Source organism: Carassius auratus, chromosome 12 (genome assembly GCF_003368295.1).
Source record: "Carassius auratus strain Wakin chromosome 12, ASM336829v1, whole genome shotgun sequence".
Lineage (NCBI taxonomy): Eukaryota > Metazoa > Chordata > Actinopteri > Cypriniformes > Cyprinidae > Carassius > Carassius auratus.
This window is the reverse complement of record NC_039254.1, coordinates 2,370,899-2,432,813: the sequence shown is the minus strand read 5'-3', so window position 1 is coordinate 2,432,813 and position 61,915 is coordinate 2,370,899. Positions and strand designations below refer to the sequence as shown.

The 61,915-nt window shown below is 37.2% G+C and overlaps 3 protein-coding genes and 1 pseudogene across 6 annotated transcripts; all 4 read left to right on the top strand.

Annotated features, from left to right (window-relative positions):
• The first annotated feature begins 9,482 nt into the window (after positions 1-9,482).
• On the top strand, positions 9,483-16,984 carry LOC113111462 (transmembrane protein 150A). 2 transcript variants are annotated; one of them, XM_026276216.1, is made up of 7 exons: positions 9,483-9,662; positions 10,304-10,351; positions 10,714-10,800; positions 10,885-10,952; positions 14,217-14,344; positions 15,736-15,913; positions 16,254-16,984. In XM_026276216.1, exons 1-7 carry the CDS (start codon positions 9,598-9,600, stop codon positions 16,454-16,456), a joined length of 777 nt encoding a protein of 258 aa, XP_026132001.1. In that variant the 5' UTR covers positions 9,483-9,597; the 3' UTR covers positions 16,457-16,984. The 2 variants fall into 2 exon arrangements, with proteins under 2 accessions (XP_026132001.1, XP_026132002.1); XM_026276217.1 differs by having other exon boundaries at positions 9,488-9,662; positions 16,257-16,984.
• Positions 16,985-18,740: 1,756 nt separating this feature from the next.
• Positions 18,741-21,558, top strand: LOC113111464 (redox-regulatory protein FAM213A-like; annotated as a pseudogene).
• A 550-nt stretch (positions 21,559-22,108) lies between these two features.
• pdzd7b (PDZ domain containing 7b) lies at positions 22,109-35,077 on the top strand. Of its 3 annotated transcripts, none has more exons than XM_026276215.1 (17): positions 22,109-22,205; positions 22,808-22,885; positions 22,978-23,100; positions 23,342-23,516; positions 23,599-23,763; positions 24,693-24,840; positions 25,684-25,744; positions 25,814-26,200; positions 26,597-26,749; positions 27,077-27,180; positions 27,261-27,352; positions 27,724-27,815; positions 27,910-27,960; positions 28,586-29,035; positions 29,759-29,859; positions 29,970-30,112; positions 34,222-35,077. In XM_026276215.1, the coding sequence occupies exons 2-17, from the start codon at positions 22,870-22,872 to the stop codon at positions 34,268-34,270; spliced, it is 2,310 nt and encodes a 769-aa protein (XP_026132000.1). In that variant the 5' UTR covers positions 22,109-22,205; positions 22,808-22,869; the 3' UTR covers positions 34,271-35,077. The 3 variants fall into 3 exon arrangements, with proteins under 3 accessions (XP_026132000.1, XP_026131999.1, XP_026131998.1); XM_026276214.1 differs by lacking the exon at positions 34,222-35,077 and adding an exon at positions 32,743-32,957 and having other exon boundaries at positions 25,817-26,200; XM_026276213.1 differs by lacking the exon at positions 34,222-35,077 and adding an exon at positions 32,743-32,957.
• Positions 35,078-44,523: 9,446 nt separating this feature from the next.
• LOC113111463 (ras-related protein Rab-37-like) lies at positions 44,524-48,202 on the top strand. Its single transcript, XM_026276218.1, has 9 exons — positions 44,524-44,604; positions 45,268-45,378; positions 46,202-46,243; positions 46,328-46,394; positions 46,473-46,525; positions 46,996-47,061; positions 47,169-47,225; positions 47,653-47,729; positions 47,859-48,202. Exons 1-9 carry the CDS (start codon positions 44,551-44,553, stop codon positions 47,962-47,964), a joined length of 633 nt encoding a protein of 210 aa, XP_026132003.1. The 5' UTR covers positions 44,524-44,550; the 3' UTR covers positions 47,965-48,202.
• Positions 48,203-61,915: the final 13,713 nt, after the last annotated feature.

Here is a 61,915-nt window from a genome sequence, read left to right as displayed (position 1 = left end):
AAACAATGCCAACTTGAGGCTGTTCAAACTTTAGTAAAATAATTTTTCATATTGTTTCCTCCTACTAGTTCTAGGCCTAAACCCCAAGAGAATACTAAGTATGGAATAACAAACCCAAAAGACTAACCAATAGGACTTACACATTCTTACAGTTAATTAATAATATCTGTGTCCAGTTACTGTTAAAGTACTTAGTTAAGGGACAATTGTACAATTTATTACAATTTTAAGTTTTTTTTTATTTTAACTAATTTTCACAAACAATGAATACATGAAGAAATAAAAATGTAATATTTCAGAAAGGTATTTGTCACAATAAAATCATGTCTAATCCTTTTATCCTGTTTTGATTCTGTTTAATGCTACCATACAAAATATTCTGTAATTTGAAGGCATTTCAAATATTTAACAAAAAAGCATACATTAAATTGGTTTTTAAAATGTAAATTTTCACTAAAGGCATTAGATATAATAATCTTACTTTCTACAGATGATCTCTTTCTTTTTTAATAGGGGTGCTCCGATCAGGATTTTTGAGGCCGATCGCTGAACACAGAAAGCAGTATCTGTGGATACAGATCACCGATACCGATCTTTTAAAGGCTTCTTTTTATCATTTATAACTATATATATTGATACTCCAATCAGGATTTTTTGATATTTATTTGGGGCCTGAATTTCATTTGTGAAATGGGATAATTCCCTCTTAGGAGACTCTTGTGTGAGGGGAAGCAACACGGACTGGTGCTTTCACACAAGAGTCTGCTACTGATCCTTGGCTGTTTGCCACAAACAACATTTATCCATTATTTTGATTTCAAATCCAAACATTGTCACTGAAAATACTTTTTCAGCATGGCAATTATAATTATTTTTTAAACAGTAATACAATTTTTATCAGACATGTTTAAAAAAAAATAAGCAACACATTTTTCAATACTTTTACTTTTGCATTTACTTCTACATATTAATTTGCTCAAGCAAGTGGCAAAACATTTAAACTACTTTTCTTACTTATCATTAAACTTACGGCATTAACAGAAATAGTCAGCCTATTCGCCTTTCCTTTTTTTAAATATTTATTACAAGCAAATCCTGCCTTTCATAAAAGAATCTTTGTTTTTCCTTCCTAGATGTGGCCATCTATTTGCCCTTGTTATCTAAAAGGTGCTCTTTCCCTTTACTCTAGCCCAAAAAGACCTTTAAAAAATCATGTAATGGTGCTTACTACATTTACGTGTCCAATCCGTTCAAGGTGCATTTGCATAGCCATTTGCGTATGTTGAGAGAGACAGAGCGCGCTGTGATTTACTGGGCCGCTGTTTTGAAAGTTACTTCTCTCCACACAAGGTTTTCCAAAATTACTTTAATTAGTTATTTAATGCAGAACATATAACATTATAATTATTTACCCCCCGGCGGCAATCATCACAAAGTGATTTATCGTCCGATTAGTGATGGGTAGCCGATTAATCGGAGCACCTCTAGTTTTTAAATAAACCCACAAAGAAAATGTATAATCAAGTTATAACTACAACAAAGAAAATAATTTTCCATAAATTAACCTTAAGATTGTGCTAATTACATAAAACATCCCTTAACTACTTTGTGATAGTGTAGTGGCCTTAAAGGGTTAAGTTTCACCCGACAATGAAAATCCGTCTATCTTCTACTCACACTCCTCGAAGTATTCTAGGTATATGTGACTTACCTCTTTCAGAATTATCTAATCGGACTTATATTAAAAATTGTCCTTATATATTAAAAATTTCTTGAGAACAAAACAAAACCCTGGTCATGAATTAGAAGCACAAAACAAGGATTGTAGAGAAAAAACGTTGGAAGGATTTCAATACAAGTGAAGAGGAGACTGGTTTTCCTTTGCCTATATTGTCCCAGAGGCGCAGGTGTGAAACATACGTCTTCATCATTCAAAAATCAACAGATTTGAGAAAAAAAAGTGTTTATTAATGTTTGAAAATCTGTATTATTATCTTACAAAAACGCATGGAATTCGCTAACAGGAGGCCTTTATCACGCCTGGAGCTGTGTAAGGGACGTTTTAACCTCTTCAGTGCTGAGTTTAAATATTCCAGCGGTCCCCCCAGAGTGAGTTTAAGACGACCGTTATTTTAGAACGTTCCCCTTACTGTTTCCATGGCGATGCGTCAAGGCTTGTCACGTGACACAGCCCCGCATCTACAATAACACTTGTATGACGATGAATCGCTTTTATTTCGTTTTTTCCTTTTTTTTAATTATTCACAAACTTGCATACCATGTCATGAACAATCTGATATTCTGATTCAAAAATGTGTGTGAAGCCCCTCTTTCCACTGCACACGACATTCGGGACAGGATGTCGCATTTCTCCCTCTAGCGGCAGTCGCGCAGAACTGGTCATTGCAGCAACTGTTACCTTGGCATGTTCACCATGGTAAAATTAATAATTTAATGAACATAGTTAATGTATGAATGCATCCTCACAAATCAGGTGACCCCCAAAATAAAACAGTAGGTTTTATGGGACTAATCAACGTAATAATGGTTTAATAATTATTAAATAATTATTTCGCCTTAAGTATTATAAAACATAATTTAACATGAAATAGTGTTTAAAGGATAATGTTAATGTTACAAAATATTGGTAATTCTCACCTCGCACCGATAGTTTTGATTAGAATACATCACATCCAGTCGGGCATTCGCATATGCCTCTAGTCGCAGAAGTTCAAATATTTGAACGTATCCAAGGCTCAAAATCGGATCCAAAATTTCCGCATATGCATGTGATCAGAACTCCACGCAGCTCCCGCATTACTTTCCATTGGAAATGAATGACTTCCGGTCTGTCGCTTGTCGTTCGTTCGGAGACAGTGGAAAGGCGGCTGAGTGTGTTTTGGTCATTTAAAAACCTTTCTAAATTATCTTGATCGTGATCTGTAATGTGCCGATGAGTGCCACTGTGTTTGTTCGCGTTGCAGTTCATTGTTCTGTCAGTCAAATTTTTAATATAAGTCCGATTAGATTTTTCTGAAAGAGCTAAGTCACATACACCTAGGATGCTTCAAGGCTGCGTAGAAGATAGACAGATTTTCATTCTGCGGTGAACTAACCCTTTAAGACTTCCATTTAAATGGAGCAGTAATTTAGTGCTGCAACGACGCGTCAACGTATTTTTGTAGTCGACATAATCGATAATGTCGACGCATCGTTGCACACTGTTTGTTTACATCTCGCATAATGGCATACTGGGAATGGAGAAAGTTGCATTCTATCACAAAAACAGAGACCACCGTTATCAAAAAGTATGGGAATACTATGGTCCCCTTTATAAAAAGCGATATGGTGTACCACGGCAGCACAACTTCGTTGCGTGAACACCTCCAGAGGAAACATCTTGGCGCTCTCCGATGTTACGGTTTAAATGGTTACCGTGTGATCTGGTGACCAGCTTCCTGCTTCAGGTCTGATATTCTGCGCTTGCAGCATTTTGGACAGTTGAGATGATTTTAACTCGATGCGGGTGCGGACGCGCCATACGAAAAAATGAGCGCGACATCGTCACTTCCATTAATGAGCACGCTTATCGCGTGCCTACAATTGGAAATAACAAACTTGAGTGCGCAAAGATTTGTGATCAAAAGATATGTGAACGGCCCCTTAAAAGACAGCGCGCCGCGAGACAACAGTCACAAACCACCCGAGCTACCCCAAATCAGCTCCAGATCTCTGTAAACTATGCTAAACCATGGCAGAACCCTGAACATTTTATGGTTTTGTGGATGCTAAAGAAACATTTTCATGACGTCTCAGACCAACTGTAAATGTATTGACTACTGTGGTTTAATTATAAACGCTATAATAAACTCATATTTACCATAGTAAAATAATTTTCTTTGCCTCTTTATTATTTTATACTGTAAAAACGTCAACCACATTGGTTGAAAATGAATAAAGGTTGAGATATTATATTAGAAGTTGTATTTTTTTGTAAAGTTATCCAAAGGATTCATTAGCTAATCAAAAAAAGAACATTAGATTAATTATTTATTGTAATAAAAATAATCGTTAGATTAGTCGACAGAAAAAATAAATCGTTAGTTGCAGCTCTACCAGTAATTAATTACAAAATGATTTATCTAGAAACAAAAGATTGAAAAGTGTATGTCAGATTGAAAGTATATGTCCCGCACATCCATGAACTTGGCACGGAGGAGGGCTGTTACAGGAGAGTATGGAGGGCTATTTCTTTTATTCTTTTATTCCAAGGTTGTGTTCTTATAAACCTGGGTTACTCTGGCTCATAAAGCTAATTATATAATTAATTCTAAGCTTGAATAATTATTTGTAGTAATATTTGACAACAATTCATGAGCTCACCTGTGCATCCAAAGCTTCCATCCATAGATGACTTTAAGTTAGTTTCACCTTCCTGCAAGCACAAGTGTGACAGTCAGTCAAACATCACGATCTAACATCACATTACACTGTATTTCAAGCTCCAATAGTATAATTTTAATTTAACTTCAATAATCAATACATTAAAGTATTTAACTTTGTGAAATAAGGCTAGATATTTTCATAATTTGACAGAAAAGGCCATTTCTAGTCTAGAAAACTGCATTACATTAGTTGAAAAATCTCTTGTATATTTTAAACATCATATTCATGTTTTTTGTGGGATAAAGTGATGAATCGCGCCTGTATCAGACAGACCCCCCACATGGCTCTGCACGTGCAGGCCGCTAATCAGCTGCCACACCTGAACATACATTAATGTTACCGAACATCAACTACACATATTGATAAAGATAATATTTTCACAATTGTGGTGAAATTATGTCCTTCAGAAATAGCATTAAGACAACATCATTTTAAAGTAAATGAATATTATACGCGGATTAACGCTAAAACGCACGTTAATCATGCGATTCTAAGTGGCCTTAAAACATGATCTTAAGACTTATAAGAGTCTACAGCACTAATTAATATATTATTGGTAAGACATTATTGTCATTTGGTACATTAATGATTAATCTACACTCTGCAAGCTGCATTAAGTTTATGCTGATTGTGAAAAGCGTAAAGAAATGTAAAATAATGTAAAGAAATAAAAGGACGTGACTTTGTTACTAAATGTCTAAATAATAAGTAAGTTACACAAATATCACATTATTACATCGAGCCATAAACTTACCTTCCGCTCGTCCATGTCGTGTGGTCCTCGCCGTGTCTCGAGCTGCGCATCTCGTCTTCGCTTCAGGTGTGATGATGATCGGTAGAGTGGGGGAGGGGGAGGGGATAGTCGCGGTGGGGACGTCACATCTCCGCTTCTGTGCGACGCGCCGCTCATTACGACTACTGCTAATTATAATGCGCGGGACATATATGTTTGACCCGACTTTCCTTTTTGTTGTTCTTAGATTTCTGTTTTCTTTGCAATCGGTAAATTATCATATTTGCTATCACAAAATAAATGCAATTTCTGCTCAAAGTTAGATTTAATGAGATTTTTTTTCCAAGTAAAAAAATGACAGAACGTTTATATAAAAATACATTTAAAGCCAATTAAATTTTACATTTAAAAAATACACATGAATGAATGGATCCAATTTAGAACTCACTTTTTATGATATTCATAAAAAAGTAACTATTACTAGCCCTTGTCAGAACTGATATTATTTTACCCTCTGAGACTAGATAAAATAAATAAAATGGGGTTGAAACAGGTGAAGCTTGTCTTGAGACAAAACGGGATGAGGCCTTGTTCTCAGATGGTGCCTTGCATTTGAACTAAGTGACTTAGAGCAGTTCTAGACTGAGTTGTGATAGATCCATGAACCTGCTTGTTCCTGCTTGTTCCAAACCATTTCAACACAACACTAGAAGCAGCTTGAGTTGTAGCTAAAGTTAAATTACTTTCACGAATATCTTATCAAAAAAAGATTCTTAGAAGGGACTGAAGGGTCGCTACAATCGCTAGGACACATTTCTCAATACTTAGGTCACTTTTTCAAAACTCTTCACACAGCGAGTCTATGTGGGCTATCATTTGTATCATTTGGCACAAAATGCATTTATTGACCACATCTGTCAAATTACATGAATTCCTTTATCACTTCGAGGTGAGCGTGATTTCACCAAGTACAACTCTTCTGGGTCAACATCGTTGTTGATCCAGGAACAGCATTCAACTCAACCAATCAGAATTGAGAAATAACTTTTCAGGAAATGTCAGTTTTAGGTTAACAATCAGGGTTGGGTGCTTCTACTCCCTTGTTAATCAGCTATCATTTCCCTCTGATTTTAGGAATAAATTATGGGTAGGGGTGGGGATTGGGTTAAGTCTGTATTTTTGGACAGGGATGTTGATCCAGGAACATGTCTTTCTTGGCAAAATCACGGCAACCATCGTTTTGACACAAACACCACCAAAACTTTGTGTACTATACAAGCCAATTCGCTCATGTTTACATAATGTTTTCAAATCCTAGTACAAAAATGAATAAGACAGAAATGTGCAACATGATTCTACAGTAATATCATGGAGAAAAATGTTGTGAATGTAAAACATCAAATATTATTAAAGCAGTTGCATGTAGCTGAAGATCTTCACAAGTGTTAGCCTTTCACTTTCATTACCATCTGTTCAGAAGGAGAAAACTTAGGAATAATTGTGTACTGTAATGTAAACATGGAGCATGTAACATACACTGCAGTGAATTATAAACAGTAGAGAGTATCATTCTTGTTTTGTAAAAACATTTTACAAAAGAAAACGTTGTATAATGCTCCCTGTGTTTAGTGTTTTTAGGTTGCTGTGTTATCAGTGATAAAGTGTGTTTTAGGGCATTCTGAAAGTGAAATGAACTGCTGTGTCAAGCTGAAAGATGGTTAGGAGAACGGTGTGAAGAGTTTTGAAGAAGTGACTTAAGTATTAAGAAATGTGTCCCACCGATTGTAAGAAACTGTAATTCTGAAGCTCTTTAACAGCATCTTCCTAAATATTTTTACTATAAAAGCAAAATCTCTCTCTCTTTCACATCTCTTCCTCTCCTTGCTTGTAATGTTCTAGACAATGATTGAAACCATGTATTGCTAGCACTTCTCTGAAGTTGAATCGCTTGTTTTTCTCATTTGCAAGTCAAATTGGATGAAAAGTCTGCTAAATCAATAAATTAAAATAATAATACACTATGTATGGTAGAGGAGAATGAAAAAATAGACTATCTTTGCAAATTACATCAGATAATTGTCAATTCAGTTTACAAATACTATAACAAGATTTAATAAATGGTAAAACTATAATACAACGAATTATGGTACTGTTTTTCCACACTGGGAAACCCTTCTGGCTTAGCCACTGGTTTATATCCTCCCACTTAGACAACTTAGAAATAAAACAGAGGTAAGAGTTTTGTGTACACTTACGTTTGTATATGAACTGTACTTATTAGACCACATTGATTATGAACTATTGTTGATCTAGATTTGGCCCCTGTGGTCACTCAGCAGTCGGAATCACAGAAGTCATTGTGCAGCTAGATTCAGAGCAGAAGCCCGTCATGTCCCTGGTATCTGCTGAGAGATACTGATGCTGTCTCTATGAACTGTTCTGCTAACAGGACTATTAGTGTTAAAGCCTCCCTCCTGTGATGACCAGTCCTCCACTATGGCCTTTAGCTGCTCCTTGTGTGACTGTGAACTGGAGGACATACGCTATCACATGCTTGCATGAGCAATGACGGGGCATTAGCAACCAATCATCAGCCCTCTACTTCACTAGGAGCACTAACACCTTGATACTGGACCAGCAGATGTTTATCTGTTTATCTCTCACTCTGTACTGTTCACATCATTTAGCATCATAAAGAGAGATGTAGTGTGTATGTACAATCAGCATTCTCCATTAGGTCATGCTAAAGCAGTATCACTCAGTCTCTGTTATCTGGTGGCATCACTACTAGCCCATGGAGTATTGGAAGACACTGATAAACTCTGAGATGTGGGGCTGAGAGTATAATGTGCAGCTCTGTTAGCTTAGCAGTTAGCATTTACAAAAGAATAAATTTCTGAAACATTTACATTAAAAGTAGTGTGTTAGCAGTTCACTTTTAATGCTCTGAGAGAGCACAGAGCTTTGTAGAATGTCTGTAGTTATCTAATACAACTTTTTTTTGTACAAGGAATTTAAAAAACAGATTACCACAATCTGGTGAATCCCAGCTGTGTGTAGTGAAATATCAAAAACATAATCCAGAAGACTTTAAATAACAGCAGCTGCCAATTTCAGGTACAGAGATTGTATATTATCAGAGACTGATTATTTTTAACATATATATATTGTTTTTCAAGTTTGTTCGCAATCGGTTGAAAGTAAACTCTTTGAATTCTGTTTAATGTATGCCGAAAGGCTCAGCCACAAGGGTATACCAGAGGGGAAAAAACGGTATTATCATTTACTGATCATGATTTAATACTATAATTAAATAATAATAATAGAATAGTAATAATAATAACAATAATAATATATTACCATTCAGAAAATCAGATTAAAGTATTTTTAACCTAAATGGAGAATTAATTGATGTAGATTCTCCTCCCAAACAACAGTCCATGCTTAAGAGAGACTGAATGACCTGGAGTTGGCCAAACTTTTTTTTATTTCTTTCCTACTGTCATCAGTAATCATTATTTGAACATAGATAGATACAAAATAAATTACATAAAGGGCATCAATGTTATTTGATTAATTATATTCTAATACTTTGATGCCTTTGATGTAATACTTTGAATACTTTGATGTAAAACAACAAAAAATTTGCTTAATCAAAATCATTTTTCTGTTTGTGGCTCAGGGGATCCAGAATTTTCATCCAGGTGCATCAACAGTACATTTACTAATTTCTGTTTATTTTATAAAGAAATAAAACATTATAAGTAAATATTCAAATAATATATTGAATACATATATAATTAAATTGTAGTTTTATTATTGACCAATAGTTGGCGCTAGAGAGTGTGGAAAAAGTGACGCACTTTTCCAGAACAATGTCACTCGTGGGGACTGCAATATTCAGTGTGACCACCAGGGTCGCATTAACACACAGTCACACAAATTGTTGTCTTGAAAACCGTCCTCATGAGGACTTTGAAAAAAACTCATGGGGCGTGTCCAAACACTGTTTAGGAGGGGCCTGTGGGGCTTTGCCCGTGGGGACCTCATTTTAGGTCCCACGGTGACACGAGTCCCCATGAGTCTGTGTGTATTCAGGTCGAAGTCCTCACCAGGATAGAAAAACAAGAACACACACACACACACACACACACACACTGAAGGCCTGTGGCGTTGTTTTAATGAGAAGTGCTGCCCTCTGCTGGACTCTCGCTGCAGATGTTCTGCTGATTCAGCTTCTCCTCTGAGCTCAGTGTGATGATGATCTGATGAACATGAGAGGAGAGGAGGAGCATGTGTTCCTCTCTCACAGCCCCAGACACTGAGAGACAAACACATGTGCTGATCTGTGAGGTTTTACTCTGAATGGAGACGAGTGGAGTTTGATTGAGAGAAGAAGCTCTTCAGGAGGAGGGAGAATGTCTCTGTGGTTCCTGGTTCCCATCAGTCTGCCTGTGTTCACACTGCCTGGAATCTGGATCATGTGAGTATTTATTAACACCCTCAAATAAGACCAGAGTTTATGATAATCTGGCAATTTAATTTCAATAAAACTTTGAATGCATTTAAAATATTTCAATATGAGATCTGTTTCTATTCTGCAGTGTTACATTAGTATCATTGATATTCTAGTTGTGTTTGTATTTCAAATGAGGTCATTTATATTTTATATTTTTTTATTATTTTGTGCAATTATATATATATATATATATATATATATATATATATATTTGTTATATTAGTTTATATTGAGTAATTTTTGAGTAATTTTTTTATGGTTTAAGTTCTATCGTAGTTAACAATAATGGCTGATATATTGAGAATTTTTTTTATTTTGAATATTACTGAATATATAGTTTTTTTTTTCTTAGAGAATTGGAGTTTATCCATTTAATCATAATGTCTTTCTATTTACTCATTAAATGCATAAATGTTTTAATTTAATTTTAGCTCAAGTGGAGGTAAATGCTTTTCAAAAATATATCAATTTTTAAACAGTTTCTATTGCAAAACTCATTTAGTAGTTGTTAAGAATCAGCTTTGCGCAGCTGACCTGAACACGTTTGTAAAGACATGTTGTATTTCTGAAAGCCTGTACTCTTGTAACCTGTCTGTCTCTCACAGATATGCGATGGCTCTCTACAATCAGCACGTCTGTCCTGTGAATAACTGGTGAATATTGAACCTTCTCTCAGTGGGAAACAGAGACTGCACTGATTGATTTATTCACATATCAATAGCATCTCCTCAACAATAAATGAATAAGATTTTGCTGGAGTGTTTGATTAGATCACATTGATTTTGAGGTTAAAGAGGCTGTTTGACTGTCACGTTTCTGTGTTTGTTCAGATTGATCCGTCGCTTAAATGCCAAACTATACACTTTACTATCTCAAGAGTTAAGTTATCTCACATTCGTTAATGAGAAGGACGGATTTTGCAACGTTAAAAATCAAAACCCTTGCAAAATCTTTGTTTTAACTTATTTTATGCATGCAGTCAGCAAATATAGTCACAGTATGTGTGTGTTTGTAGGGTATATAACTCAAGCTGTGAGAAGTCTTTGGTTCTTCAGAGCGGATCTGATCTGTGCTGCACGCTGGACAACATCCCACTCATCAGGTGCCAAAGCATCATGTTTTATTAGAAGATGAGCAGAAATGACATATTGTCAGAGTGTTATTGATCCTCCTGATGTGTGTGCAGTAAATGTGGCGGTGTTCCTCCAGAGAGCTGCTGGTTCAGTCTACTGTGCAGCTCTGCTTCGTTCATTGGTGAGTGATTCACTGATTCAGTTCTGAACTATAGAAACACACAGCTGACTCTAACAGCTCATTCAGCATATTTCTGCCGTTTTTGATGTGATTGTTCTGTTGTCTGTTACAGTGATTACTGTGATTATTCTGGGTTTTTTTGTGTTACAGTGACTGTGATTGTTCTCTTTCATGTTACTGTGATTTTGATTGTTCTGTTTCATATGTTACAGTGACTGTTATTGTTTTTTTTCGTTTGTTACAGTGACTTTAATCTGTTTCATATGTTACAGTGACTGTGATTGTTTGGGCTTTGTATGTTACAGTGATTGTTCTTTTTCGTTTGTTAGAGTAACTGTGAGCTGTTTCATATGTTACAGTGACTGTGATTGTTTTGTTTGTGTGTTATTGTGATTGTTCTGTTTCGTGTGTTACAGTGATTGTGATTGTTCTGTTTCGTGTGTTACAGTGTTTGTGATTGTTCTGTTTCGTGTGTTACAGTGACTGTGATTGTTTTGTTTGTGTGTTATTGTGATTGTTCTGTTTGGTGTGTTACAGTGTTTGTGATTGTTCTGTTTCGTGTGTTACAGTGATTGTGATTGTTCATTTTCGTGTGTTACAGTGATTGTGATTGTTCTGTTTCGTGTGTTACAGTGATTGTTCTGTTTCGTGTGTTACAGTGATTGTTCTGTTTCATGTGTTACAGTGATTGTGATTCTTCTGTTTGGTGTGTTACAGTGATTGTGATTGTTCTGTTTCGTGTGTTACAGTGATTGTGATTGTTCTGTTTGGTGTGTTACAGTGATTGTGATTGTTCTGTTTCGTGTGTTACAGTGATTGTGATTGTTCTGTTTCATATGTTACAGTGACTGTTATTGTTTTTTTTTCGTTTGTTACAGTGACTTTAATCTGTTTCATGTTTTACAGTGACTGTGATTGTTTGGGCTTTGTATGTTACAGTGATTGTTCTTTTTCGTTTGTTAGAGTAACTGTGAGCTGTTTCATATGTTACAGTGACTGTGATTGTTTTGTTTGTGTGTTATTGTGATTGTTCTGTTTCGTGTGTTACAGTGATTGTGATTGTTCTGTTTCGTGTGTTACAGTGATTGTGATTGTTCTGTTTGGTGTGTTACAGTGTTTGTGATTGTTCTGTTTCGTGTGTTACAGTGACTGTGATTGTTTTGTTTGTGTGTTATTGTGATTGTTCTGTTTGGTGTGTTACAGTGTTTGTGATTGTTCTGTTTGGTGTGTTACAGTGATTGTGATTGTTCATTTTCGTGTGTTACAGTGATTGTGATTGTTCTGTTTCGTGTGTTACAGTGATTGTTCTGTTTCATGTGTTACAGTGATTGTGATTCTTCTGTTTGGTGTGTTACAGTGATTGTGATTGTTCTGTTTGGTGTGTTACAGTGATTGTGATTGTTCTGTTTCGTGTGTTACAGTGATTTTGATTGTTCTGTTTCGTGTGTTACAGTGATTGTTCTGTTTCATGTGTTACAGTGATTGTGATTGTTCTGTTTGGTGTGTTACAGTGATTGTGACTGTTCTGTTTCGTGTGTTACAGTGATTGTGATTGTTCTGTTTCGTGTGTTACAGTGATTGTTCTGTTTCGTGTGTTACAGTGATTGTGATTGTTCTGTTTCGTGTGTTACAGTGATTGTGATTGTTCTGTTTGGTGTGTTACAGTGATTGTGATTGTTCTGTTTGGTGTGTTACAGTGATTGTTCTGTTTCATGTGTTACAGTGATTGTGATTGTTCTGTTTTGTGTGTTACAGTGATTGTGATTGTTCTGTTTCGTGTGTTACAGTGATTGTTCTGTTTCATGTGTTACAGTGATTGTGATTGTTCTGTTTTGTGTGTTACAGTGATTGTTCTGTTTCGTGTGTTTACAGTGATTGTTCTGTTTCATGTGTTACAGTGATTATGATTGTTCTGTTTGGTGTGTTACAGTGATTGTGATTGTTCTGTTTGGTGTTACAGTTATTGTGATTGTTCTGTTTGGTGTGTTACAGTGATTGTGATTGTTCTGTTTCGTGTGTTACAGTGATTGTGATTGTTCTGTTTGGTGTGTTACAGTGATTGTGATTGTTCTGTTTGGTGTGTTACAGTGATTGTGATTGTTCTGTTTCGTGTGTTACAGTGATTGTGATTGTTCTGTTTCATGTGTTAAAGTGATTGCGATTGTTCTGTTTCGTGTGTTACAGTGATTGCGATTGTTCTGTTTCGTGTGTTACAGTGATTGTTCTGTTTCGTGTGTTACAGTGATTGCGATTGTTCTGTTTCGTGTGTTACAGTGATTGTGATTCTTCTGTTTCGTGTGTTACAGTGATTGCGATTGTTCTGTTTCGTGTGTTAAAGTGATTGCGATTGTTCTGTTTCGTGTGTTACAGTGATTGTGATTGTTCTGTTTCGTGTGTTACAGTGATTGCGATTGTTCTGTTTCGTGTGTTACAGTGATTGTGATTGTTCTGTTTCGTGTGTTACAGTGATGGTGATTGTTCTGTTTCATGTGTTACAGTGATTGTGATTGTTCTGTTTCGTGTGTTACAGTGATTGTAATTGTTCTGTTTCGTGTGTTACAGTGATTGTTCTGTTTCGTGTGTTACAGTGATTGTTCTGTTTCGTGTGTTAAAGTGATTGCGATTGTTCTGTTTCGTGTGTTACAGTGATTGTGATTGTTCTGTTTCGTGTGTTACAGTGATTGTGATTGTTCTGTTTCATGTGTTACAGTGATTGTGATTGTTCTGTTTCGTGTGTTACAGTGATTGTAATTGTTCTGTTTCGTGTGTTACAGTGATTGTTCTGTTTCGTGTGTTACAGTGATTGTTCTGTTTCGTGTGTTAAAGTGATTGCGATTGTTCTGTTTGGTGTGTTACAGTGATTGTGATTGTTCTGTTTCGTGTGTTACAGTGTTTGTGATTGTTCTGTTTGGTGTGTTACAGTGTTTGTGATTGTTCTGTTTGGTGTGTTACAGTGAATGATTGTTCTGTTTCGTGTGTTACAGTGATTGTGATTGTTCTGTTTGGTGTGTTACAGTGAATGATTGTTCTGTTTCGTGTGTTACAGTGATTGTGATTGTTCTGTTTGGTGTGTTACAGTGATTGTGATTGTTCTGTTTCGTGTGTTACAGTGATTGTGATTGTTCTGTTTGGTGTGTTACAGTGATTGTGATTGTTCTGTTTGGTGTGTTACAGTGATTGTGATTGTTCTGTTTGGTGTGTTACAGTGATTGTGATTGGTCTGTTTGGTGTGTTACAGTGATTGTTCTGTTTGGTGTGTTACAGTGATTGTGATTGGTCTGCTGCGTTACGCTCAACTCATCCATAAGCACAGCAACAGTGTGTTGAACATCGAGGGTTTGTTTGCTGGATGGCTCTGTGCTGCAGGACTCATGATTGTGGGAAACTTTCAAGTAAGAAAACAACAAAGCAGCAATTCACTGTTTTTCTTCCACTTTTCAAATGAAAGTTTCTCCATAGACACCATTTGATTATTTGTTATTTTAATACACTACTTTCAGCAGGGTTCAATATTTTGAAACTTATTTTACTGGATTGTGATGTTTTTAATTCCTTTAGGGCTCTCTTTTTAAATGTGGTTGGTGCATATTAAAATAAATCTTCAGAGTAGTTGATTAGGGAGAATGTACTGCTCTTCATCCAGGCGTCTCCTCCAGATCTCTGCCTGCACCTTTCAAATATTATCAACATAAGAACAAACATGATTTGTTTTTCCTCATTCATTGAGACTTCTTTCCTGCTGCTATATTTTAATAAGCCCATACATGTGTGCTTTTCTTTGCTTCAGCAGATATTATGTAATATTATCATCAGCGTGATCAGATAAACACAGGGTCTCTTCTGTGCACGTCCGCTGATTGTGTGTTATTACATAAGTGTGAAATCAAAGGGATTTGGCCGTTTGATGTGTGTTTGTCTGCAGTGATGGAGGTGTGTGCAGATGTGCTTTTACTAAGCAGTGAAAGTGTTTAGAGATATGGGATGGAAACTCAAGGGCATCGGGTTCAAACCCAGAAGGGGTTGCACTGCAGGTGTGGTCTCAGAGTGTGAGATTTTGCCTAAGCATCATATTTTTTCATTTAGTTCTGCCCTTCAGAAGCTACAGAAGATGCTTAAATGTTTCCCTTAATGCATGGTTTTATCTTCTGGAGCATCTGTGAGCGTTTGAACCTTCTGTAATAGTTGTGTTTGTGTCCCTCAGTTGTCCTCAGTGTGAAAAGATGGATCTCAAAATCATGCAGGCAATGTTGGCAAGGGTTCAAATACACAAAATGCTGGAAAACCACAGAATTTGTGGAACCTGAAGGATTTTTCTGAAGAACAGCGGACAGTTTAACTATTCAGAACAAACAAGAGACTCATGAACAACTATTACTAAACACAAACACACGGCTGTGTATCCTTCAGCTAACAACACAGTATTAGGAGACTTTGGAACGGGTTCATTTTTATCAATTCAACTATTATTATCTCTTATGTGAGATATTTTATTCAAGTCAGTACTAAATAAACAATAACATGCATTTATTTCGGTAAAATAATTCACATTTTGCAGATCCTGCGAGGTGAATGTGAACTTTTGACTTCACCTGTGCATGTGATGTCATTTAACATCTTGATTTTTAGCCTCTTTTTTTAAAGCTACATGTTGCACAGATGGAAGTGAGAACCAGAGCTCTAATAGATACGAAGCTATCACTGGGCCAATAGCTTTTTTAAAAATACCTTATTTACAGCCAAAGGGTGCATATTATTACCTTAAATCTTCTGCTATCTTCTGCAGGTGGACCATGCTAAAGTTCTTCATTATGTGGGCGCGGGTCTGGCCTTCCCTGGCAGTCTGCTGTTTGTGTGTGTGCAGACGCTGCTGTCGTACCGTGCAGCCCAGACGCCCAGAGACTTCCAGACATCTCACCTGCGGCTGACGCTCACCGCACTGGCCTTCATCACCCTCATACTCAGTATCCTCCACATACAGTGCTCATTCAGTCTTAAACCTGATCCATATGGCCATAAATGCTCACTGTAAAAAATCAATAGCTGAGACTTAAACTCAAAAATATAATGCATCATTTATTCATGCTGCAATGCATGCTGGGAAATCACAAAGCCTTTACATTGTAACAATATGAAATTGTGTATGAGTAGTTTGGACAAAGTTTGGGATCACTTTCTTGGTCTGACAAGGGTTTTTATGCAGTTTCAAGAAGTTTTTGAGACTCGAAAGGTTTCATAAACTGGGAAATGTTTAGTTGCATTTTTTCTCAGTGCTGTGCAGTTGTTCCTTAACGCTGTGTCCTGCAGGCGCTGTGTTCTTCATTCAGGAGAGCTTTGTCCTCCAGCATGCGTCGGCTGTGTTGGAGTGGATGTTTGCTATCATCGTGCTGCTGTTTTACACTTCCTTCTCGCTCGAGTTTGGCTCCATCTCTTCAGAAACCCTCGCTGCTCTGATGACGAGACGAGCCGCTGCGTCTGAGGAGGGACGGAGACTAGAGAAAGTCTAGACGGACGTCTGACGTGTGAACATCAGCCTAAAGAGAACATCAGGATTAACCTGCTGGAAAAACCTTTAGCTGCATGACAGACGATCTGAATATAAGAATGTAGAAGAACTGTACAAATCTTTCTTAAGATTAACAGAGAATCATTTGAAGCCCTTTTCAGGAGCACAGCATGAAATGTTATGTTCATGACTGGGAGTAAAAAATAAAGAACTGTAAATACATAATTATGGAAGAATGTGCACTTTAGTGTGGTCATTCATATACTGGCAATATTTGCATATTTCTGTCTGGATTTATGATGAACTCGACTTCAAGTGCCTAATAATTCAGTGTCTTGATATTCTTGAATCAGGCTGTTATCAAGAAAACCATGTGTGAGCTTTAATTATATCAGAGTTGCACAATTATGCATTTTATTGTTTGCACTGTGCTGTCATTATATGTACCACTTTTCTACTGGTCAGAAAGTTGTGTGATATTTTACTGGTTTATCTTCATGTCCACGCAGGAAATATATCAGATTCATGACCTGCTGTTTCTTTATTAAAGTAGCAGAATCTGTTTTAGTAAGCTGGTCAGCTGTGATCGGCGTGAGAAATCAGTGTTTGGGGGGTCAGAGGTCAGTCTCCTCCCAGATACACAGTCATGATCCAGAACGAGCTGCAGTGAGTGATCGAGGCGTGACGCTCTCTTCTGGTGAGAGTGACCGCAGAAACCCATTGTGTCTCAATCAGCTGCTGATTTCACTGATTTATGTGTGAAGTCAGTTTTGCTATGACCATCCCATACAGCAAAAAAATATATTCCAAAATATACCAAAAATAGTCCAGAAATATATTTTCTAAAAAAATATATATTTCTTTTGAGGAGGGCCAATTACTCAAAATTAAATAAATGTTGAAATATATAAATAAATCTAAAATGCGTAATTAACTAATTAAATTCATAGATAAATGCATAAATAAATATTAATTAATTAATTTTCATTTTTTAGGGTCAAGGTTTTCGGTGAATTCCGTCAACTGTAACCCTGAAAATGAAATGTGGAATAAATAAGTGAATGAATTAATTAATATTTATGCATTTAATTATGTGTATAATTATTTATTTATATATTTAAAACATTTTTAATGATTTAATTTTGAGTAATTTGGCCAGCCATAATTTTTGAAAATATATTGCTAATGTAAAAATATATTTTAAAAAGCATTTAAAATCTATTTTTGACTCTCTCTATATATTTCAGTCCAAGGAAATTCCTTCACAAGTCACATCTGAAGAAAAACTTGATTTATTGTCTGTAACACGTGCAAACAGATAAAACATTTGAAGAAACTTCAGCAAGGAATATAGTTTTACATGCTCCAAAAAATACAATTTTGCAATGCATAAAAATATTAAACATTACTAAATCATAAACCTACTTTATATCTCCAGTAGCCTGTAAGACTAGAAATATATTTAAAATATATACATTTTGGTGTATGATGGTTGAAACTAAATATATTTTCTATTTCATAAAATATATATTTCATTGAGCTTTGCTGTTTGCAACATTAAGCATTTAAAGGATTTAAAATATATTTTGGCCACATATTTGTTTGCCATATAGGACTCTATTTGCGCAAGTGAGAAAAAAAATAAAAGAAATAAAGAAATACAGAAGAAATCAAAAAGAGGAAATATAGTGAATGTTCTGAGATTCAGATAGAAAACTCCTTCAACTTGAATATACAGTTTGTTATTCTGAACAAAACATGAATCTTGAAAATAGCAGAAAAAATAATGCAAAGCCGTCCATATAAAACCATAATGATACATATATCAATTGTGCATTTATGTGCAATTAATGCATGTGTGTGTGTGTGTTGATGACAGCCTCAGTCTAATTGTTTTATGCTTTACACACACACACAGACACACACACAGAGAGCGAGAGAAACCTGTAAAATGCAGCATGTATTATCTAACACACTCTATAGTCGACCAAATGTGTGTCATTATTGCTTGTGAATGAATTATTGTGTATTGAGTTTGTTTCCTAATTTTAGGGTCTCCCCAAACTGGCGAGACACTGCAGGTGAATAGGGTAAAAAAATAACTAATAGTTATTGCCTTATTATATAATATGCATTAAGCAGACACGTTTAACTAAAGCAGCTTACAGTGCATTCAGGATTTTTTATTTATTTTTTACCAGTATGTGTGTTTTCTGGGAATTGAACCCACAACCTCTTGCATTTCAAACACAATGCTCTACCACTCAGGTTTATATATGCAAAGAGTCATTATGTAATGAAATCTGCATGGATTTGCATGCATTTCTAGTACAAAAATCAAAACACTGGATGATGTCAGATTCACAATTCTTCAAATTAAAAAAAAAAAAAGACAGAGAGAAAACACTGTATTTTTACAATTTTGGGAGGGATAAAATTTTGCATATAATCAAGCAAATTATATATGAACAAATCGCTCTGTAAAAAGCTTCAGGATACAGACTATATGAATAATAAATGTAAGTTTGGTGTGTGTAAGTGCTACTGAAGTGTCTCCCCTTAAATAAATAAACAAATAAATAAATCCTATTGATTTATAAAGTAATAAAATAACAATAAAAATGTAAAAGTCTGGGAATCTTTTGCTTCTGTTCTCAGATTTGTCCAGGCTTACAAAACAATGTGATTTATTATCAAACACACACTGAAGTTTTATTGCAAACACAATATCATATTTCTAAATCTCAGAGCAGGTTTGAGAGGTCATGTGTCTCTGTTCTCTCTCCTGATTGGTTAGTGCTTGTTTTATGCTAATTGTTGTGTTAGATATGTGTGTGTTTGAGGCTGTAGTTTCAGAGTGAGATACAGGACAAACATCATCCGCAGCAGACAGTGAGTATTAATACTGATTGGTTTTTCATAATTCTCAGGCTAATCATTGGTTTATTGAGATATTAACTTCAAGTGATTATTTTAGCTCAAAGTTGTTCAGATGAAAAAATTAATAACAATTGTGAATCTCTGTCTTATTTTATTGCCAATGCTTTTATTAGCTTAGATTACTTCAGGCAACACAGGAGTTAATCAAATTTAATTGATTTGGTTTATTAAAATGCTTAACGCTAAACAATTTTACAATGAAAATCTGTGTAATTGGTTGAGAAATCTATAGGAAAGACATCTGTAAATGAATGGTGTGTGTGTGTGTGTGTGTGTGTGTGTGCAGTGTTCCTGCAGGATCTGGGGTTGTGGTCCGCAGGAGTGTGTGTTGTTGTAGTTTACATTCTGCTGGCAAACACAGATCTGTTTCTGACCAAACCGGACCGCATGTCTCTGGACAGACTCTCCAGTGCCGAGCTCAGATCCACCGCTGGAGGTCAGAGGTCACAACATCTCGTTCACATCACAGCCGGCTGCTCACAAGGGTTGCAGTTTTTATCAGCTGCTTACACACATTTACTAAACTTTACACACAAATCCAAGAAATGCACAGAAAATGCTAAAAGCCTCTCATCTCTTGCAAAACAATAAAGCAGTGCGTTCAAAATATCACAAACACATCTCAAAGGCAAACAATTGCAAACATTTGCCATAATATTAATTCTGTTATATATATGTGTGTGTGTGTGTGTGTGTGTGTGTGTGTGTGTGTTCATAAAGAATTGTATTGTGTTTTGCAAAAAGTGTAAATTGAAAACTTGGTCAAAGTCTGCTGATCAGTGTGTGGTTTTGTAGATCTGGTGTGTGTTTCTGTTTGAGAGACAGCTTTCACAAACTGTGTGACGAGGAAAGACTAAAATAAGACTGTAATGCACCGCTGCGAAATATAATATTTCTGTCAGATTCAGCTTGTAAATGTTCTTTCACAGCTGCTTTCCTGTAGAACATGTGGTGAAATTGCATGTTTTTTGTTGTTGATGCATTTGCTGTTTAATGCAGTTCAACTGAACCAGATGAAATGAGGGTAAATGACACACGTGTGGTTGTTTCTTCTCAGATGAGGAGAAGGTTAAAGCCGTCTCTCTGTGGGAGCGAGCGGGAGCTGTTATTATGGCGGTCAGACGGCCCGGATGATCTCTGTGCAGAAAGGTGTGTGTGTTTCTCATGTTATCATGTCACACACACACAGACACACTCATCCTCACAGGGCTGTGTGTTTTGTGTCAGGAGGCGTCTGATCTCTCCTCTCTGAAGCCTCTGTTAGACGAGCGAGGAGTCGCTCTGATCGCGGTGGTCAAGGAGAACATCGCCTCAGAGATTCAGGACTTCAGAGCTTACTTTCACGGAGAGATCTTCCTCGATCAGCAGGTCATCACTGGAGCTCAAATATGCAATGTTAATATATTAAATATATTTATATATAATATTAATTATGTGAATATATACATGCTAATATTTTCTAAATATATACTGTGTGTGTGTGCTTTTATATAGTAAATACTGAATGGCTGTATATAGTGTAATGAGTCACCAATACCATTATGTTATTGTAAAATATATTTAAAGTACATAAATAAACACTATTAATAAAATAAATAAATACTGATTTCTTGGCTGTTTCAGATGTGTTTCTACGGTGTGAAGCGGAGGACGATGAGGAGTTTGGGATTCGCTCGATTTGGGGTTTGGAGGAACCTGCTGCAGGTGTGGATGAGAGGTTACCACGGCAACAGGAAGGGGGAGGGGTTTGTTTTAGGAGGCCTTTATGTGATTGGACCGGAGAATCAGGTAAAGCACAAAAAACATCTTAATGGCACATGATTTTAAAATGTCCAAACATAAAAAAAGCACTGATTCCTGATGTGTTTGTGTTGCAGGGGATTCTGCTGGAGCACCATGAGAAGGAGTTTGGAGATAAAGCAGATCTCTCAGCGGTCTTGACGGCTGTCAGACGGATTCAGAAAACAGAAGAGACACAAGACAATTAGATTCATATCAAACCAAACCACAGCATCTTTGGAAAAAAAAAAAACATAACTGGATTTTGCCTTGAAATCAAATCAACTGAGTTTCCTGAAAACTTTTGCCAAACTGTTCATGGAATGCATTGTGTGTGTGTGTGTGTGTGTGTGTGTGTGTGTGTGCGCATGTAAAAGAGTGTGTGTGTGTGTGTGTATGTGTGTATGTGCGTTTGTGTGTGTTTGTGTGTGTGTGTGCATGTGTGTGTGTTGTCTCAGAGTGTCTATATGACAGACTGATCCTAAACTCTAATGAGGGGACAGCCTTGATGATTGACACATTAGATCATCAACACACACACACACACACACACACACAAAACTGAATTTTTTTTTCTTCTTTTCTCTGTGCAGAGAGGTGTGTGTGTTTCTTTGCACTTCAATTCCTTGTTAAAGTGTAGATTATCATGTGCATGCTATGAAATAAACTGAATAAATCCCTGTGGTGTCTAAGCTTAGAAATATTAAATTAATTAAAAGTCTAATTTATATTACATGTACATAAAAATAATTTTTTTCATAAATGTAAATATTTAAACGTAAAAAAAAACTAATGTGAAAAAAATGTACAAGTATTTGAATGTAGCTGTCTCGCGGATGATATGAGCGCTGATTGACAGACAACTTATAAATATAGGATCCGCCTCAGCGTGAAGATTGACAGGTGTGGCGTCCAATAGGAATCTCGCTACCTTCTCACTGCAGCCAATCAGAGAGCGGGTCACGGCAGAGGACAGTTAACAGTTGCGGTGTCAGAAATTACGATGCGCTCCTCAGCTACGACTTACACAGGTAAAAGTTTCATCTGTCGGTTAAAGTGTCGATTAAAGAGCTCTTGTTGTTTTATGAGTGTATGTATTCACCTGTAGCGTCTCTCAGGTGTGTTATTTAGTGACTGAAGCAACACGGAGCGTTTCATATTGACCCGTTAGTCTGAAATATAACGTAACATGACCAACTCTGCTGCTTATCGCTAACGTTAGTATGAGTTTGAACATATTACACACTCTCTGTATATCCACAGTTATTTTGACATGTAGGTTTTTTGTATTACTTTAACCGATCTTAGGCGCTAAATGTAACCTGAGGCTCGAGATTACGGCACGCGCACGTCTACATCACGTTCACTAAAAGAGAAGCGCGTTCACGAGTCAATGAGACGGCTTTCATCAAATACAGTAACATCAATAAAACGATCATAATAAAAATATTTGACCCTGGAGAACAACACCAGTCAGATTCATACATCACCTGAAAGTTGAATAAATAAGCTGTCATAAAAAATATTTTAGTGATTGTTTTGCAATATTGTGATCCTGTTCCCCAGTGTTTGGTGCGGATCATCAGTGGCGGGAGTTTTGATTTGATTGATTGATGATGTGTTTGTGTGGCAGTGAGCTGAGAGATCAGCTGTTCTGGGATCAGTTCATCGTCTCGGACTCTCAGAGACTCACAGATGGAGGCTGACACAGGTGAAGCAGCTCAGGTGACTCTGAATGAAGCGCTGACCACTGACCGCTGAGCGTGTGTGTGTGTGTGTGTGTGTGTGTGTGTGTGTGTGCAGGTGAGATCATGAGGCTGACGGTCATCAGAGCAGATGATGGTCAGCTGGGCTTCAGTGTGCGAGGAGGATCTGAACACGGACTCCACGTCTTCATCAGCAGAGTGCAGAAAAACAGTGCCGCAGGTCAGAGACTTCAGCTTTCAGTGAATCATACTAAATAATGTCTTCATGAAAATCTGCACATCTCTGAAAGAGTGAATATATGAAACTAGGGCATGGAAAGAGAGAAACAACTAAAGTGTGCAATCTTTTAAATGCAATCTACAGCCATCGTAATACATGCACTACGGAGGAAAAACAGCCTTTGGTTAATTCTGGTACATTTATAATTACGTACAATGTCGCTGTGTGTGTGTGTGTGTAGAGCTGGCGGGTCTGTGTGTCGGTGATAAGCTGCTGGAGGTGAACGGCGTGAGTCTGGAGAACATCAGTATGAGCAGCGCTGTGAATGTGTTGACGGGTCACACTCGTCTCCATCTGCTCATCCAGCGCGTGGGACTCGTGCCTGGCCTTCGTTACACTAACGAGAAGACCACCTGGTGAGCATCATCAGCCTCACTGAGCGCCCCGGCTCCAGAGCAGAGATCCTCAGTGTGTGTGTGTGTGTGTGTGTGTGTCCAGGGTGGATCTGATCCATCGGCGGATGGTGGTGGAGGAGTCGGACGCTCCCGTCTCAGATGGAGCGCTGTGTCGGACGGTTCACCTCCATCTCTCTGAACACCAGTCCTGTCTGGGACTCAACATCCGCGGAGGACGAGAATACAGCCTGGGCATCTACATCTCCAAGTCAGGACGGACGCAGACACACGCCACTACTGATCCTACAAACATTTATTTCATCACACTCATGAATGCCTTTGGGTGTTTTAACACTAAAATAAGTCCAACAAATCAAACATGAATTCTTCAACTAGATCAATAAAGTCAGAATACGCTGATGTTGGCTTGACAAAGCCTTGTCTGAAAATGTCAAATATTTTTTTAAGTAAGTTTGAAGATCTTCACATCAGACAGAAAGAGCTGAGGTCATCAGGGGTATTTTAGTATCATTACTTTATATTAGAGATACAATAATATTTTGTATTGATATTTTTGAGTTAGTTTTTATGTTTATTCATATTTTGTATATATATTTAAATGTGAATATATATATATATGTGTGTGTGTGAGTGAATGTGTATAATACACACACATATATATATCGATTTTTTTTTCATTTAAAGTTTTTATTAATTTTGTTTGTCTTTTTTTTTTTTTTTTAAATAGGTCTATTTGGTTTTCATTACATATTAATTATTTTTATTTATGCACAAATAAACTAAATGAAAAAGAGAAACATTGCCTTGCTAACTAGCTTAAATAATGTCGTTTTAAGGTTATTTTTTATATTTAGTTTTAGTTTAAGTTACTTTTACTTTAAGTAACAAAAAGAGTTTTAGAGTCAGACAGACCAATAAAATCTAAAACAAACCACAATACAACCCTTAAACCACATTAGACACCAGACCACGTTAAACCTAAGCCACATCAGACCCAGTAACTCACAATTTAGGAATTATACACATGAACACATAATGTATTAGAGTTAATAATCACGCTTTGTTTCGCTCGTTGTGAACCAGCTACTGAAGCAGTCACAGAAAAACTCCTCAAGCTCTGATACAGTGTGTAATGTGATATGAACAGAGCACTAGTGTCTGATTGGCTGTTTGCAGGCTGGATCCCGGGGGTCTGGCAGAACAGGGCGGAGTTAAGATAGGGGATCAGATCCTGTCGGCCAATGGCGTGAGCTTTGAGAACATCAACCATTACAGAGCAGTGGAAGTGCTGAAGAGTCAGCCTCATGTCATCCTGACTATTAAAGTGAGTCTCACACACACACACACACACACACACACACACACACACACACACACACACACACTCACACACACACACACACACTCACATAGAGCAGATGGCTGATGTGGATCTCTGGTTTCTGTGTGTCAGGCTGTGCATTATTCACTCTGTTCCTGGATCAGCTCTTCCTGCAAACCCAAACCCTCATGACCAGGACCCAGACAAACCGTTTTAATACTTATTTTTTTGCCAGTACAGACAAAACAGTCAGGTTTCTCTAACACAGTGTTTCGCAAAAAAAAAAAAAAACTAAATTCACTAAATCATTAAAAATGTCAAATTAAACAGTCATTTAAAAACAAAAAAGGTCAATTAAAATGCTTACTACAAATAAATGTTTTATACATTATATTTATTTGAAAATGTATTTTGCATGTCATGTGACCCTTAATCAACATCACAGAACCATAAAAATACTAAAGTGTTGGTTAAAACTTTAAAATATGAATTAAATAATAACAAATGTAAAACTAAAATAATTTTAAAATCAAAACATTTAAAGAAAAACACTCAAATTAAACTATAAATATGTAAGATTAAGATAATTTTAACATCAAAACAAATCTAACCTAAAGATAAAATATTACAATTATTATTTTAATATTAAAAGATAAAAAGTTTTATGTATAACTGCACATCATGTGACTATTTACCTACGGAGAACCATGAAATATTAATCAAATGATAAGAATGTAAAATATATATATAATATCTGAAGGGAACTTCTGAAAATATGTAAGGTGTTTATCTGACAGTAAGGTTTGATGACAGACTGACAGCGTGTTTATGAGTGTGTGTTCGCAGGAAGCAGGCAGATATCCAGCCTACAAAGAAATGGTGACAGAACTCAGCTGGGTGAATAAAAGTGAGTTTCTTTTATCAACATTTACACAGTAATCTAAAGTGTTCAGTGTTGACCTCTGACCTCTCCCAGCAGGCAGCGGACCCGTCTATTCGTCCTCTCAAGGGTCGGAGTCGCTCTCATCCGCCTCCTCTCTGTCCTCCGGGACCCCCCTCGGCTCCGTCAGCAGACTCTCTCAAGCCACACTTCCTGTTAGCTTGCCTCTAAGAGCCAAAATGGCTGACGTCTGCGGCTCCACCGAGGCTCAGTTTCATCCAGATTCCACTGATAGTGACAGTCGTTCGGAGCAGCTGCGGACCGTGAGCCGAGGACCCACAGAACTGCTGCAGGACTCCAGGATCCGGAGCGAAGGAGCGTCGAGAGAGAGAAGACGGGAAGACAGGAAAACATCTCTGCTGTCAGCTTTCAGCCGAGCGAGTCCTCCGATACGCCGAACTCGAAGTCATGTGACTGTGTCAGGTGGGGTACACTGAGAGCACATGCAGCCACATACAATGAAATAAACCTTTTTATATTTTTGACATGAAACTCAAATTCAAACTCAAATTTGGTCAATTTTAGCAGTAAATGTGGTTTTGATGCCCCCAGTGTGTTGTGACGAGTCGCTGTAGTAAAGCGTTCATCTCTTCTTCTTTAATACTAGTTATAGCAGTATAGATAGATTTATATACCAATAAATAGATTTGTGAAGAAATTCTATTTCCAATTTATTTTTTATACACAAACCTGAAAACTGACAGTTTAATTCAATTTTTGAAGTTCAAATACGTCCAGATGTAACATTTGTCAACAGTCATCTGTCTGTCTGATTTCACGCCCTTGTTTATCGACCGCTAAACACTCTGTTTCTCACAGAAGAGGAGAAGAAACAGAAGAGGAAGCAGACAGAAAGAGGAGAAGAGGGAAGCAGTCCGCTGCAGCGCTCTAAAACCTTCTTCAGTCTGTTTCGAAGGAGAGATTCCTCAAGATCACGCTCCAGATCTCCGTCCCGCTCAGAGAGCATTCTGGGTAATATCAGACATCAAAATCTGAAACAGCACTGCGTCTGTCCTTCATGCAGCAGACATCCATTGCACTGAAAGGCATTGAAAACGAAATAAAAAATGAGATAAATGTTCATTATTAATGTTTTTTATTTTAATTCAGTACTAAAAATATTGCTGAACAAATGTTTCATATTTATATGGCACGTTAACACATTAATTGAATAACGCAGACAATTATTTTATCATGCATTAGAGCAGTTTTTTATGATTATGAAAGTCCGTTGCTGAATGCATGTATAAGAATGAGAGAAATCTGCTCTAAACCTGACCGTGCTAGATGTTTCTACAGATGCAGGTTTATCTGAGAGGGACGCTCTAAATCAGGTGCGAGCAATGGCCCTCAGATTACTGGAGGAGGAAGATGTGCTCATGCTCATGGACATCTGTGAGCGGGTAAGAGAGATTCAACCTGGTGATCGCACATCATTAAAGCTTTTCTTTGTCCAGAGGCAAAACTGGTGCTGTTCTTCCAGTATTTATCAGAGCGAGAGCTGACGACGCTTGTGCATGAGCTGCTAGCCGTCCTGAACACGCCAGAGAAGCTCCTTCTGCTCCGAGAGATCAGGTGAGAGCACACAGTGACCAATCCACAAACTAAAGCATCTTACAGAGAGTTTCCAGTCATGTTCGGGATCTTTTTCACACGGATTGATCATTCGTACGGGAAACTTTTCAAAAATGTCAAGGAAAGTTTGTGATTAAAAACTGGCCCCTGATCACTTAAAACACATTAAACACTGGTTCATGGTTCACCAGATCACTGTCCTCTCGCAGGCTCAGACCTCAGACCTTTCAATGCCACAAAACATGCTGTGGTTTAAATTATGAGTTAATGCACAGTTACATTCAGATCCCAGAAGTGCACATGAGAAGAGTAACTGTTTTATCTGTGTATGCTTCACACGGATGTTACTCATGTGTTTCTGTTCCTCTCAGATCTCTCGTGTCCTCCAGTGATCTTCTGCTCTTCAACAGCATGGTGTCTCCATCCGAAGAAGACGCTTATGATATTCTGAAGAGTCGCTCACGTAAAGTTATCACAATCTTCAAATACTACTACTAATAATAATGCATCTTGACAGTGGCTCAAAGTTCACTAGATTCGTCTCGTGTTTTAATTAGGCAGAAGTTCTCCTCAGTCAGGCCACGCCCCCCTCGTCACACCTGCACCAGGTACGTTATATCTATTAATAATCCCATCTACTGTTAAAAAACTTCCCAGCCATCATGTATAACTGACTAATAGCTGAAAACAATGCTGAAACGGTTTATTTTTACACCAACACTAGAGATCTGTTGAAGTTACAATGAAACAAAGTTGCACGGAGAGTTCCGCTCCTTGATTCTGATTGGCTGAGCCGTGTTCAAAGCTGTTCTAAATAACTCTACAAAGTAACATTTACCTTTGTTTACGTTTTCTGTTGCTCAGCAACCACAACTGTTTCTGAGGAACTACATTGTTTGGTGGAAGAATACTGTTGTTATTAAGATCATTACACTTTATTTACTCTGTTTTATTTCGTGAAACCTTACTATGTATATGGAATAACTGTTTTATAAACTCTGCTTCACATCATGCCTAACAACACCTCTTCACTGTTATTAATTCACTGTAAACTACAGCTTCTTGGGGCTTATTCACCCTTGAATAAATGTTGAAATGCCAGCTGGGTTCAAACGTTGTTTGAAGATTAGACAATCTCAAACCGATTCAGACTGATTGCTGGTTTTGTTGTGTGCTATTTATCAATGAATATTACTCCAAATGATAAATGAATAGCGTATCTCTTTGCATCAGATCTGCGCGGTGGATTGGAGCTTCATGCGGTGGAGGATCTTGAGAGACAGAATCAGCTTCTGGAAGGTCTTGAGCAGATGCGTCTGTCCTGCGGTCAAGACCAGAACGAGTCCAGAGGCTTCAGTGCGTTACTGGACGTTCCTGTGGACACCTACGGTCATTCAGACTCATTAACCTCCTCCAGGACGTCTGCGCTGCTTCCCAACTGGCTGCTGACGGAGAACACGCGTCCAGACTCTGGACCAACGCTGGACGACGCTCTCAGCCGCAGCATCACTGTAGTGGACGCGCCTCGACACAAGAGACCGCTGCTCTCACAGGTCTTCGGTTCTCTGAAGAAGTCCCATAGTTCCACCGTGTCACCTGCGCTGGAGTCTGTATGTGAGAAACACACCTGTGAAGAGTTTGAGCTCAGCACCGTACACATCAGCAAAACCAAGCAGTCTCTGGGTATCCACCGTTTCCTTTTCATTCTGTTCAGTGCATCTAAATAGAAGAGTACCATGTGATGTGTAGTAAGGGTTAAACTTGATCTATGCATCATCTGGAGCTGAATAAATGATCTCTCCAGTGATGTGTGGTTTGTTCGGAGGACAATATTTGTCTGAGATACAACTATTAGAAAATCTGGAATCTGAGGGAGCAAAAAAATCTAAATATTGAGAAAATCATCTTTAAAGTTGTTCAAATGAAGATCTTAGTAATGCATATTACTAATCAAAAATTAAGTTTTATTACATTTATGGTAGGAAATGTACTTAATATCTTCATGGAACATGATCTTAATATCCTAATGATTTTTGGCATAAAAGAAAAATTGATCATTTTGACCCATACAATGTATTGTTGTGTAATGGTACAAATACACCCGAGACTTAAGACTGCTTAAAGAAGCTGTTATTTAAGGACGAGCTGTTGTGGATGACAGAAATATTCTGTTTCTTGTTTTGTATGTAAAGATGTTTTCTAAAAACAACCATTGATTGTACACCCTCATTGTCCAGCACAATATTCACAGGTCTTCTGAATTATAGGCTACAATTTCTATTTGTTGTTATTGAAATATAAGCTTTTTCTTTCATAACATGCTTCATAAAAAATATATATAAATATACAGTACAAGATTAAGACCTCACAAACAGATAAAGTGTGTGTGTGTGTGTGTGTGAGCAGGGATCAGTGTATCCGGAGGATCAGAGTCGAGGGTTCAGCCCGTGGTGAAGATCGAGAGGATTTTCCCAGGAGGAGCTGCATCTGCTAGCGATGCTCTGCGGGTAACGTGTGTGTGTGTGTGTGTGTGTGTGTGTGTGTGTGTGTGTGTGTGTGTGTGTGTGTGTGTGTGTGTGGGGTTCACTGTGAGTCAGGGATCTGCTCTGTGTCTCAGGCTGGTTTTGAGCTGGTGTCGGTGGATGGTGTCTCTCTGCAGGCCGTCACCCATCAGGACGCTGTGGAGATCATTCGACAGGCTTTCAGTAATAAGAGCATCAACCCCATGGAGCTCGTGGTCAAAGTTCCCGGAGTCTCACCGTACGTATGATCTCAGGAGGAACTACACTTCACATCTGAGCTTTAAGTGTTTCTAAAACGCTGACTTGTCCAGGTTTCTTGGTGTGGTTAGAAAGTTATTTAAAAGGTTACAAAAATGTTTCTTTCACAGCATTCTAGTTTTTCACCAAAAATATGGGAATGTTCTAAAATGTCCATTTTTACCCCATGTTTATTTTTAATATTGTCAGAAATATTTGCTGTAGCCGTTTCTGAACAGAAAGTACCAGCGAGTCATTGCAGGTGTTTAATTACAAACAGCTCATAGGAACATTAAATATACAGCACAGAAAATATACAGTGAATTGGTTTCATAAAAAAATGACAACACCAGCACAGTCACCCACAAGATCTATTCACAGTGGCAGTAATGGGCTTATTTTACTACAAATATCACAGTCAATAGCTTTTTTGAAAATAATGAATATTGCTGACATTAGTTTAATAAAGACATGTTCAGCTCCTGTCAGAATTACTGCTGCTCATGTCCTCGCAGTTATAGATGATTATTGAATAGCAATACAGATGCAGTTCTGTTGCTGTTGATAAGAGCAGAGTACTTCATAATGTGTAAGCACTGAGCTCTGTCTGTTCACACAGAAGCGTTTCCTGTTCCACTCTTATATTACATTGTTATTCTCTCCAACACAGATGTATTTGTAGTGTTCCACGCATAAAATTCAGCACTCAACTTAAGTTGTTCAATTACCAAAAAACATGTTTTTTCCATTTTCCACTTCCTATGTGCCAAAAACATCTGTGTGAACATCCCCTTACTCTGTTTTCAGAATAGTGCTGTCAAATAAAGGAATATTAAAATGTTTACATAATGTGTGTGTACTGTGTATATATTACGTGGATGTGATTAATCAGGATTTAATAGTTTGACAGCACTATCTGAGAACAGAAGACGATTACTGAGGTCAGATCTCGGTCGCTGTGATGTCGTCGAACGTGACTTCGTTCCCGCTGCTGTCATCGTCCTGTTCCTGGTTCTCCAGGTCGAGGTGGAGCTGACGGAGCGATCGCTCCAGATCTCGGTTCCTCTTGTACATCTGGACGTAGTTCTGCTGCAGCTGAGACTGATAGCGGATCACTTTATCCTTCTCCTCCTCCCAGCTCTTTCTCTCGCTCTCGAATGCAGACGCCTGATCAGAGGAGTTCTGGCGTTCGTGAGCGAGCTCTGCTGTCAGACAGTCGTTCTGCTGCTTGTGTGCCTTCAGTTCCTCGCTGTCATCGACGCTCGAGCGAGACGACTCTTCTTCCAGACGGCTTATTCTGTCCCGGAGCAGCTGGTTCTCGCTCCTGTGGCGCTGCAGTTCGTTCTCGCAGACCTCGAGCTCCAGCGTCCGTGTGTGTGAGGCTGTGTGCGCCTCCTGCAGCTGACTCTGACACGTCTGAAGCTCGGCTCGAACCTCTCGCAGCTGTCCACGCAGCGTCACCAGCTCACCGACACGCTGCGCCACATCCCCCTGCAGCTCCTTCATCTGCTGCTTCAGCAGGGAGATCTCTCCAGACTTCTGACACACCTGAGAGAGACAAGACATCAGAACCTGTGTGGCTAATCTGACTTCTGATTAATAGAATATTCATTATAATAAACTATATGAGTTTGGACCAGTCATAAGACTCCATTATTGCACATTTAGATTTCTGCATTATCTGAAGCTGAATAAATAATATTTCCATTGATGTGTGGTTTGTTCGGAGGACAATATTTGTCTGAGATACAACTATTTGAAAATCTGGAATCTGAGGGAGCAAAAAAATCTAAATATTGAGAAAATCATCTTTAAAGTTGTTCAGATGAAGTTCTAAGCAATGCATATTACTAATCAAACATTAAGTTTTAGGTAGAAAATTTATTAAATATCTTCATGGAACATGATCTTTACTTGAAAAAAGGAAAAAGTATAATTTTGACCCATATAATGTATTGGGAAGTCGTGGCCTAATGGTTAGAGGGTTGGACTCCCAATCGAAGGGTTGTGAGTTCTAGTCTCGGGCCGGTCGGAATTGTGGGTGGGGGGGGTGCATGAACAGTTCTCTCTCCACCTTCAATACCACGACTTAGGTGTCCTTGAGCAAGGCATTGAACCCCCAACTGCTCCCCGGGCGCCGCAGCATAAATGATGAACACTGCTCCGGGTGTGTGTGTGTGTGTGTGTGTGTGTGTGTGTGTGTGTGTGTGTGTGTGTGTGTGTGTGTGTGTGTGTGTGTGTTCACTGCTCTGTGTGTGTGCATTTCGGATGGGTTAAATGCAGAGCACAAATTCTGAGTATGGGTCACCATACTTGACTGAATGTCACTTCACCTATTGTAGACGCCAAATGAAGTTTGAGCCAGTAGGTGGCGCCAAATGACTGTTGAATGAGAGTAATTTAGTCGTTCCACAGATTCTGAATCATTCAGAAACAAGACAAGTGACTGCTGTCTTTATGAACAGGTTAATGAATCATTGATTCACTTGATTTGTTCAAAAATGTGTTATTGGGCTTCTATTCTGTAAAATCACTTTCTAATTGTGTTGAATGATCTTGGGCCTGCAATGTTGCGTATCTAATACCGGTCGTTCGGTGCAACTCTATTATGAACACACTTTCTCCTTCTAGAAAGATCCTCACCTCCCACTTGGTCTGCTCCAGTCTGGGCCCCAGCTGTGTGTGTTCTCGTTCGTAGGATGTGCAGCGCTCCTCGAGTCTCTGGTGCTCCTGCAGGAGCTGTGTCATGTCGTCCTGCTGCTTCTTCTTCTCCTGCTGAAGCTGAAACACCTGGAGCTGCAGGAGCTGATGCTCGCGCTGCGCTTTATGAGACGCCTTCTGCATCTTCGCCGCACACGTCTGTCTGAACTCCTCCATGTCCAGCTCCGTGTGCTTCTGACGCTCCTCGTACACCTGCACACACACACACACACACACACAGGTTAGTTCTTATGTTCAAGGCCTGTTAAAGAGACAGTTCACAGTAAAGATGAAAACTCTATCATTAATTACTCATTAACCCTAATGTCGTTCCAAGACCTTTGTTCATCTTCAGAACACCTGAAATGTTCCCAGGTCCACACACATATTACACAAATAATGACTTTATTCAACAGTTCTTCTCCTCTCATCGATGTTTCTGGGATCTGTGTTGCTGTCTGTGGAGGGTCAGAGAGCTCTCAGATTTCATCAGAGATATCTTACTCTGTGTTCTGAAGGTGAACCAAGGTCTTACAGGTTTGGAACAACATGAGGGTGAGCAATTAATGACAGAGTTGTCATTTTTGTGTGGACGAACCGTTCCAGTGGAGATGAAGCATGTCTCTCACACACCTGACAGATGGCTACTTCGTTGTGGTCCAGGTTTTCTCGGAGCTGCTGCAGCTCCAGGTCTTGCTCCCTCAGCTTGTCCTCCAGGTCTCTGACGATGGCCTCGTAGGTCTGGATGGGTGCCGGGGACAGCGGTTCGGTCAGCAGGGAACCCGTGCTCTTGCTGGACGAGGAGCGGCCACTGTCTGAGTTGGAGTTTCCGTGATGTTTACTCTCCTCGCTCCGGCTCTGGCTCCGGCTCTGGTTCTGGCTCCGGCTCCGGCTCTGGCTCTGGTTCTGGCTCTGGCTCTGGCTCATGGTAAAGGACTGGCTGAACAGAGCATCGCGAGCGCCGCTGTAAGTGCTGCGCCGCTCCGTCATCACGGTCGAGACGTCTTCATCTTCTGGAGAACTCATGCTGAGGTTTCCTTGGCTTCCCGACAGACCGGCTCCGAGCCGCGGGGACAGATACTGCACGCCGTTACGGCTCCTCGGGAGCACGGGTTTGAAGGCACTGGGTCTGATTATGGTCTGCTGATCGCTCTGAGAGAAACAAACATCAGAAATCATTGTGTTGATCATGATTTTATCTATTTGTCTTCTTTCTTTTTAAAAACACTTTATCCTCCATCACTTAAACTCTATTCGTTTTCTATATGAAAAACACTAGCTTTCGATATTTTTTCGATAATGTTTTCATTATGTGTGTGTGTGTGTGTATACAGACTTTTTGTTATTACATTTAATTTGACTAATTCCTCTTATTTTATTGTTCTCTGACCCTGAACTCACTCTTTCTAGTTGTCCAGACACTGGGACCAGTCTCGGGGGTGCGTCCACACACAGATGATTATGGGTCCAGTCTCTTATCAAGTCCTGGTGTGAATTTGAGCGAGTCCCGAAGCCCTGGGCTCTGTCGGAGACGTTCCTCCTCTTGCTGGACGGAGTCTGACTTCCCTGTGAGGATTCGGACAGCAGGCGTCCCGAGCCCGGCGTGCCCTTACGGAACCTGGTGCTGACCTCAATGTTAGCACGGTCAGGATAAGAGACGTGACTCTGCATCATGCTGCTGACGGCACCCATCGCTCCCATCAGGCCTGGTCCTGGACGGTCAGTGGACACGGTCAGAGAGTGGACCAGCGCCATGACCGATGACACACGACCTCAGAAACCCTGCACGGAGCAGAAGAGAAACCCTGAGCATCGTAGCAGAGCTGGAGTGTGTGTGAAGCACTGGAGAGAAAACTAAAGACCTTGGCCTGGTGAACACCAGAACAACCGAACAAATAAAAACTCTGGAACTTTTTCCTGTATGAATATGGATTTCCGTATATTCCGACCTCTGAGGGACGACCCATGTGATTTTTTTTATTTATTTAAGATTTAAAAAAAGAGAATAATTTTATTCTTCATGCATGAAAGTGACAAAAAAGTGAGTGAATACATTTAAAATGATTTCTATTTAATAAATGTGTTAACAAATGTAATTAATATATTTGATAAAATATAAATAAATGCTGTTTATTAAACTTTATATTTATCAAAAAATCCTGAAAAATAAAGTGCATCATCTTTTCCACACAAAATATGAAGCAGCGAAATAGTTTTCAACACTGATAAAGACAGTGAAATATATTGAGCAGTGATGAAGCATCACAGGAATAACGATCATGGACTTTCGGTTCCTTCCGTGTTTCCCTATTTTGGTCCCTTCCGCTCCTTGTTTAGTTAATTGATTAATCCCCACCTGTTTCCATTCCCCTGATTACTTTACTTGTGTTTAAAAACCCTGTCTGTTTAGTTCCTCCTTGTCTGCTATTAATGTTATATCATATGTTTGATGGTTCTTTTCGTCTCAAATGCCTGCTTCATGTCCTGAATGAAGGTTTATGTGAGCATACATTCATTCATTCATCTCACTGCAACAAAACAGATTCAGTAAACCTCCAAAGGAATAAAGAAAAGTTAAATAAATAAAAAAATCAGCATATGATGCAAATCTTCAGTACTTAAATGGTAAAAAACACAAATACCATTTATGCATTTAATCCCATTTCATTAACTGATGTCTTTGCTGCTGAGTTTCGATTATCAAATTTAAACATACAAATAAGCACATGCCTGTGCAAGCCACGCCTCCTTCAGAACACATGACTGTGCAAGCCACGCCTCCTCCAGAGCGCAGCACTCTCCGAAGCCACGCCTCCTCCATAACACAGCACTCTCCGAAGCCACGCCTCCTCCAGAACACAGCACTCTCCGAAGCCACGCCTCCTCCAGAACACATGAGCCACACCAGATTAGCTCTGTAGCTTCCTTTTCTGCTCCAGTGTGTGTACTGATCTAGTTTATTCTTCAGTCCTGTCATTGTGTACTATAAATGATGGCTTGTTCCTCATGTGTACGTCACTTTGCATAAATGAATAAATGCAAAAGGAACAAAGAACTGACTGCAGCTAAATCCCTCACCTGGTAGATGTTCAGTGTTTGAGTGGTCACATCTGTATTAACATTGTATTAACTGTATGATGCAGCTTTATGCAGGATCACTGATCCAGATCGCTTTCTGAATGACATTAAACACAGAACTACACCGATCTCCTTCAGCGTTTACTGCCTCCTACTGTACTCTGATCAATCTCACATTTAGTCCAAGACGAGATTAAACAGAGATCGATGTGAGTCACGTGACATCAAAGCAAACTCAGTTGTTGTTGTTTCAATCCAGAATTAGATGGAAGTTCATCAAATTAGGCAAGTCAAATGAGTTGTGGATGACCTGTAAACCTCTTCTCTTCTCAGATATTTCTGTCTCTAGAGTTTAGATCTCAGTGTCTCAAGCTCTGCTCAGATCTGTGTGAACAGAACACAATCACACCTCAGAGATCTCAATACTCCAGGGAAATAATTTAGATTATCAAAGCATTCTTAATCAAAGTTTCTTGTTGAATTTGTTATTTATCTTACATTCTACTACCTTTTTTTATCTAAAATGTTATTTGAACCTTTTTTTTTAAGTATTCTAATAACATTTAAAATATCAGATTTTCATGTCATGATTAGAACATTTAAAAGTTAGGACGTACAAGTAGAAATAAGGACATTCTGTCACAATGTTTTCTCAGCGTTATACATGTTCAACAAGTGCAAATAACATCAAGACACAAGAACATTTTCTCTCAACATGATAAGAACATGTGAATCAAGTTACAAGAATGTTCCACAAACATGTTGTCCTAACAGTAATTTAACTGTTTAATTAAAACACCTAACTGAAAGTTGTGAGAATATTCCCCGTTTCTCATCAGATGATCTGAGCTCACTCTTACTCTACATCAGCCACAGACTCCTTTGGCTCTGTTAATACTCTGTTTAGTCTAAATTTTCTCTTAGAAATGATGGTTTTAAGATTGTACTCGTGGTCTCTTAATGCCTGACAAACAATGACACCGTTTCTCTCACACACACACACACACACACAGTCACATACCTAATGTTAAATCCTCCATGTCGTCACTGATGTTGATGCAGCTGTGTGTCTGTCGGGTGCTTCACTTCCACTAGCTGAAGTACTTCAGTGTCGCTCTGTCTCAGTGTGTGTGTGTGTGTGTGTGTGTGTGTGTGTGTGTGTGTGTACGTCCCTGAGGAAGCTCGTTTCTCTCCGAGTGTAAAATGTAGCTCAGTCTCTATCCTGGAGAGATCAGTGTTTGTGCTCATGATCTTCAGTTTCTTCCCTTTTCTCGTTGCATCAGTTCTGATGGTGTGTTATCTATCAATACGACACTAGAGCGTACAGAACTATTAAACACGACTCACACACAGTTTCATCAACGTTTGGCCACGTGCACACTGTAATGATTCAGTGGTTCTCATCTAGGACTCTGACATCCACTAGAGGGCCTCGAGAAGACAAGAGATGAAAACAAGACAAAACCTAACAATTGAGATTCTCACGCTTTCTACACCTGGAAAAATACACCGAGATTAATCAAATGTTAAAAGGCCATGGGCATTTTTATATCGAATATATAAATTTTTCTAAATATGCCAAGATGCGAACTATATTATCATGTGGAAATTGTAAGTACTTTTTTTTTTTATAATTTAAATAATTTGTACATTTTTATATAATACAGGTTTTATATATATATATATATATATATATATATATATATATATATATATACATATATACACATATATATATATATATATATATATATATATATATATATATATATATATATATATATATATATATATATATATATACATTTCTAGATATGCAAAGGCATAAAATATCTTACTGATTGGAAAATTTTATGCTTTTTATTTAAAAAAAAAAGTATTAATATATATAAAAAAATCTGTTACTATTATAATTTTTTTTTACAATTAATACATTTTATTAAATATTTATTCAAATTAAAATACAAGTAATATTCAGTAATATTATCAATCAACTGCACTGACACTGTTGAATGAGAATGAATTTTGAAATGAATTGACCTGAATAATGACAGATTAATCTTCTGTCCGGCTGATTGACAGCTCAAATTATGATCGGCTGATTAATATTTCCCTGTTTATTTCCGTGAAGCTGTTTTATACAAAGCGCTACAGAAATAAATGTCACCTGACTAATAATGTAACTTAAAAAGTGTTAATATTACTAGCTGAAGTACAAAAATGTTTTAGAAACATTTTTTTCTAGTTAACGGGAACATTCCATTTCTATCATTTTGCAATTATAAGACTGTTACTTTTAACTGTATCAAACTTTGTACTCAAAAAGTTTCAAATGTTGTTTCAAAAGTTGCAACATTTAAAAATGTTAGTTGAATGTTCAACTGAACCGATTCAGGAAAAACATTCCATGAATAACGTTCCATTAATGTTGCTGGAAGAACATTTGTTCATAAGCGATCACAACATTGGGAGAACGTTCCCTGGTTCACTGGCGATCAGATCAGCTGACAGCAGGATTCATCTGATTCAGTTTGTATAACAGCTGCTGCTAATTTGACTTTCTTATAAAGTATTCAGGGCCAAAGATCTGTGTGATCAAAACCTCAGGAACATATGAGCATCACAAATATCTCAACGTGGAAAATCATGTCTTCATGAGTTCATGTCTACTATATGAACACACTGTACATACAATTAAGACAATTAGTGGATTATATGCATATCATTAGCATTCAATGCAGTGAGGCTTGAGCAAATACACTCAGAGTGACAGAGATGAATGCACACACAGATTAAACATCATCTCTCTTCACACACACTTCCAGAGCAAGTTCTGAATGAGCCTGCTGTGCTGGTATATATAGGCTAGTGGAAGTAGGCTACAGTGTGCAGCGTGTCTCTCTCAGGTCCTGTAAATGGGTCACACTGGACACAGTTATATCGGTTCTACAGGCAGAACAAAACGAAGAGAACAGAACAGCACGAGAAGAGATGATATAATCAGGATCAGCTCCAGAACACACACACACACACACACACACACACTCTCTCTCTATGGGGACATCTTTCCTCTTCATGCATGATGCACCTGCACGTAATGTTATGTTTTATTAACACAAGCTTTGATCTAAATCAAATATATAATCATGTCATCCATACACCACTGACTTTCAAAATATCATCTTTTGTGTTTTACAGAAGAAAGTCATGCAGCTTTAGAACAGTATGAGGAGCTTTTTTTTCTTTCTGGTGAACTATTAATTTAAACGCTATAATACAATGTCCTGAAGTTGTTATTAATTGCATAAATCATCCGATCAGTCGTTAAATCCTGCAGGAGCTGCTGTTATATAAGCACTGCTCCCAGTTTGATCAGCAATGTATTAATGATCAGATTTCACAGAATGAGGCCATTCAAATATATTCTGATACAAGCACAAGATATTCTGGGTCACGGGCTGATTTCACAAGAATACAAAACACACTCCATTATGACTGAACTAAGACTCAACAACCGGACAAATGTTTCATGTTTATGTTTAATTCGATGTGTTACTTGCAGATCTCTGTAAATATTGTTTTTTAGAATTTACTTTCAATTTCTACAGTTGACCAAGGTATTAGTGACGCCAAGGTTATGTGTTCAATTCCTAGGGATCAAGTATAAGTTGCTTTGGATAGAATCGTCTGCCAAATGCTTTAATTAAATGTATTTCTAAGGAAAAAATGGTGAATTAAATGATATTTTCCAGTAAAACATACTCCAATAATTGGTGGATTAGTTCTTGTAATTCTAACTATAACACTTTCTGTGGTTTTTAGTCATTTAGTCATTAAAGAGTTTTTATCTGGAAACATGATCTAAGTAAAAACTTGTAATTTTCCCATTTTTTCTAAATACATGACTTGTTTGGTTACTGAAAAATTAAATAAATACTGTACATAAATAATAAAAAATAATAATAATAATTGAGTTGCGTGTTTGTATATGTGAAAGAATAATAATGCAGTTCTCAATGAGTCTATTCCACACAAATTTAAAAAAAAATAATTTCTGTAACGATATGCATTAAAATAGTTCACTCTAATGTATATTGTAGACCAGGGTTTTAAACTAAAACTAAGTTTAAGTTAATATGTTATATTTAAAAAAAAATACATATATATATATATATATATATATGTATATATATATATATATATATATATATATATGTATATATACACACACACACACACACACACGCAGGTGCATCTTAAGCTACTTAATTATAATTGGTTTATAACCCTTATTTTAAATATTATGTAAGTTTTTCACAGTCTTATATTTTCTAATGCTTAGAATAAACTTGTATTAGTAATATTTTGCCCAATGCGCCCTCTTGTGGCCTCAGAAGAGAAGCCAAAAGCTTTTCCTTCATAAACCCCAGTTTGGGACCTGAACAAATGCAAATGTGTTGGAAACTCATCAGTCTACTCTTAATTAACGGTTATCTAGTTGTGCAGTGCAGCTCCAATCAAACAGCATGCAATAACACGGTCGTAAAACCCAAAAATGCAGAAAGTAACTATTTAACAGGACTGCGGTGTTAAGAAGCTAATCAGACAGACTTCATTCAGTGAAACACAGCTGATTGGAGGTCACTGGGTCACCGGAAGGATCCATGACAGTTTAAACTCTGCATTTGTGCGACATCAAAGCTAGATAATTAATCTGGATGCCATTCACATGCAATGAAGTCACATGACAATAATCCCCGCTGGTTCATTTACTGCCGTTATTTTTAATCAGCAATTCTGACTTTTCTTCTCATTTGCATGAGCATGATGATCATGATGACGTGATAGGCAGAAGACTGAGAAATATTTCCATTTCACACATTCATAACAACATTGGACACTGCTCTTCAGGATTAAACATCTGCCAGCAGAGACTAACTGGACCGAGCTAACCAGACAGAGCTTGACCAGTTAAACCAGATTAACTTCCGGTTTCAACAGAAACGTCAACACGGGAAGGAAAACTGCACTTGTGCAACTATGTTATATTCACATAAAAGACCTTAAACATTAATCAAAGAGATTAATAGACTCATTTAACTTACAGTAATTACAGACATGGGTCTGTGGGGATCCAATATATAAAGATGCATTAAACCAATAATGTTAGGTAATGTTCTTTAATCTGTTTGTGCTGGTCGAGATTAAAGATCACTTGATCATCAAGGGGTTAAATTATTAGTTAAAAACTAAACTAATGAAGAGGGACGTTTGTGCTGTTTACTGTAAACAGTCGGTGACATCTGAATAACTTTAAACCTCATGATAATCACTGATAAAATTTTTTTAAAGACATTTACTCGTAAACCGATGAAGTTTAAAGTCAAACCCAACGGTCTGTTCGCGCTGAGGGGAAACCAGCTTCAGTGTCAAAGAGAGCCTGTCACAGTTCATCGATATAAAACATGATAATAAAGTACATACTCCTGTATTTGATCTGTCTGTCAGATTAGTGTGTATAAGAATCGCCTGTACTCACCATACTGTAGAGTTTATTACTGTCCAAGTTTAATATCGCGGACTTTCTGCGCTCCTTCAGCTGTGACTGAAGTTGCTCTCTTATGCCCCTCCCCCAAACACCCTCTACTGTATGAATATTAATTACGTAATGAGGTACGCGTCATGCGGGCTTCTCCGATTGGCTAAAAGCCTGACGCTGGTGGGCGGGCGCTACTCGTTTCGCGAATGAACGCAGTCGACTCTGGTGAATATGTTGAATATTAATGAGGCTCGGTGACTGGACGCTTTTTGGACATTTATGAAAACGTCAGCGCGACGTAATTAATATTTGCATTTTCTTCGGTCCAGTGTGTGAATCAGGATTTTTTTTTGTCATTTGTCACAGACAACAGAACAATAAGATTTTATTTAATTTTTTTAATGTTTTTTAAAGAATTCTCTTCTGCTCACCGAGCCTGCATTTATTTGATCCAAAATACATCAAAAGTAATATTGTGAAATATTAGTTACAAATAACTGCTTTTTATCTTTATATTAAAATGTAATTTATTCCTGTGATTTCAAAGCTGTATTTTTAGCATCATCACACTAGTCACGTGATCCTTCATGTGAATCATTCTAATATTCTGATTTGCTGAATAGATTAATAGAATGGCTACATGTCTTTATCACCACTTTTGGACAATTTAAAGCATCCTTGCTAAATAAAAGTATTAATCTCTAAAATCAATATATATATATATATAAAAAATAACTCCAAGCTTGTGAATATATGTTACAAAGCCTTTTATTTCAGATAAATGCTGATATTTGGATATGTTTGTTCATGAAAGAATTCTGAAAAAAAAAAATGTACTCAACTGTGTTCAACATTGATAATAATAATTAATGTGTCTTGAGCAGTAAATCATCATATTATTCTGATTTCTGAAGATCATGTGACACTGAAGACTGGAGGAATGGAGGAAATAAATTATATTTCTAAATATATTTAGTTAGAAAACAGTTCTTTAAAATAGTAAAAATATTTCACAATTTAACTGCTTTTGCTGTATTTTGGCTCAAATAAATGCAGCCTCAGTGAACAGAAGAGAGTTCTTAAAAAAAGTTTTAGTTCTTTTGTCTGTTAATGAATATAATATTTTTATGTTTTTGAATTCTTTTTTTTTTGTATGTAGTTTTGTTTTGTTTTTTTAAGGACTTGTTTTTTAAGTTGAGATTAGGTTAAATGGAACTCAGACATTTACATGTAATGTAAATTTTTTTTTTTACCTAAATGTAAATCTTTTTACAGGTGTCCCAAGCTACCTGGAAAAAAGATTTACATTTGAGCCATCTAACAGATGCTCCGATCCTGAGGGATGTACAGAAAGTGCGAAACTGCCATGGATTCATTATAATTACTGTTGAATCATCTAAAATACAGGTCCAGCTCATCAGTCAAACCCTCAACAGTCTCTCAGTCTCACCTGTTCTCTCCGTCTGATATCACACCATCCCTTCACACACAGGAAATGAGTGTCTGAGCTCTTCAAATGCTACGAAGACTCAGAAAACTGGTCTAACAAGAGCTTTGAGCTCACGAGGATCAGATGAGCAGCAAACCAGGAGATTCCAGACGTGCCTGGCCTCTTTAGAGCAGTCTTCCAGAAGTCTCCAGGATGTTCTGGTTCTCGGAGCAAATCTCTGTGAGAAACTGGGCCAGGAAGGTCTCGTACATTCACAAACCGTCCGCTTTTCCCTCGTGCAGGAGCATGCCCCAGCATTCCTGTAGCAAACAAAATGTGTAAAAAACATTCTTAAAATATACATTTTTGTGTACTGGTTATAAAAAAAGAGTTAACTCAGGCATCCAAATACACCTACACTGAAAAACTGGTTTTTTTATGAGAATTTGTAGTAAATTTCATGAAGGAATGACAAGTATCACATTGAAGCAGAAATATTGAAATAATATTTGCTTGTAGAACATCAATAAATCTAATATATTACAGTCAGTTTTATGTGAAAAGGTTTGATGAGCACATTTTGTTCTTTGTTTTCTATTGAAACAGGAAGTGTGTTATTTGTACACTGGACATAACTGGAGCAGGATCTACGTTGAAACAGGTTTTAGAGTATACTAAAGGTTTATTTATTTAGTCAACTGAATAAAGAGGAACCAAAATCAAATGTAAAGCATGGTACTTACATGCTTACAACATGTTCAATGGCATCTCTGTTCTTCACATTAAGTTGTATATATCAGACGGGTCATATGAACTATTTTCATGATACTTTTATAGTTCTGTTTTTAGTTTGACAGTTCAAGTCTTCTCATCTTTATGTTATGCTAAGAGTGACTGGGCTTTATTTCTCACTGGTTTGGAAGGAGTTAAAGTTAGTAAATGTTACAAACTGGTTATGAGGATTGTCTCATCGCTTGGCTTTGGAAAATCTCACGTGTTTTTCAAAAGTATGACATTTTCTGTAAAGGATTTTCTCCGGGACTTAACATGGATCACCTTATATATATATGTGTGTGTGTGTGTGTGTTTGTGAAACGAATGCTATTGTACATATATTTAAATATGTATTTTTTATTTACTTTGTTCTCTCATATTTTTTTGTTCAGATTTCATGTTCAAGTAAAAAAAAAAAAACTTTTATTATTTTGTCTTTTAGTTTGTTCTGCCATCTAGTGGTCACCATTAAAACTCATCTAGATGATTTCGTGATTCTGTTTGTTTTGTCGCTGTAATAATAATAATAATAATAATAATAATAATAATAATAATAATAATAATAATAATAATAATAATAAATACTGATGATTTCTTGTGCACTTTGCATCTATATGTTCCAGGGAACACATGTTAGGAGAAAATTGTTAGCCTGAATGTAATGTAAGTCGCTCAGGATAAAAGCGTCTGCTAAATGCATACATTTAATTTAATATTTTTAATTTATTTTAATTTAATTTATATTATCTTTTTTATTTTATTTTTCCACAATGTTTTTATTCAGTGCCAAAAGAGCAAGAGTATTTTAACATATGATCTAATTATTTATAATACTGCTGCACGCTCCGGGTGCTCTGTCTCGTGAAGGGGGCGTGGCAGTGACGCAGTTCTTCAGGTGTTGCGTCATCGGCGCTCAGAGATGGATCAGATCAGCGATGCGACCGTCGCTTATAATCAGGATTTTACCCACAAGGTAATTATTATTAATCAATCTATAAACCATCTGGTGAATGATGAGTTTTCAGCCATCTGTTTGACGAGATGAAAATGTGGGTAGATGTGACGATCATTCATGTGCTTGGTTTTTTTGTGATATTTGACGTATTTGTATGGGTGTCTGTCCATTCATTATTAATTTCAAAGTAACGTTAGACCTAGTGCAACACATTGTAGATCAATTATTTTCCAAATCTTGACTCTTGAGAGGTGATTACAGTGTTATGATGTGATAATAATAAGGGTGATTATTACAGTGTGTTATCACAGCATGTGATGATGTTGATTATAGAGTGTTATGGTGTCTGATAGTGGGATTATAGGATATTAAAGCATGTCATGATGGTTATTATAGGTACATTTCCTTCCTAACACTCAGAGTAAAGCCAGTATATCTGAATGAACACTGAATTGACGCGTGTTCCTGAAGAGAGATGAATGCCACAGCATCTGTGTTCCTTCCGCCTGATTACTTCCTGTTGGGGGGGTGGTTGTTATGGCAACAGCACACCTGCATCAGTACCAGCGTGACGTCACGTAGAGATGCACTGGTTATTAATCAGTGATTTCTGTTCATATGTTCTACATGTTCTTAGATTCTCATCTGTGTTGTGTCTCTCTTCATCTCGTCGTCTTGTAGACCATCCTGGTGGGAGACAGCGGAGTGGGAAAGACATCTCTGCTGGTTCAGTTCGATCAAGGAAAGTTTATCCCTGGATCGTTTTCCGCAACCGTGGGAATCGGATTCACGGTAATTCATCATTAATCAATAATAGTAATGTTTAATTTTACATTTTTTAGAAGACTCTTCTGCTCAGCAAGCCTGCATTTTTTAGATCCAAAGTACAACAAAAACAGTAATATATTTTTAAAATTTAAAATAACTGTTTTCTATTCCAGTATATATTAAAGTGTGATTTATTTCTGTGATGCTCCGCTGTATTTTCAGCATCATTCCTCCAGTCTTCAGTGTCACATGATCTTCAGAAATCAGAATAATATGATCATTTACTGCTCAAGAAACATTATTATAAATATTATAAATATTCTTTGATGAATAGCAAAAGATCAAAAGATCAACATTTATTTGAAATAAAAAGCTATTGTAACGTAATACACTATTCCATTCAAAACCTTGGAGTCAGTTTAAAAAGAAATGATAGAAATTAATAATTTTATATAGCAAGGATGCTTTAAATTGATCAGAAGTGTTGATAAAGACAATTATGATGTTACAAAAGATATCTGTTTCAGATAAACGCTGTTCTTCTCATCAGAGAAACCCTTCTCAGCTGTTATTACTATAATAAATGTTTTATGAGCAGCAAATCAGCACATTAGAAGGATTTCAGAAGATCATGTGACTGGAGTAATGATGCTCAAAATTCAGCATTTAAACCACAGAGTTTAAAATCTATTCCAATAGAAACCAGTTATTTTAAATAATAAATCAAAAGTTTAGTGTACTGTGGATCAAATAAAGCAGAAGAGAAGATGAAAACTCTTGTGACTGCTGGTGTGAATATATGAGTGGACAGAGAAACAGATGCATGTCTCGTCTCGTCTGTTGTCAGAATAAAGTGCTGGCTGTGGACGATCTGAAGGTGAGATTACAGGTGAGTGACTCTGATTCTGTGCAGCTCTGATGACTGCATGCGCAGAGAGAGCGGATCACTGTAACGGATCAATCTCTGTCTCAGATCTGGGATACGGCGGGACAGGAGAGGTTTCGGAGCGTCACACACGCGTACTACAGAGACGCTCAGGGTGAGAGACCATTAACCCTTCACTGTCTGGATCCGCTGGTTTCTTCTAATCCATGATGGTTTATTGTTGACCTCACAGCTCTTCTGCTGCTCTATGACATCACCAGCAGATCCTCCTTCGACAACACACGGGTACAGACTACACTTCATCAACACACAGAACTTAAATTATATCCTTAATAATAACATAGAGTTTCTCCTCCTGAGGTTGATGCTCAGCTGCATGTTACACACTTTTAAATTTGTTGAAAAAACTGTCATTATTGTATTATCATTAATGAAAGTAGTGTAGTTTTGTTACTATTTGAAATTAGTTTTTATTTTATATTTCATAATTTTTTTCCTTTTGGATTTTATTTTTATAATTAGTTTTATTAATCAATAACTTATTTTATTCCTGAAAATAGTTATTAAAAATGTATTTTATTTGGTTTCAAATAAAAGTAACAATTTTTTTTAAAATCAAACTTAAAACAAAATTGTGGTTGTGGCTAATATGTTGTTTATCTAGCATAATTTAATTATCATAATAAATATCTAACATTATTCAACATACAGAGAGAATACTAGAGGCTTCTGATTGGCTGGATGTTTTGTTGTAGGCGTGGCTTACTGAGATCCATGAATATGCTCAGGATGATGTGGTCATCATGTTGCTTGGCAACAAGGTGAGAAGACTTTGAGCTTGGATCTTGTGTTACATAAATCATAACTCAAGTGTGCAGTGTAAGTGTGTGTGTGTGTGTGTGTGTGTGTGTGTGTGTGTTCTCTACAGTCAGACATGGCCAGCGCTCGAGCCATCAGACGAGAGGAGGGAGAGAAACTGGCCAGAGTGAGTCTCAGTCAGATCTGATGCTGAAATACAGCTGCGCATCACAGAAATAAATATGACACTTTCACAGAGATTCACACAGAGAACTGCTGTATTAAATAATACAAATACATTTTTTTATCAAATGAATGCCGCTTTAAACAGCAGAGACATATTTCAAAACCATCACAAAATCATAAATATTTCAAACATTTGATGTGATTTGTGTGTATATATTTATTTATTACTGTTATACGTACAGCTTTAATTATTCTTTCAGAAACAGTCTAGACAAGTAATACTGAAATTAATTAATTAATCATAATTAATAAAAATACATTGAATACAATAAATACATATAAGTACATTTAGTGGTCAAGTTTGGCTTTGGGATCCCAAGTAGTAAGAGCTTTGTTCATGTTGTCTCCTTCAAACTTGGTTTTTGCAGGAATACGGAGTAATTTTCCTAGAGACCAGTGCCAAAACCGGACTCAACGTCGACGAGGCCTTCATGACCGTGGGAAAGTGAGTTTACGTCTCTTAAATGTCTTCTAAAAGGAGTAAGGAGTGCAGGACTCGTTGTGAAAGTACAGACACCTTACATCACAAACAGCAGTGAAAAACATGTTGTGTTCTTCATGAACGTGGTCACAGGGAGCTGGTGAGACGCTCGGTCCAGCTGTCCGTCCAGCACAGGTTTCACCTTCATGACGTGATGGAGCCGGAGAAACAGCCGTCCGTCTGCTGCAGCTTCAGCTAGAGACTCACGAGAACAGCATCCCTGTCACCTGATGATGTGTTCGATAACTTCATCTGTTCTGAAGATGGAAACCAGCAGAGAACAGACGTTAAACCAGCTCCTGTTTTATAGTTTGCCAAAGTAATGTTTGTGACCCTTCTAGCACAAAACCAGTCATAAGAGTCCATTTTTATTTACATAAAAGCTGAATAAATCATCTCTCCATTGATGTGTGGTTTGTTACGATAGATCAATATTTGTCTGAGATACAACTATTTGAAAATCTGGAATCTGAGGGAGCAAAAAAATCTAAATATTGAGAAAATCATCTTTAAAGTTGTTCAGATGAAGCTCTTAGCAATGCATATTATAGTTCTGATATATTTACAGTAGGAAATATACAAATATCTTCATGAAACATGATCTTTACTTAATATCCTAATGATTTTTGACATCAAAGAGAAATTGATACAATGTTTTATTGTCTGCTACAGATATCCCTGTGACACTTATGACTGCTTCTGTGTTATATAGTAAATAGATCGATGTCATTAAATTGTTTCATATGCTTATTGGTGATTTTAGATCACGCTGAAGATCTGCAGGACTGTCTCGTTCACTTTCCTGGATTTTCTTGCACTGCGTTTGAATCTCAGGATCTGGGAATATTATGCACTAACAGACGCTCGAAAACATTGCAAACCTTTACAAAGAAAATATGCATTTATCTGTCTAGCCGTACAATGAATTAATCAGAATTACTAATTGATATTACTAAAGAAACACATATCGAGAGAGTATGTATATTTATGCTTGTTTATGTCCAAATGTATTATTATCAGAAAACTATTTTGTATATGTTTTGCTGAAATCAGAAGAGTTTGCACAGTTTTGTGTCCGATGTCCTCAGGTCTTTTCCTGTGCTATGACTGTGTATATGGAAGATGCTTTATAAAAGATCAGTTGTGTAAATCTTGAGGTGTCTTTGGGCATTGATTTCTGGGTTTTTTATATATTCTAAAGAACTAAAAAAAATTGAAGTTATTAGTGGAACCTAAAGAGAATAGTTGTGAAACAGCTTTTTATATTGTATTAATATTTTATACACTATCTGAACAGTTAAAAGCAAAAATCGATCATGTAATAAATGATTTTAATTGACTAATATATTTAATTTGGGTGACAAGTTCTTGATTCGCCACTAGGTGTCGCCAAAGCGCTGCTTCAGAGCTCATTCACTACAATCCCATTAGTTTCTGGATGAACTTGGAGTCTCATAAATAAGACAGGATCTAGACAGGATCTAGCTGTAGTTTCTAACTGTTCATCAGACACATGGTTTAATTCCTCATGAATGCAGTTTAAAGGCTGTTTGCCTAAAGAGACACTGGAGCGCTGCTCATGAACGTCTCAGTGAGAGCACATTGTTCCGGGCTTCTTCTTCTGTGATTTCCTGCTCATCTGATGCTGTTCTTCAGACTCTTGTGTGAACAATAGTGTTTCCCTACGGCGGCGGGTCACTGTGCCTCACATCTGTAACGGATATGTGTGTGAAGAGCAGGAACAGCAGCAGGCCGAGCTGTATTGTGTGTTTCTGCTGACTCTCAGCTCTGAGGTCAATGATCTCACACACACACACACATTTAATATAGGCATATAGTCACTATGTGTCATTCTCTCCACTTCCTGTCCAACTTTTACTGTTTCCTGTGTCTGAACATTAAACTCGCTCACCGTCTCTGTGTGACCGACTGACCAGCTTCACTGTGAGTATTGACCAGTGTCCTGCGGCACAGAAGCAGTCATCAGATCACAGAGATATCTGTAGAAACAGACAACAACACACTGTATGAGTCACAATTATACATTTCTCTTTTAGGCCAAAAATCATTAGGATATTAAGATCATGTTCCATGAAGATATTTAGTATATTTTCTACCTAAAACTTCATTTTTGATTAGTAATATGCATTGCTAACAGCTTCATTTGAACAACTTTAAAGATGATTTTCTCAATATTTAGATGTTTTTGCTCCCTCAGATTCCAGATTTTCTAATAGTTGTATCTCAGACAGATATTGTCCTCCTGACAAACCACACATCACTGGAGAGATCATTTATTCAGCTTTTATGTAAATAAAAATGTACTCTTATATCAGCTAATTCATAGGTCATTAATATTCATAGCAATGTGTATCTTACCAGCCAATCGGGTAGGTCAACTGGTCTAATTAATATTCATGAGGCAGAAATCCAATAATACATTCGAATCGATTAATTTGAAGCTCTTGTCAAGACAAAAGAGTCCAGGCGCTTGTGTGTCTGTATCAGTATGAAGGCTGTGTTTGCAGGGCGTTTATTTTGGAGTTAGCTGTGTTCTCTGTCGATCCTCTGATTAGATTAGTGGGTGTGATGAAGTCGGCTTGGTTTACTCTTCACGATCAATAGTTCACCTTTGAAACTCTGCATACATGTGAAAGAATAGCTTATCGTGTTAGAAAAACCTCCTGATCTGTTTAGCTAGTGCCCTAATTTGAGCTCACCCGCAGAGATCTGGAGACTGACGGCCCTCGACCTTGAGAAGCTTCCCTGGAGTCTGAACTCAGAGCACACACACACACACACACACACACACAGAGACACACACACACACACACACACACACACACACACACACAGAGACACAGAGACACACACACACACACACACACACACACACACAGAGAGACGCAGAGACACACAGAGACACACACACACACATACACACAGAGAGATACACACACACACACACACAGAGATACACACACACACACACACACACACAGATACACACACACACACACACACACAGAGACACACAGACACACACACACACACACACACACATACACAGAGATACACACACACACACACACAGAGACACACAGAGACACAGACACACACACACACACACACACACACACACACAGATACACACACACACACACACACACACACACACAGAGACACACAGACACACACACACACACACATACACAGAGATACACACACACACACACACAGAGACACACAGAGACACAGACACACACACACACACACACACAGAGACACAGAGACACACAGACACACACACACACACACATACACAGAGATACATACACACACACACACACACAGAGACACACAGACACACACACACACACACACATACACAGAGATACACACACACACACACACACACATACTTGTTTGGGGTGCCTCGTGGGGGCACCAGTTATTTACCACATTTTGGGGACACCACTTTCCTGACATCCTAGAGACTAGATAAACACATCAAAAAATCTAAAAAAAAAAGTTTAATAAATATCTCACTTAAAATGTAATTAATTCATTAAAATAAGGGTAGGTGATAATCTGGGGACAGGTCAGGTTAACACATGTGGGGACACGGGGACAACTCCTTATATGGGCATTAACGGAAGTCCCATCTGGGGACAAAACCCTGACCAACTAGTGTATGAGTAAGTACACATGGATGTTCAATCTGGGGACAAACCAGTGTAATCTACAGACAAAGAAAGGTCATAATATGGCCAGCTGGCCAATTCATAATGGTATTTCTGGAAGTTATATTGGTTTGTTAAAAATAGGGTGGTTTAATAAGTTAGTTCATCTTAACTTCAAAAATGAACTTGAACAACATGCAATCTTCAACTGCAAGCCATTTCAGTCCACTAAGACTGCCACAATCATATACTGCATTTAACTCATTCTTACACAATTTAGTTGCTAAATTTACTGATTATTATGACCCATGAGAGATGTACGTTGAATGTGATTTTGCTGCTCTTATCAAAGTCAAATATATATTATAAAGCCCTTTAAAATAAAGTTGTCACAGAGTGCTTTTACAAACACTGACAGACCTGACAGAGCACACAATAAGTAAATACACACAATTTTTTTTTTTAAATTACCATACCAATTAAACGTATACATGGTAAGCTTACTTTTAAAAGTATGTATTATGTTTGAGGTAAAGTTAAGTATCCTGTAGTTAACCAGTAATAACACATTCGGAAAGGTTAGATCAGAGCTACAATTCTTAAATTGTCTAAAATTATGAACGTTATCAGTGGAATGGTTTTTTTTTGTCTGGAATTTAATTTAATCTTTAAATCATTAAAAGAAATCCAAGAGAAATAAAAACGACCTTGATACAAATTGAATCTACAGCCAAATTTAATCAGTACAGTATGGGTTCAGTGCTTGCCATCAGATATTACAACATATAGTTTTTATGATGCGTTTCGTCTAATGTGCCATCAGAAAATAAATTAATCAATTTACAATTAAAATGTGAAACGTAAAGGGGCCTGAATAAAGGGATTGAATACTATAGACACTCACTCTGTCGTATGGCTACTGTACAGTAAAACTAATCTACGCAATTAGAAAAAACATTTACACCAACTGCTTATCACTTGACACAGCATTAAAAACAAGGAAGTCCAAGCACCAAATTTACAACCAACATCAAGCCGTTTTAACTCTTTCAAAACTTAAGTTACATTATAATGTTTCAACTACGGTATTGAGTAGGGCTGCACGATGTGTCGTTTAAGCATCGATATCGCGATGTACAAATTCGCGATAGTCACGTCGCAGGATGTGCGATGTAGGCTGTCGTAGTTGATCCGTTATTCATTAACTGTATGGGCAGCTGCTCCCCGGCCCTTGCCGAATTTGATTCGCGGATTAATTGCACAGTTTAAGTCCTAGCAGTTTAACAGAGCACATAAGAACGAGAGAGAGAGAGAGCGAGCACGAGAGAGAGAGAGAGAGAGAGAGAGAGAGAGAGAGAGAGAGAGAGAGAGAGAGAGAGAGAGAGAGAGAGAGAGAGAGAGGGCCCAGCCACGCGCTCACGCCCACCTTCACCGTCTTCAAACACCACAAGCGCTGTCTTGCTCTCTCCCTCGCGCAAATTTATTAAAATCAAAAAACGATGTCAAAAAAAAAAATTATAATTCTGTGATGACGTGTTCTGTGTTGTCAAATCTTGTGCGATATCCTAAACTGCAGAGATAATTACACTTGCTTTTGGCTATTGAAAACAATAACTGTAACCATCTGAAATTAATAGCAGTAACTGCACAATAAGTAGCCTACATTCAATACAAACACAGATGGTACAGACATCAGCATTTAGCTTTTGTTTTTGAATTGGGTTGAAACTACAGAGAACTGGCCTTAAATAAAAGATTAACTGTAACCATGTGAAATTAAAGGTAACAACTGCATAGTTCTACAATCAAACAACACAATCAACACACATTCATTAACATGTTTCTTAATCAGCATTCAGTATTTTAGTTTTTAAATTTGGTTTTAAGTTTAAAAAAAAAGGTCTTTACCAGTGAGACTAAATAAAAGTATGCTATATAAATACATTTTCCAAAATGTTAAAATCAAATAATGTTTGTGCGAATAAAACAAAGATGCAAAGGGTTTCATTCATCCAATAATAATAAAAAAATAAATAAATAGGATAATGATTCACATCTATATTTTTTTTTACTTGAGCCAGTGAAAAATAAATAACTTGTTGACTCAAGTAAAAAAAATATAGATGTGAATCATTACCCTAAAATATTTTAATTAGATGAAATACTTTTTTTCAGTGTGCTACAGCAGATGATTTTTAAATTAAATTAAGTCTATTTTAGGGTAAAATAAAAATAATCATCCTAATTCAGAACTGAAGTTTATTTCTGGCTTTTCAAACATGAATGCAAGTTCTAATAATAATAATAAAAAGTAAAATAAATAAATAAAAAATAATTCTGTTTTGTCACAGTTTAGTCCGTTTCGTTTCTCATCCAACACGTGAGAAGTTGAGCTGAACATCTCTTCACGGTCTACTTGTGTTCAGGGCACGGACAGATACAGTATACACTCACGCAGCTTCAGTGTGCAGGAAAGGCTCTTATTTGTGCGGCAGTACAACAGCGGCTGTTCACTTCCTGCCATCTGTGCCTCAGACATCAAACTCTGCATTTCCGGTACTGATCGACTGCCTGTGTCCTGCGCACAGATTTCGAAATACTCTTCCACACAAATTACATAGCAAACGATTACAATGTAGTCTGTGCACGCGAGCGCACTTCCGGAAAAATCGGCCGGAAAAACACCAAAAACGGGCGATTGCGTATTTTAAGCAAAAACCGGCCGGTTCCGATTAATGGCCGGTCAACCGGTGCATCCCTACTGTGAAGTAACATTACCAAACAATGAACAGCTGTGTTTAAGATAACTAAGATAAACAAAGATGAAAAAATATAGTAACACAAGTATTGCTCATGGTAAGTTCATGTTAGTTAATGTTAACAATTCAAACCATATCCTAAAGTTACAAACAAATAATTTACTCTAATTTAAATAATACTCTGATGTTTAAATCATTTAAAATGAGAATGTATGTGTGCTCATGCCATTTTTGTTTGTAAGAAAAAATTAGATTAGATATCATATCGCAATATATATCGCAGAAAAATAAGATATCGCAATGTCCTTTTTCCCCAATATCGTGCAGCCCTAGTATTGAGACCAAAAAAAAAATATTATAATTCAACTAAAACGCAAAAACGGAATCAACAACCAAAATCAACCTTACTTTTTAGTGGTCTTTCTCTCATATGCTGTGATTCTGTTTTTTATATAATACTTCACCGCCTGCCAGTCTCGTTCACAGAGGGCTTTGGGGGCTGCTGTAATGCATGCAATGTAGTCGACTTTTCCAGGTGTAACTCCCGAGTGAATAAATTTCATCACTGTCTCTTCTACAGCCGCAATCTCCACCTCACTCCACTTTCTCTTCCTAGGAACTAATGACAAGAAAATTACATTAATTGCACTGCATGTGTTGTAGGTGCAAGACTGGATTATTTTTATACTACTGTATTCTTTATGATGTGGTTGACCTTTTATAAATAAAGTAAATAAAAACTATTACAGGACAGGTTCCTTACCTGATGTTACTTTCATGACCTCCCATGTCTTCTCTGGAGATCCTTAAGAAACACAATCATATACATTTCTAAATCAAACTACTAATTACTGATAGGCTGTTTGGGGGGAATTCTTGATATTCTAATTGCATTAAACATTTAACTGCTTGTTCATACGTCTTACCTTCATTCGTGTTTACTGGCCTGCTGCTATTCACTCCTGAAGTGCCTGCTTGAAGGCATGATTTATTATTATTTAACTAATGGAAATTACAAACATCTTAAAAAATGTGTTTACAAATCTTTACCTGTCTCACTTGACGTCACGTCATGAGAATGATCTGACAGTTGGGTTTCACTCTCCATCCCAGGATCAGGCTCAACGCACTCTGAAATATAGTCTTCGTATTCAGAGATATGCACAGATTCTTCCAAAGTCACTAGGACACGCTTGACAGCTAGTTTAAACTCGATTAACAGGTTACATACCCTGTTAATAGTGTTCCCTCGGGTAATCTGTAATATTTCCTGTGGATACGAATATCATGTCCCAGGATATCAGCAAGTTGGTCCATTTCGGTGTCGTTCATGTTAAGAACCCTAACCCTAGTCCATGTTGATTTGGAAGACAACCTGTAATCAGACAAATATAAAGGTCTTGAGAATTCTACACAAGTTATATTATGCATATAATGCAATCCCCACTTAAACAAGGTGTCCCCATAAAGACAGTTAAAATACAGGTCAATGCATGTCCCCAGAAGGTATCAAATATCATCACTTGTTCGTTCTATCCTCAATTTACACATGAGCACAACAGCAGAAATAATAGCCTACAATTTGATGTTGGCCGAGCGTGAGTTGGGGCAATTTCTTGTAATTCTCATCATGACATTACGATAAATAATCTTACTGTGGTTTTGTCTCTTACAAAGAGATCATTAGAGACGTATTGGTGTAACGTTTAGACATTATACAGTTGTATGCAGAGCAGTACACAATCAAAATATTTCTTGGTGAGTCGTATACCTTTTAAATAGTGTTGTCACGGTACCCAAATTTCAGTATTTGATACCGATACCAGTGAAAATCCATGGTTCTCGGTACCAAAGCAAATCACAAAAATGCCAATTAAAAAAATATATATATTAATAAAATAATAAAAATAAAACCAATGCCATTCTTTATACTTCTTTACAATTGTGTTTAAATTTTTTCTACAGGTTATATAATTATGAAAAACAGTAAATAAGTTTCACCCAAATTTAATTTGTCTTTTAATTTATGAAATTTAAACATTTTATTTTTGGTAAATAAAGGGGATTTGCTATTAAAATTAAAACATGGAAGAAATATTGTGATTTATTTCTTAAAAAATAAAGTTTAAAAAAATTTTTAACAGTAGTAAAAGTATCACATACATTTTACTAAATAATAGTAATATTTAGTAGCACAATGCCTTTATGTAAAAATTAACTTTTAGGCCTAATGAATGCATATTTGTCATTTTAACTGAACTTAAGACTGGTGGTGATGCTTAAGATATTTTTGGTCATTGAGGGTTTCTGTAAGAAAAATAGTAATAGATCATAATTATTATTAAAGGATAATTTTACTATCATACTAATGTATATACAATGCACTATGAATTGATGAGCTGCTGGGTTCATGAATATTAATCACGTTGTCTGCGTTCGGTCAAACTGATTTGCTGAAATCAAAACAGGGTCGGTGCTAGTTGAGCGTCAGCCAATGAAATTGCCATTTGCACATTAGCTCCGCCCACTATCGGAGAAACCGGAGTGTCTTCTGCTTGTTCGAAAATGAATAATTGTAAATGAACTCCATTATTTTGACAGGAGAAGACAACAAAGAATAGTTTACATATAGCGTGTCGATTCAGCGTGGTAAGACTCTCGCGCTCTCTCTCTTTGCATGTGTGAGAAACAGCGCTATCAGTAAAGCGACGGTGAGTCGTGCGCCTTCACACAGAGTTTACAGAGCATCAAATACAGGTGTGCTGTGCGTCCATTGAGATGAACTGAAAAGTTCAGATCGCTTGATGGAGAGAGAACTCTGAAGCTCAGATGCTGAAATTAATACAAGCGTCATGCGCTTCAGTCTATGTAGTAAACAAACCTGCACGTCTCTGCCATTCATTGATTCACACAGAGACGCGCAGAACACGGATTCTTTTGCGGCTTAACATTTACAGATACTGGTCCATACGGAGATTTGATTTGATTAATTTACGCTAACTTTGACAAATTTCATGACTGTCCATATTAAAATGTAAGTTTCATTTTCATGACTGGATTTTGAGATTCCATCCTCGTTTTCTGCTTCACGGAAATCATAGCGCTGAACCGGGTTTGAACGAGACCTCGGTACTACCAATACTTAAAGAAACCTGGTACAGTCACATTTTTAAAAATTTTGTACCGACTTGGTACCAAAGTACCGGGTCTTTTGACAACACTACTTTTAAACCCTGTCACAGTTAAATGTGATCTTCAGACCACAAACTTTCAAGAATAGGGAGTTAAAAAGGTAGATATTTTATGTAACCCTAATGGACAGACTTTGGACAGGCAAGTAATTAATGTTGTTACTTACAAATACACTCCGTTCTTTCCAGTGGTGGTACACATTCACTGGTTGGAGATGCATGGTCAATTTCTGACCATACCTGTAATAAAAAATAATTATCATTTGAGGCTATGAAATTACAAAACAGATAAGGCACTTTATTGAGACTGAATAACAGTATTACAAAACAAAAACAAGGGGAAACAACACTTTCCTTTTGCTAGAAATTATTAGGGCCAACATATTTTATTGTTTTTGCTCTGTACACAAGCACAGTGGATTTAAAATAAAGACCTGAGGTTATTACCAACTTCTGTTTAGAGAATGTTTCTATCCATCTTTTATGGACAGTGTATGAGGGTAGCCATTTTAAATACATGGTCTCCAAATTTCAGCGGACAAAGTAATTAGACGAACAATATTTTAGGATTTATAATGGTTTTTACTGACGGATGTACCCAATGAACTATATAGGAAAACTGCTACGGTGCACCTTATAGTTTGCAAAAAACAGTAGGAGGATCATAATAGTTTTTAGTTGTATAAATAAACAAAAATTGTATCAGCAAGAAATTACATACGAGTTCCAATGGTTATCCTTAAGAGGACTAGGATTCCATCCTCACTAAGCCAAAGTGTCCCCATAAGGACAGTTAAAATACAGGTCAATGTCCCCAAAAGCTATCATAAATACTCATTACTACCTATTAGGTTTAAGTGCCAACCAAACTTTCAGGATTGTTTAGAGGGCGTTTGTATCCATCGTTTGTGTTAAGTTGTTTAAAATGTAGAAACCGATATAATTATATTACAATTTGTCATTCATAAATGTAAATACGTATCGTAAATGTGTGCAAAAAATCCAGTATGCCCTAACAGGGTTGGGACAAAGCCTGTAATAATGCCATCCTCGCATCGTTCTGTTAAACACATTCTGATCAACATTGTTGCTGGGAAATAATTACTATAATATAATGTATAATGTGCAGCTCTGAAACTAAATGGTTATTAAAAAAAAACCTGTCTTATTACCTGTGTGTCTGTTGGTGAGGGTATCACAGAATCTTCTGCTGTTTAAGTGACTGGATGTGATTCTGGGCCCAGCTAAAAATCAAAAAAAAAAAAAAAAAAAAAAAAATCAATGCTACAAAAAGTGTAGAATGATTTTTTAACTAAAGTACATACAGGTCCTCCTCAAAAAATTTGCATGTTGTGATAAGTTCATTATTTTCCATAATGTAATGATAACAATTAAACTTTCATATATTTTAGATTCATTGCACACCAACTGAAATATTTCAGGTCTTTTATTGTTTTAATACTGATGATTTTGGCATACAGCTCATGAAAACCCCAAATTCCTATCTAAAAAAATTAGCATATCATGAAAAGGTTCTCTAAATGAGCTATTAACCTAATCATCTGAATCAACTAATTAACTCTAAACACCTGCAAAAGATTCCTGAGGCTTTTAAAAACTCCCAGCCATTCATTACTCAAAACAGCAATCATGGGTAAGACTGCCGACCTGACTGCTGTCCAGAAGGCTATCATTGACACCCTCAAGCGAGAGGGTAAGACACAGAAAGAAATTTCTGAACGAATAGGCTGTTCCCAGAGTGCTGTATCAAGGCACCTCAGTGGGAAGTCTGTGGGAAGGAAGAAGTGTGGCAAAAAACGCTGCACAACGAGAAGAGGTGACCGGACCCTGAGGAAGACTGTGGAGAAGGACCGATTCCAGACCTTGGGGGACCTGCGGAAGCAGTGGACGGAGTCTGGAGTAGAAACATCCAGAGCCACCGTGCACAGGCGTGTGCAGGAAATGGGCTACAGAGAAGCAGCACTGGACTGTTGCTCAGTGGGCCAAACTAGTTTTTTCGGATCAAAGCAAAGTTTGCATGTCATTCGCAAATCAAGGTGCCAGAGTCTGGAGGAAGACTGGGGAGAAGGAAATGCCAAAATGCCTGAAGTCCAGTGTCAAGTACCCACAGTCAGTGATGGTCTGGGGTGCCATGTCAGCTGCTGGTGTTGGTCCACTGTGTTTTATCAAGGGCAGGGTCAATGCAGCTAGCTATCAGGAGATTTTGGAGCACTTCATGCTTTCATCTGCTGAAAAGCTTTATGGAGATGAAGATTTCGTTTTTCAGCACGATCTGGCACCTGCTCACAGTGCCAAAACCACTGGTAAATGTTTTACTGACCATGGTATTACTGTGCTCAATTGGCCTGCCAACTCTCCTGACCTGAACCCCATAGAGAATCTGTGGGATATTGTGAAGAGAAAGTTGAGAGACGCAAGACCCAACACTCTGGATGAGCTTAAGGCCGCTATCGAAGCATCCTGGGCCTCCATAACACCTCAGCAGTGCCACAGGCTGATTGCCTCCATGCCACGCCGCATTGAAGCAGTCACTTCTGCAAAAGGATTCCCGACCAAGTATTGAGTGCATAACTGAACATAATTATTTGAAGGTTGACTTTTTGTATTAAAAACACTTTTCTTTTATTGGTCGGATGAAATATGCTAATTTTTTGAGATAGGAATTTGGGGTTTTCATGAGCTGTATGCCAAAATCATCAGTATTAAAACAATAAAAGACCTGAAATATTTCATTTGGTGTGCAATGAATCAAAAATATATGAAAGTTTATTTTTTATCATTACATTATGGAAAATAATGAACTTATCACAATATGCTACATTTTTTAGAAGGACCTGTACAATTGTAAACTGCAAAAAAAAAAAAGTTTTTTTAAAAGTGATCATTTTTGTTATGTACATGCAATGATTTTCTGTTCTCTACATTTATAATTAGTAGTCACTTCTCTAAAGTAATGATCCAATTTATTTGAATTGCGATGTGATTGTATAAGAATTTAGACATGGACCAGAACAGATTAATAATCTAGTTTAATATATAATTGCAAAAATGAATGCAAGTTATGAAGTATGAATGGGTCTTAAGTATCAAACAAACATTGAAAGAGTTGCCTTTTAAACTGTTACAAAAATCAGTCAAGATAAACTTAATGAACTCTCCAAACTTTTATGAACTGTGGCCATCATCTATACTTTCTTACCTTGGGATTGGAGTGGGACACATTCCCATCTTCTGCAGAGCTGGAATATGTGTCCATGTTGTGAAGGAAGGCAACCTGTAATCAGTCAAACATGACAAATATAAAGGTCTTGAGAATTCTACACAAATTATATTATGCATATAATGCAATCCCCACTTAAACAAGGTGTCCCCATAAAGACAGTTAAAATACAGGTCAATGTCCCCAGAAGGTTTCATGGAAATAATGCAATCCCCACTTAAACAAGGTGTCCCCATAAAGACAGTTAAAATACAGGTCAATGCATGTCCCCAGAAGGTATCAAATATCATCACTTGTTCGTTCTATCCTCAATTTACACATGAGCACAACAGCAGAAATAATAGCCTACAATTTGATGTTGGCCGAGCGTGAGTTGGGGCAATTTCTTGTAATTCTCATCATGACATTACGATAAATAATCTTACTGTGGTTTTGTCTCTTACAAAGAGATCATTAGAGACGTATTGGTGTAACGTTTAGACATTATACAGTTGTATGCAGAGCAGTACACAATCAAAATATTTCTTGGTGAGTCGTATACCTTTTAAATAGTGTTGTCACGGTACCCAAATTTCAGTATTTGATACCGATACCAGTGAAAATCCATGGTTCTCGGTACCAAAGCAAATCACAAAAATGCCAATTAAAAAAATATATATATTAATAAAATAAAAATAAAACCAATGCCATTCTTTATACTTCTTTACAATTGTGTTTACATTTTTTCTACAGGTTATATAATTATGAAAAACAGTAAATAAGTTTCACCCAAATTTAATTTGTCTTTTAATTTATGAAATTTAAACATTTTATTTTTGGTAAATAAAGGGGATTTGCTATTAAAATTAAAACATGGAAGAAATATTGTGATTTATTTCTTAAAAAATAAAGTTTAAAAAAATTTTTAACAGTAGTAAAAGTATCACATACATTTTACTAAATAATAGTAATATTTAGTAGCACAATGCCTTTATGTAAAAATTAACTTTTAGGCCTAATGAATGCATATTTGTCATTTTAACTGAACTTAAGACTGGTGGTGATGCTTAAGATATTTTTGGTCATTGAGGGTTTCTGTAAGAAAAATAGTAATAGATCATAATTATTATTAAAGGATAATTTTACTATCATACTAATGTATATACAATGCACTATGAATTGATGAGCTGCTGGGTTCATGAATATTAATCACGTTGTCTGCGTTCGGTCAAACTGATTTGCTGAAATCAAAACAGGGTCGGTGCTAGTTGAGCGTCAGCCAATGAAATTGCCATTT

Excerpts from the sequence above, each read along its gene's own strand:
- pdzd7b (XM_026276213.1), top strand. Across the intron at positions 25,745-25,813 it reads ACTCAGCTGGGTGAATAAAA|CAGGCAGCGGACCCGTCTAT; the intron begins GTGAGTTTCTTT and ends GACCTCTCCCAG. Across the intron at positions 30,113-32,742 it reads AAAGTTCCCGGAGTCTCACC|AAAGATCCTCACCTCCCACT; the intron begins GTACGTATGATC and ends TTCTCCTTCTAG.
- LOC113111463 (XM_026276218.1), top strand. The coding sequence starts at position 44,551 with ATGGATCAGATCAGCGATGCGACCGTCGCTTATAATCAGGATTTTACC. Across the intron at positions 46,526-46,995 it reads CCTCCTTCGACAACACACGG|GCGTGGCTTACTGAGATCCA; the intron begins GTACAGACTACA and ends GTTTTGTTGTAG. Across the intron at positions 47,062-47,168 it reads TCATGTTGCTTGGCAACAAG|TCAGACATGGCCAGCGCTCG; the intron begins GTGAGAAGACTT and ends TGTTCTCTACAG.
- LOC113111462 (XM_026276216.1), top strand. The coding sequence starts at position 9,598 with ATGTCTCTGTGGTTCCTGGTTCCCATCAGTCTGCCTGTGTTCACACTG. Across the intron at positions 10,953-14,216 it reads CAGCTCTGCTTCGTTCATTG|TGATTGTGATTGGTCTGCTG; the intron begins GTGAGTGATTCA and ends GGTGTGTTACAG. Across the intron at positions 15,914-16,253 it reads CTTCATCACCCTCATACTCA|CAGGCGCTGTGTTCTTCATT; the intron begins GTATCCTCCACA and ends CGCTGTGTCCTG.